This window comes from Anoplophora glabripennis, unplaced genomic scaffold, assembly GCF_000390285.2.
Source record: "Anoplophora glabripennis isolate ALB-LARVAE unplaced genomic scaffold, Agla_2.0 scaffold1498, whole genome shotgun sequence".
NCBI lineage: Eukaryota > Metazoa > Arthropoda > Insecta > Coleoptera > Cerambycidae > Anoplophora > Anoplophora glabripennis.
Window position 1 is genome coordinate 1 of NW_019417572.1, and position 62,081 is coordinate 62,081.

General features: G+C 31.4%; 4 protein-coding genes across 8 annotated transcripts; 3 read left to right on the forward strand and 1 right to left on the reverse strand.

The window, feature by feature from the left end:
* Positions 1–103: 103 nt before the first annotated feature.
* Positions 104–22,318, forward strand: LOC108916272 (calcium homeostasis endoplasmic reticulum protein). 2 transcript variants are annotated; one of them, XM_018722483.1, is made up of 9 exons: positions 104–208; positions 260–430; positions 492–891; positions 5,445–5,516; positions 5,587–6,592; positions 12,844–12,977; positions 13,094–13,492; positions 20,288–20,562; positions 21,958–22,318. In XM_018722483.1, exons 1-9 carry the CDS (start codon positions 184–186, stop codon positions 21,963–21,965), a joined length of 2,490 nt encoding a protein of 829 aa, XP_018577999.1. In that variant the 5' UTR covers positions 104–183; the 3' UTR covers positions 21,966–22,318. The 2 variants fall into 2 exon arrangements, with proteins under 2 accessions (XP_018577999.1, XP_018577998.1); XM_018722482.1 differs by having other exon boundaries at positions 20,288–22,318.
* Positions 22,319–23,453: 1,135 nt separating this feature from the next.
* Positions 23,454–24,287, forward strand: LOC108916268 (tigger transposable element-derived protein 4-like). The gene is made up of 2 exons (XM_018722478.1): positions 23,454–23,819; positions 23,925–24,287. Exons 1-2 carry the CDS (start codon positions 23,454–23,456, stop codon positions 24,285–24,287), a joined length of 729 nt encoding a protein of 242 aa, XP_018577994.1.
* A 6,394-nt stretch (positions 24,288–30,681) lies between these two features.
* Positions 30,682–51,519, forward strand: LOC108916273 (transcription factor cwo). Of its 2 annotated transcripts, XM_018722485.2 has the most exons (6): positions 30,682–31,079; positions 43,268–43,333; positions 44,374–44,452; positions 45,335–45,537; positions 47,134–47,625; positions 49,358–51,519. In XM_018722485.2, exons 1-6 carry the CDS (start codon positions 31,018–31,020, stop codon positions 49,785–49,787), a joined length of 1,332 nt encoding a protein of 443 aa, XP_018578001.1. In that variant the 5' UTR covers positions 30,682–31,017; the 3' UTR covers positions 49,788–51,519. The 2 variants fall into 2 exon arrangements, with proteins under 2 accessions (XP_018578001.1, XP_018578002.1); XM_018722486.1 differs by lacking the exons at positions 30,682–31,079; positions 44,374–44,452 and having other exon boundaries at positions 43,267–43,333; positions 49,358–51,518.
* Positions 51,520–58,815: 7,296 nt separating this feature from the next.
* On the reverse strand, positions 58,816–61,198 carry LOC108916269 (prolyl 3-hydroxylase OGFOD1). 3 transcript variants are annotated; one of them, XM_018722480.1, is made up of 7 exons: positions 61,064–61,198; positions 60,855–61,001; positions 60,205–60,578; positions 59,873–60,148; positions 59,486–59,789; positions 59,214–59,425; positions 58,816–59,097 (listed from the first exon to the last, which is right to left on the reverse strand). In XM_018722480.1, the coding sequence occupies exons 1-7, from the start codon at positions 61,098–61,100 to the stop codon at positions 58,834–58,836; spliced, it is 1,614 nt and encodes a 537-aa protein (XP_018577996.1). In that variant the 5' UTR covers positions 61,101–61,198; the 3' UTR covers positions 58,816–58,833. The 3 variants fall into 3 exon arrangements, with proteins under 3 accessions (XP_018577996.1, XP_018577995.1, XP_018577997.1); XM_018722479.1 differs by having other exon boundaries at positions 60,852–61,001; XM_018722481.1 differs by lacking the exon at positions 61,064–61,198 and having other exon boundaries at positions 60,205–60,583; positions 60,852–60,937.
* Positions 61,199–62,081: the final 883 nt, after the last annotated feature.

Below are 62,081 nucleotides of genomic sequence, written 5' to 3' on the forward strand. Positions count from 1 at the left end.
TATAATTAATTAAACTAAATTTTCAATGACGTTTAAAACGGAAAACTTATAATAATCCATGGTGCCAACACGGCTAACTTCATTCATTCTGTTGCTTCGCGTTCGGCGTTTAAGATACTTGCTACTTGTGATTTAATTTTTCTGTTTTAGTTTCCAAAATAATGCATTTAGTTTAAAATAAATATGGACTTACCACAACCACCACAGGGTAACTGTTCAATGTTATCAATATCAATGTATTGAGGTTAAATTTTTGTAGATATCGAGTTAAGAAATATAATTGACAAACTAGCACAATTTGTTGCTAGAAATGGGCCAGAATTTGAGCAAATGACTAAGAATAAACAGAAAGGCAATCCAAAGTTTCAATTTTTGTATGGCGGCGAATATTTTAACTATTATCAGTACAAAGTTACAACAGAACAAGCCAGTAAGTATTGTGTACGTACTGTGTACATAATAGTGGATCCAGTTTATTTAAACTTTTGTAGTATTTAAACAACAACAGTCTACTATTGTAAATGATCAAAGTAATAATTGGAATAATCTTCCACCAACACAAAATAATATGGAAATAGAGCAGTTAACGAAGCAGCAGGATGCTCTGAGAGAGCAAATAAAGCAGAGTGAACAAAACCTAACAGCACAACATACTGTACTTTTACAGCAGCAGCAGGCACAGGTAGAACAGGCTGTGGCAAAATGCGAGTCTGCTGATTTACAGAAAGAAGCAGAAAACTGTGGTATAGCACTTCCCGAAATTTATAATATATTGCAACCAATTATTGATAGCTGTACCAAAGACAGTATAAGCAATGGTAAATCATGGTTTCTTCAACATGCAACAACAAAACAAAAAGCTTATTGTATTGTCGAATGTTTATTATACAAGTATGTAATATTTGTTTAATACCATATTCCTTATATTAGTCTAATTTGTAATTTTAAAAGAAAAATAGTGTTAAAACTTTAAAGATACTAAAACATTTTTGAAACAGGGCAATGATTGCTTTAATTAGTGATTGTGAATATGTATTTTTTAAGATATTAATGCCTTTGGGATATTATGAAAGTAAAAGATCTAATAAAAATAACAATAAAAGTGTAATTTGTCAGACTTGAGATCCTTGAACGCAGTGCTCGTTGGATCCTAGCAGGCTACAAACGTCTTGATTTTCATTTGTGGGCAAGGTTTGCCTTATTTTGATTTATCTGATAGTGTAGCTTAGGCAAGTTCGGTATTAACATCTAGACGCTCCAGATGTGTTTTGTTCTTTTCTAATTGTAGGAGATGAAAAGACAAAGAGCTACATCTAGAGCCTCTAGATGTTAATACCGAACTTGCCTCTTATAAAGCCAATGGTTGCACTCGGCCAGGTAAACTTGTTTAGCAATGCATTACAGCATGATTACTTTGCTTGAATGTAATTGAAAAGAATATTAATTTACAAATAGCTACTACAGTTCAAGCTATTTTGTCAGCAGAAATTGCTTTAATTTAAGTTCTACATCACAACCATTTCAGTCTAAATCAACTCTAATTAATTACTTAGGGAGCAACTGCTGATTTAGCGGTCTATTCAGTACCTGCAGTGATCTAAGCTGCACAGCTGTTTGACAGCTTAACATGCCTTATGTATATTATATCCTAAGCTACGTTGCCAACTATAAATTAAGAAAAGTTATTACTGCACTAAAAATTCCGCTACACGCTACAACAGCACAATATATCCAATAAACTAAGTTGTGGAATAAAATTATTGAAAGTAGATAGACTTTTAGCAACTCTAAGAATGTTATATATGATATACGTTTTTGGTATAAAAAATGTGTTGGAAAACAATGTTAAAGAAGAAAATTTCATTTTGTCAATGTCTAATAAAAAGTAAATAATTTTATATAGATTTATTTATATCTGATTAAGTTATTATATTTAAAATGTACAAAAATTACTGACTTCCTAACCCATTATTTTTAAAATTTTTAAATAAATTTACTGAGAATTGTTTTATCAACAAAATTTTCACCGAATTTATTCTGTTGCCCCTATGTCGCTTTGGAAAAAAAACTGCTATATATAGCAGAATTCCGCTGCAGTCGACAAGACTGGTTCAAGGACAAATTTAAAATGCATCGCCCTGGAAATAAATCGGTTCAAACGTGGAAATTAAAAGTAACCTTTATTAGCGTTTGTACTGATTAAATGTTATACAAATGTTATATCAAAAAAATTTCAAATGGATAACGGTTTAGTAGGATAATAAATGTTGAAGGCATAGATGTTATAAAATAATGATGCCCTTATATATACGAGCCTAGACTCGTAATAGTTTGGCCAGGTATAATTTTACTATTAATATATTTAAATAAAAGTAATAACACTCTCAAAATCATTTTATTAAAGAAAAGTATTGGTAACAGAAATAAAGTATAAACTTTTAACATAAATAAATACGATTAAATATTACTACATAATGATGTGTCAGTGACTATTTTGATAATAAAAAATATTCATGGTTCAGAACAATGCGGCCATTTCATAAAAATTGTATTACATAACCTTTATTAAGAATAACAGCTTTAATTCTGGCAGGCATCGTGTCTACCAGTTTAGCACACTCTTCAGGAAGCGTGCTATTCCAAATTCCTTGCAATTTGATGAGTAGATCGTTAACTGAAGGGGCTAGATGTTTGCGCAACTATTTCCATATTTTATGCCACAATGTTTCTATTGGCAAGAGGTTTGGACTACTAGAGGGCCATTCCATAACAGGAACATTATATTCTTGTTACCAATATTTTTCTTTAATAAAATAGTGTTGAGAATGTTAGTACTTTTATTTAAATATATTAGTTGTAAAATTATGCCTGGCCGAACTATTATGAACCTGGGCTTGTATATACAGGGTGGTCCGAATTTTATGCAGGAAACTTCGGGGGTAGATAGATCTCTTTAAAATAGTAAGTGTTTGCCATATAAACATAGGTCTGGAACGGCCTCGTTTTAGAGATACAGGGTGTTGAAGTTGTTAAAAAAATTTTTTGCATATATCTCCGGAATCTATTAACTGATTTCAATTAAATTTAGTACAGATAATGTATGATAGTAGGCCTTGTATTTTCTAAAATATGAGCTCTAAAGGTTCAACCAGTGGTGTACAACTGGACAGGGTCACCCCCTTTTTTATAAAAAAAACCTACACCACTGTATTTTTTACACACTATTGTAATGTATTTATTTTCTATTGCACAAAATACGTAAAAAAGGTAACTTGAATTTTTTCCCTAAAGTTCACCGTTCTCAAGTTATTCATACCAACACAATCCCCTTGTAGACACTTCTAACCATAATATTATAAGAATATTTATGTTTATGCTTAAGTAAGTGCAATTTGTAAGCATATCAACAAAATTCTTTACACTTGTCGCTTTACCACCTGTGCAAAATTTACTTCCGAGACCTGCAGAGAGACGCCCGAATTTTTATCAGTGGTTTTTAGAATTCTTACTAGAAATACTGTTGACTGACGAGGCTGCGTTCACAAGGCGAGGGGTAGGGAATTTTCACAATTTGCATGTTTGGTCACAAGAAAATCCTCATGAAATTCGGACAAAATCTTTTCAACTCGAATTTTCTGTGAAAGTATAGCTCGGAATAATTCGCAATAAAGTATGTGGACCTTTCTTCTTGCCAGCCCGTTTAAATTCCCAGCCATTTCTAAACTTTCTAGAAAACCATCTATTTGAATTATTAGAGGATGTTCCATTAAATATACGACAAAATACTGGATACAAATGGATGATGCTCCTTGAGGAGAATAATACAAGAATGGCTTATATGGGGTAATTGATAGGAAGAAGACCAAATGCCAATGTCAACCATAATGTTGGAGAGGGTCCAGTGTCTCGGCCAGCCAGATCTAAACCCCCTGGATTTCTATGTTTGGGGTTACCTATCTGAAAAGTAAAGTTTATTCCAATAGATACTAGACTACAACTACTGTAGCGAATAGAACGCAGGTGTAATGAATTAAAAAAAAAAACACCACATGTTATTAGCTTCAATTAGTTCCATTAATAGATGTCAGAAATGTATGGATATGGGTGGTTCGCAATTTGAACAATTGCTGTAAATATGTAACGTTAATTTTGTTTCTTGTTTAGTTGTTGCTTGGTAAATGTATTTTTATTATTATTTTGATAAATTATTCTTGTTTGTAAAGATTAGGCCTCCAGGGGAAAATAAAACACACCAGGAACACTACCTCACAGGTGATATGGAAAGAATTTTGTTGATGTGCTTACAAATTGCACTTACTTTTAAGCATAAACATAAATATGCTTGTAACATTATGGTTTGAAGTGCTACCACAAGGGGATTGTATTGGCATGAATAACTTGAAAATGGTGAATCTGAGGGAAAAAATTCAAGTTACCTTTTTTACGTAGTTAGTGCATTAGAATATAAATCCGTTACAATAACTTGTAAAAAATACAATGGCGTAGGTTTTTTTTATAAAAAGGGGGGTGACCCCTGTCCAGTTGTACACCACTGGTTGAACCTTTAGGGCTCATATTTTAGGGAATACAAGGTCTACTATCATAATTATATGTACCAAATTTTATTGAGATCGGTTAATAGATTCCAGAGATACAAATAAAAAATCAATTTTTTTTAACAACTTCAACACCCTGTATCTCTAAAACAAGGCCGTTCCAGACCTATGTTTATAAGGCAAACTCCTATTATTTTAAAGAGATCTATTTGTCCTCGAAGTTTCCTGCATAAAATTCGGACCACCCTGTATATATATCGACATAATATCCCCAGAGGCTCAAGAAACACACTGCCAACCTTTACAATTAATTATACTTATAAAACCCTTTAATTTCTATAATACATGATTACATTTTTAAAACTATTTTTTTTGTACAGTAGAACCTTACTAATCCGACCTTGGATGGTCCGACTCCCCACTTAGTCTGACCATCGCATTTCCAGAACATCGCAACAAAATCAAGGTTGTCTTCTGCTACGCAAAAGAACATTACACACTTTTGCGTCCTGCTTAAGAACAGAACATTTTTTTACCATGTGATTTCTCATTTTTTAAACAGTTACAGCAAATCATTTGTGTGTTAACTTTCACCCACATTGTTTTTTTCATGTTTTGTTATTGTTTTAACATAGAACAATATTTCAGACATTATAGTATTTTCAGTTGAAAATTAAAGTTGTATGTACATATGTATGTACTGTACTGTATTGTGATGTTTACGGGTCAATAAAAGTGTTCCTCTGATAATTCGACCTTTTTTGCGTTCCGACCATACTCCCATGGGGGAGGGATTAGCGAGGTTCTACTGTAGTAACTTAATTACTGCTCTTTGAAGTAGAACAGTTCTATATTTTGTAACGGAGTAATGGGATTATTTTTTTTTAGAGTTTTACAATCTGGTACATTTTCCCAAAAGTTACATGTCATTTATTTAGTAAATGATCTGTTACATCATAGGTAAGTTAAAATAAAACATTTATAAAAAAAAGTAAAAAATGTAAGAAGTCATTTTATTTTCCATTTTTAGTGCACGCAAAAATGCAAATGAATTAAAAGAAGCTTTAGAGCATGTGGTGGTTCCTATGTTTTGTAACGCAAGCATTGCAGCCAATGATGATCAGAGACAGAAATTAGATAAGTTATTGAAACTGTGGGAGTCAAAAGCCAATTACCTTAAAGCTGATACTTTAGAAAAAATGAGGCATCCACTACAAAGTTATCAGCAATATCAATCTGACCAAATGGCGAAATATGCCACAGAAGTCGCTGCCTTAGCTCAACAAACAAAGATAACATTTGATGGCTACCAGGCTCAACATCAAGCTTTTGTTTGCCATGCAATGCAACAAATAATGGATTTGCAACAGCAGAAACAGAACCTGGAACAACAGCAACAACAGCAGCAGCAGCAGCAACAGCAGCCGCCACCTCAACAACCCCCACAAGTACCCTCAATAGTGTCTAATGCAACAAATATCATTCCTTTAGAAACAATACAAGCTAGTTTGCAACAGACTATTCAAAATTTAAGTCAAAGTGTGACCACGCCCCCAGCACAAACTAATGCACATCCCTTTCCGATGCAACATATAAATCCCCCTAATCCCAACGACAACTTCGTACCGATGAACACTTCTATCCCACCACCTAGTATAAACCAGCAACCAAACTCAACTCATCAACCATCCCCTGGAGTAAATCAGTTATCAAACAACATTAGTCAACATGGCAACAACATTGGACCGCATCCCAGTGATATACATCAGTTAAGTAATCTAAATCCGCCTCCGAATTTCACATCTCCGCCAGATATGAGTCAACAGCCCCCTCAACTGAGTCAGCCCTCGAATGGTATCGAAAGTATTCCATTCACCCAACCTCCACCGGGATATTTTCCACCGCCAGGTATGTTTCCGGACTTCTCAAAACCACCTCCCGGATTTCCCTCCAAACCGGAACCATATTTGGAAGAACTGATGCCCACTGCTCCCTACTACGACTTGCCCGCAGGATTAATAGTACCACTAATTAAGGTATGCATACATGTAGATTGCATTAGTTAAAATATGCAATTTATGTGGTTCACCTACTATTATCTCATACATTTATTTTTTTGAGAAATAAATTTTTTATATTTTATCGTTTCGGAAAACGTCTTGAATAAAGTATGTTCTATTTTCCCACAATAATGATAAAAAAAATGTAAAACTATGTACATTGTAGTTATTACAAGAAACAATTTTTTGCTATTTCAAAGGAGTTACTCTGGTTTTACACGACAATATTTTTATGCAAAATTTATGTATTGAGTGGACCAAATTCAATGGAATTTTGTAACTACTACTCTTATTGTTACTATTATTATATTGGTGGCTAGAGTGAAATCATAAGCTATTACATTTCATCATCTTCCTAGTGGTTGGATTTTGTTCAAGCTCAGTAAATCGCTTGCTCTTTCCTTCGAAGGATACTCCATGAGCTCCTTAGAATGGCAATGTCCTGGTGTTGAAGTCCAGTATTTCCTGTGTTCTGTCTCAGTCCATTTGCTCAGAGCCCGCCTGACACTGGGAGATGTGCCACAGAAGGGCTCCTTGCATTTAGTTTTGATTTGAAAAATTATCCGAAATAGAAAAAGCTGATGTTTACAAAAGTTCATGCATGCCAATCCCAATATTAGGCAAAAAGAAAATGGCACAAACTAAACCCCAGTCTGCTATATGTTTCCGTTTCAAAGATGCAGAACATTTTTCAGAGAATGGCTAGAACTCGGCTATTTTTTTTCCTATAGGTCAATTCTCCAGAGTCATTGTCTGATCAGTTCTTGGCTATTGTGCTATTTATTCATTAAGAGATTTGTTCTTTGTAAAAAATGCAGAAGTTTTCTAAGCAGATATTTCCCTTAAATGTCTAATATTTAAGAAAAGTTTACCACCTTTGTATTTGTCAGGAATATGCAATGCGGGCCCTTCTTCCCATTTGCAAACCTGTCGGATTGAATTCCCTACTAATTTGATATTCTGAGATGGTTCTTCAATTGATAAGTGTCCTGTTAAAAGGCAGTATTTCATTTGTTTTATTCTCTCTTAAGTTACCAAGTATGAAATCAAGAAATGACAAACATTTTCTTAAAGTATTTTTCTAGTAATACATAGTGCCATAGAAGAAAAAATCAAGTTAATTTGTTTTTGAGTTTCAGATAAAACTAGCCCCCTTAATCCCATCGAATTTGGTTATTTTTATGTTAGAATTGCTTGTGTTACCTACTATGCGGGAGCACAATACAAAAATCTATTTCAGTACCCATCATACTAATTACGAATTTCAGAGGGGTTTTATCAGACTTTAACTTTTGAATTTTAGAGGGTGCTTTTTTCTTAAATGGCACACTGTAACTATAACTTTTATACAGGTAGTTTGATTAATGTCAAATTTCATATTCAAGAATAAAACATGATCTATTTAATGAAAGATTACAACATTTATCACACATATGTCACTTGGTAAGCAATAAAACTCAACGATAAATGGATTCATATGTTAATAATTCAGTGAAATAAGACGAAATGTGTATTCTTCCATAGTTCATGTACGTGGTCACTACATTACCTTTTTTGCCTTTCTATCTAATGAAAAATGGTAAAGATCAAAATCGGTTTTTGGAATCTTCCCTTTTTATTCTAATTATAGTTATATATTTGCTTTGACAGTTTTCATAATATAGGTGAATACATATGCTTTCATTATCCTCAGAGTTTAATTCAAAACAAGACTGGTCATTTTTCTTTTCGCCGCTTACGCTCTATCCACGACATTATGTTCTTCATTAGAACAGGATGAAGGTAATGAAAACATTTTCTATAAGATGTCTTTTTTAATAAAGAATTTAAAGATTCTTTTAGGAAATTTAGTAGCGGAAGCGGAATTTTTCATTGTAATCACCTTTCAGTTCAATACACTTATTCCAACGTTTTTCTATCGTTTGTATCTCCTCTAAAAAATATGATTGCTCCAACCCTTCAAAATAAATGTTCGTTTCAGCAATGACCTCATCATTAGTCAAATTTTGTTTCGATTTGGAAATAGGTAATAATCGCATGGTGCTAAATCTGGCGCGAATATGGTGGAGTGGGAGCAATTCATATCCTAACTCATGAAATTTTGCCATGGCGATGACGCAAGTGTGTACGTGTGCATTGTCTTGATGGCAGAGATTTTTTTTCTTCACCAAATGCAGACATTTTTCTTTCGGCGTGTCTCTACTAAAACTCATTAATCGGTATTCTTGAATGGTGTTCTATTGAATAATGATAGAAGAATTGTTCCCTATTTCTTCTACTGATATTTTCGAGGGAACAGGCAGGGATCATTAAACCTAACCCTATATTTTTTGACATGTTTCACAATTTGCAATCTGTCGTAATATCTCTAGTTACTGTTTTGTGGTGAAATTTGAGGAAACATTCATATAATTTGTGTTTACTTGAAGGGTTGTACAATACACGAATAAAATAATAATAAAATAAAATGGATCTGCCTAATAAGTATTAAAATATTTGTAAGTTCTTCCCAGTTAGCCCTCATTTTCTCTCTAGTGTAGCTGAGTGTTAACTTTCTAGTATACATTTGTACTTTACCCGCAATATATTCTATTAGAAGTTCTTTTTGTTTAGAACTTACTGGATTTAGCTTCGGTTTTTTATTAATTGCCATTTTCTTTCCTTTTTAGACTGCACCTGACACTGCCAGACAAATAACAATAACTCTAAATAAAGTAGCATTTATTTCATGACTAGCTCATCACTAGTTTTTATTCTACCCCCTATTTACTGCTTTCTAATTGGTCGGTACATTTGACAACATTGTTCCTCGTTCCTCACTTTCATGGCTCGATCCCTTTGTGTCGAGAATACAGTATGAATTTTCTGATAGAACAGTAGTAGAGCGAAATGAGGGAACGTTCCCCAGGGAGCATTCTATTCTCTCATCGTCAAGAATCGAGCTCCTGTTGTGCTGTGATGAATTCATGTTTCATCAGAAGTTATGAACCGATGCCAAAAATCATTCCAGTTGCATTTTAACATCGCCAAACATTCTTCTGAAGTTGACACGCGTGTGTTGTCAATTGTGAACAATCATGGAACCCATCTTGTGAAAAGCTTTTTCATATCCAAATGAGTTGTTAAAATATTCTGCACCCGTTCAGTTGAAATGCCCACAGTCTCACCAATCTCATCACTTTCACTTTCTGATCGTTTAGCACGATATTGTGGATTTTTTCAATTCTTTCTGAAGTGATAACCTCATTTGAACGACCTGGATGGTCACATTTGAATTTAGCTGTCTAATAATTTAAGGTTGATAGCAAAGGTGCAGTGTTCCCATAAACTTTGCTAATTTCCGTTTTAATTTCATAATTTGTTTTCTTTTTCAAATATAAGTATTTTATTACCGCTGATACTCAATTTTTTCCATTGTTGTAAAATTCCAAAAGCTGTTCTATTCAAATGATTGGCATTCACGACAGTTTAACAGTATTGTTGTGAAAGGTTATATTTATGAAAAATATCACTTTTCAAATACTAGCAGCACCATCTCTATTACGGTGACATAAGATTTGATAGGTCCACCTCTAATACTAAGAGAGACGTTGCCACAATTAAGCGCAATGTATTTGATTCAGTTGCCTAGCAAATAATAATAACTTTCTAACACATTACACCACACTTCCTCATATCTTACTATTAGTGATAGACTCATCAAACATTATATTACTGTAATTGTAAGAAACTATTCTAGTTAAATAATCTAAAAAATACACAGTGTTCCATTTCATAAAGTGATCTTTCATATTTGAAAAAATGACAATGAGAACCTGGATGTCAAATTTGACATCAATCAGACAACTTAGGATAAAAATTGGAGATGTTGGCTATTTAAATAAAACACCCTATACAGGGATGGCCAGAAGTAAGGAATAAAATTCATATCTTTTGAATGAGTTAATTTTGTTTAAAACGCCGAAACACGTTAACTGATTTTGATTTTTTCCCATCTTTCGGTTATATAATAATGAAACAACTAGATAATTTACAAAAATAAACTCAATGTCGCAAATGCTGAAAATGTCCTCCATTCACTATTTGGCATTCTCCAAGACGATAGTAAAAGCTGTCCACAGCATTCTGAATGACTTCAGCTGGTAAATCATGCATCTCCGCCCTAATCATGTTCTTTAAATTCTCAATATTATCCAGTCTGTCCTGGTAGACTCTTTCTTTCAAATATCCCCAAAGAAAATAATCCAGGGGTGTTAAGTCGGAGGATCTTGGCGGCCATTCAACTGTACCCCGTCTACCAATCCAGCGATTTGGAAACATTTCATTTAAGTATCTTCGAACTTCAATACCAAAATGTGGGGGAGTGCCATCTTGTTGAATCCAAATTCTTTCATTCGGTATATCTGGATCAATTTCATGAGGGAAAATCACAGCTGGAGCAGGTATCAGGTCAAATGTTAGGAAATACACGTAGCGTGCGGGAGTAAGATTTTCTTCAAAAAAGAATGGGCCCAAGATTCTGTTGTTGATGATACCTGCCCATACATTAACTTTCTGTGGATGCTGCTTATGCGATTCGCATGTCCAGTGTGGATTTTCCTGGGACCAAAAGCGATAGTTGTGCCTGTTAACGTATAAGGATTTTCAACAAGTTCTAATGCAATGTCTAATTTCTTTTCTTCATTCAAAGCACGTGCCCGTCCAGATTTGGGCAAAGTCTGTACTGTACCGTGTTCCTCAAATTTGTGAAATATTTTACTAACTGTCCCTTGCGAGATTTGGTATTCGGGATATTTCGCATTAAATAAATCGCTCACTTCAGCCCGACTTCTTATTTTGTCTCCACATCCAAGCAATATCAAGATTTCGATGCGTTGCCTTTCCGACGATACCATTGCAATTCAGTAAATAACTTGATTTTGACACAATAGTAACGTTTCAAATTCCAATTTACAACTAAAACGAAAAATTAACCAGAAAGTCTGGCAAGTAAGTGGTTTCAAAAAAACGCAACATAAAAAATATATTTTTTTGCTTTAGCAGTGATAGGTACAGTTTCAAATTCTTTATTTTATTCTGTGCAAATTCATGGAGGTTAACACTGAAGATAATTAAATTTTATTTAGGTGTATTTTAAGTAGGTGTTTTATACAACTCTAAAAACCTTGCTATTGAAAAAATAAAACTTGTTTATTTGGTATGGCTGGATTCGGTTTTTTATAAGCTTTTCAACGAGCCCCCTAATGCCTTATGTTTCCATTTGAAAAAAAAAAGTAGAGGTAGCTGGGGGTTAGGGGGTTGAAGAAAAATTAATTATTATATAACCAAAAGATGGGAAAAATCAAAATCAGTTCACATGTTTCGGCATTTTAAAAAAAAATTACTCATTCAAAAGATGAATTTTATTCCGTACTTCTGGCCATCCCTGTATGTAAGCATGGACAGTGATAAAAGTATAAGTAATTTTTGTTAACAAATTTTGGATTAAGTAATATTGTAAAAGTTTTACGTAATAATATATTTGAATATTTATGTATAAATACAGTAGAGTTTGACTATGAGAACTCCGCTTTTAATAACCGACCACATATTACGACATATTACCACCCTTAAGTTTGGTTTCATAAACTTTCATAATTTTCAGATTGTGTTGCCTGGGATATTCTTATTATGAAACTCTACAGTATTTGTAAATAATATTTTTAATAATTGTTATAACATTATTTTTTTATATTAAAATTGTGTCGTGCAAAACAGCTCTATGTTAAAATAGATAAATTGTCAAATTGACCTTATTTTCGATTGGGATAGCATTGCTCCAGTCTAATTTCATTGTGAGAACAAATTGATTATTTTACAGATTAATATTAGAAATTTCTGTTACGTTTGGCCAAGCTGAAAATCTTATTATTTCGCAATTTTAAGATAATTTTGTGATTTGTACGAGTGTATAAAATTTTTGGATATAATGGAGATAATATCCAAATTACATTATCAATTATATGAATTTAATATTTATTTCATACTTTTCATATCAATTTAGTTCTTTTTTAGAAGGAAAATGAATTGATATACATCTACTATATTCTTAAAACATACCTATATTTGTGTAACTTCTTTACATTTTTTTCTGAATATTTAGAGATTAAGTATTTTGAAAACTAAATATATATATATCATTAGAAAGCTGTGGAACTCGTAATAGTTTTTTGACACACTTATTCTAGTTGGAAGAAACAACATATAAACCGTTAGATCCTAAAGATATTAGGTTGCCTCCACCAGCTCCACCTAGTGACCGACTTTTGGCTGCTGTAGATGCATTCTATTCCCTTCCGAGCCATGACAGGCCCCGAGACAGGTAAAATAGGTTATTCTTAACTCAGTCTTGTATACATACATTTACTGTTGTTGCCTCTTGTTTATTGCCTGACGTATTTAAATTATATTATGAATTGTTGCGCTATGTAATAACAGCGAAGGGTGGGAAAAACTAGGTTTATATGAGTACTACAAGGCAAAGAATAATGCCAAAAGAGAGAAAGAGGATTTAATAGCGGCAGGACTGAGACAGCAGTCTAGGAGTCCGAGCCCAATAAATTTGCAACCCGAAAAAGAACCTTCGCCGCCAAAGAGGAGGTACCGTAGTAAATCGCCTACACCCCCATTGACATCGCACAGAAGTAGTAAAAGGTCCCGGAGCCGATCTAGGTCGAGATCACGTTCGAGAAGCAGATCCAGAAGTCCCAGAAGGAGGCATCGAAATACTAGAGAGCCAAGAGATGGCAGAGAAAGTCGGAGACGGAGGAGTCCATCCCGTTCTAGATCTCGATCCCCCGTAAGAAGGTCTCTGTCGCCGCCCCCTATTAATTTTTCGTAAGTACTATTTTATGCCTTATTAGAATAATATTACGTTACTGTTGATATCTGAAATAATTTTATAACGTTTTAACCATTATTTATATTTCTAGAAGTTACAGGTAAATTCCACATTTGCTTCTAGAGAAAGTGTAGTACGAATATTAAAAATTTATTTTTATACAGGGTATTAAAAGACAGTAGGTCAAGCCATTAACCACAGGTTCTTGGTGCGATAAAAATAGGACTTTTCTTATTTCATTTCTTCATTTAGGCATGTTTCTTTTTCAAGGTAGAGGATGCGAAAGTTAAAATTTAAAAACAGATTTTTATTAATGGCTCGGTTGTTTTTTTTGAGATATTCAGTTGGAATTTTACACAGACTTGTATCTCATCACATGAATTGAAGAAAGGTAGATGTAGTAACCATTTACCCCCATCTTTTTCCAGTTATTCAAAGATGTTTTTTTTATCAAGCTTTTATTTCTTTAAATAATCTCTCTTATAAAATTTTGATTTAGATTTTGATTTAGTTCTTGATTTATGAGATATCACAACTTCTTTGAATATGTCGAGATATTTTTTTGTTTATATGGTTTATATGGTTTATATTTATAGAGATTGACATTAAAAAAAAATGATGTACAATAAAACCTCTATTTAGGGGCTCCTCTGAATAGCGGATACTTCTAAATATAAGACAATTTTGCTTTCATGGGAGTGTACAGTGAGGCTTTCTTACTATTACCATTTCTTAATAACAGACACGAGAATATTAAGTAAAACTACCTGTTAATTGCAGGCAGACAAGATTGTACCGAGTTAGTGTATATACTTATGATCTGTTTGGAATTACCAAATGTACATATAATAAATTTTAATTTATGCAAAATTAGCTGTGCTAAAAATTAGATGGTGGGTGTGTAGTTAAATACATATTTTGCCTCTGTTAGTATCAACCTTTTATAGGTCAACATGGATTCTGGAAAAAGAAAGTGTTTATCTAATCAAGATAAATTGAACGTTATTCCGATTATTGAAAAACATAATTTAATTGTCCAAGAAAACGTAAGTTAATTATTAATTGGAAAAAAGTTCATTTAAAAAACTTCGAGAAGAATGGAAGCAAAAAAGAAAATTCCCAAAGATTGGTTTTTTTGGCTGTTGATGAAACAGTTCTAATAGGTTTTGTGAGACACAAGACGAGAATATCACAACTAAAACTGTACTCAAAGAAACTCATATTAAGCAGCTCAAAATTTGCAGCTAACGACTTCAAAGCTGATAATGGTAGGTTGAAAAAATTTTGTCAGGCATAAATTTTCTTTCAAATGATGTGGTGAATCTGCCTATGTAAGCTTCAAAATTGTAATAACCGGAAAGCTAACTTACAATCAATAATGAAGGACCTTACTCCATTAGTTATTGGTAAAAGTAAGAAGCTCGGATGTTCTAGAGGAGCATATATGGATAAATTGCCAATAGATTGAGCATGCAGTCTATATAGTAGTTGTTTCCTACAATATATCAGATAAGAATTGAGTTGAAATGGAAGTAATTCCATAGTTGCCTGTCAACTTCCAATGATACTTTGCTGCATGGAAATACACCTCAAAGGAAGATCGCCAACGATACTAGTCTATACCAGAAATCTTGGATACGGCAAACATCCAATAACAGAAACACAATAGACTCCATGACTGTCAGTGCCTTTTTTGTACTCCTCTTGTTTTTTCCTTGGCACCCCATCAACAACAACGAACCAACAACAACCAATGCTGTCCCTAACTCACTTTTCTCATGCATTTTAACACTATGCACCTGTACATGTACATAATACAATATTGGGTACTAAAAAATAAATTGATATTAAAAACTAAATGTTTGATTTGTCTTTCAATACTTCCATGAATATAGATTTAGGCTCTATTAATAAGAGAGAAATATGTTGGAAAATGTGATTTTAGTCCTCTACAATTTGAAACTTATTCGAATTGTACCACGTTACATTTGTGAAACTTAGTTCTTTGCTTAAGAGAAATTTAGAAATTAAAAAACGAGAGAGTTAGGGTCACGTTCAAAGAAGTTGCAGTATACAGGGTAGGAAAGTACCGATGGTCTATCCGAAGTTAAGTGAGAGCAATAAAGTAAGCCATAGAAATCCATGTGATAGAGAAGGATGGCTATAATGAAGGCATCTCATAGTCACCGCCTGTTTTGCTCTTCCACAAATAAGATCCACTTCTTGTTTTTATTAAAATTACATAAAAAATATGTCGGCATGGAGTTATAGTCTATGTAAAGCTTTAACTGAATATCTTAAAACAAGACAGTTGTAAATAAAAACTCTTGTGGACATCTTGAAACAGATATGTCTATTTTTATAATTGGAAATTATCATGTTTCATTATTTCCTCCCAAAAATGTAGACTTGACTTACTTATTTGTAACACTTTGTATAAAAATGTGTTTGACAGTGGACATCATAGGAAAAAAGGTTGTTAATGGTCTGTGCAGAATTTTTAACTGACACAAGGTTCTTGTGTGTCTTAATACAGGGGTCGGCATAAGTCAGGCAACCAATTTGCATTAAGAGCATTAATTTTCATTCTGAAAACGCGTCTACTCGACGAGCACGTGTTATCATATTCATGACACAGACACAACTGTCTGAAGCACGAACATGCTTCGTTTTAATATTTTTCGACAGCGTTGCCAGACTTATGAGCGTTGCCGGACTTATGCCGATTTTTGGAGAGCGTTGCCTGACTTATGCTTACCCCTGTATATCATTTTTCAAAAAAAAAAAAAATGAATAAAAATGGAGGAAGTGAAGGTGATTGTAAAATGATATATACTATCTAGAGCTAAGCGGAGTTGAACTAGGGTGGGACAGCCTTGAGAGGATGTTAATAAGAATTTAGGGAAGCCATATCTAACTCCAGCCCCTCACCAAGTAAATAGTGTTCAATAAGGTAAGTGAGAAAGATGTTCATCCTTCTGTTGTGCAACACGTCATTCCTAATGACACTTGGTCTTCCTCACTTGTATAACGCTCCAAAAGCTCCAGGATTGTTTTTATTCCTCCCTGGAAAGGTGCGGAATTCAATGAGCATAGATTATGCTGTACTCAAGCTCATCTCTGGTACATTTTGGAGATCATAAGTTGATCTCTGAAAGGTTACAAACTGCAAGAATGTAGTCATCAGTCATACTCGTCCTTAGGAGCGATCATGCTCTTGTTTTTAACTCCCTTTTTTCGATGAGTTTTATATCAAAAGAAAAGTTGATATAAAAAAGTGGATTCCCCAAACTGATTACATTATGTCAGCACAATTTCTGCTCTCCGAACCCCCTCCTTCATCAGGAATTTGACATACGAACGAATGAACATCTTTTTCGTTTATTGGACGTTTGTTGGACAGTTTTCTACTTACTCGGTGAGGCATACAGCCTCTTTACATTTCCTCAAAGCCGCTCCAGCCTAGAATAATTCTGCTCGGCTTCACAGTGAAAGTTTCATTTATATTGAATTCATCCTCGTATAATAATGTGTCCTTACGCCGGGATGTATAGCTCAAATAATAGCTGTGTTCACAGAACTATCAGAAATACCCACAGGAAGTTGAAAATTAATTGTTCAAATGTAATGGGTATACATCTGACCGCTGGCAATTGTTTTTATGTGCTGCACATAAATTTATCATAATACACAACAACATACAATTTGCAAATGATGCAAATTTAACAGAAATCTACACTTTTTAATACATTGTAGAAAGGGATTCACTTATTTTTAGTACGAAAACTAGAGAAGCACAGAGGAAACACTTAAGACACTTTTATTCCCTGTTCTATATGTATATGTAAATAGAAAATGTTATCTGCCAAATTTGAAAAATATTTTTTAAAAACATTTTTTTTAGGAAATTACTAAACTATTTGAAGATACACGTCAATAAATGTGGTGTATTTATATGACAATTTATAGTGAAAAAAGTTAGGTAGCTAATTTGCAACAGAATTTCTTAAGTTTCTTCAAAAGTTTTTTAGTCCTTGTATGTAGCATCTCGTGTAGGTACTGTTTTCCATATATAATTTAATTAGATATTTAATATAATGAGCAATAACAAGTTTTCTTTAATTACTTAAAAAATATAAAGCCAAGCAAACTATAACAATTTTCATTCAAATTGATACATTGCTGTGTAGTAATCTTATTACTTTGATACATGTATTTTATTCGATGAATATATGTGTTGGGTTGTCCGAAAAGTTAGTGTGTACAGGAAATATTTTAACAAACAGTACGAGTTTTAATAATGAACTGGTTATTGACAGATTTTCATTGCAAAATATGCTTATAGTGACAATTCTGTGAATTAGTGTTTCTTAGTAAAAGATGTCCTAATGTTACTTCAAGAAAAATATAATTTTGAAGTTGCCAATAGTATGAAGTGTCCAGTGAAAGTGTATGTAGTATGTACAAATGGTTCTACGTTAATTAAGAAACATCAATCATGAAGATTTATTGTGAACTTTTCCAAAATGAGGTGTAATGTTGTGAACAGAACAATTGTGAGGATGCAGATTACCAAGAGACAAATAATTGTAGTTGGACAACTTATAAACTTCAGTTGAGTTGTTTCTCCTTGAGCAAGTCCCACACTGTTATAAATCTGTAACGATAATTTAGTCATAATTATTTTGTTAATACAACTTGTCATGCTTAGTCCAGATCTACACGCAATACTCACATACTCCAAACAAATCGTCCCTATTATCACGTTGAGGCATATGTGTATATGCATTTCTTGGATTATACGTCCCTACGTGATAAGAGGCACGAAATGTCAGGTGTAAAAACAAACTTTAATGAAATAATTATAAATATAAAAAATTCATTTAAAAAATTTCAATGCTATAAACAGAACAACTAAAACTGATTTATTGCAAAACATAATCTACATACATACACTTAAAAATTAACCAATTTATTGAAAAATATTTTTCCTGTTTTAAATATTTTTTGTTCTGTAGCTTTTAAATGAATAAATATGCCCTGATATTGCTTTGAAATACTAATTTTTTGTCTGAATATAATATACTTTTTAGTGAACTGGAATAATTTTATTTAAAATTTGAAGCATAAACACGATCGTGAACCCAAAATTTTCAAGTCAAAATGATGTTGGCAACCCTAAAAAAATGGGTCCATTTATGCCCATATAATATACAAAATTTAGAATTGCAATTGCACACATATGTGCACACCAGTTGTTTGTGAGCAAATGTGTGTGTTTAACATATTTGTTTTCCATCGTAGATGGAAAAAAAATAGATGCGTTTATATAAATGTTTTAAGATCTCATGTAGCTTTTATAGAGATTTTATACATGTTTGTATGTTTGCGGGCCAAAAAAAATAATGTTGATCTGGATTAAGCTTTACTTTAGTTAAAATTACAAACAAAATTCTATTGGAAAATCACTAGTTTGGATTATTTCGTAACTTTCTTTGGAACCTATTAACATTTGTAAATAATATTATTTCAGAACAATAAGCAGTATGTGTCTAAAACTTGATGCCAATTAAATAGGACATAGGAAATAGTATTTTAAGCAAAAATTTCCTATGTACGTTGGTCTAAAACTGCTTATTAAAAAGTACAAGTTGATAAAGGTGCACAAAGACGCCAAAAACACGTTAAAAATATGTAACTTTAAAATTGAGTGCAATAAACTCATGTTGGTATAATCTATTCCGAATTCGCAGTGGTGGAGATGCAGGAGGTAATTGAAAGATTTTTTTTACGAAGTAATTATCCGCCGCGTTTTCAGTAAAGTTATTAGTTTTTTTTAAACCACATCTTAAGAGATAAAAAGGTATTTTTGTTTGATGGCAATAAACTGTGCTGATACATCATACCAGTTAATATAAAAAAAGACAAAAAATTATTAATACATTGTTACTGAAAATTTGTTCTTTCCCAAACTTCAGAAGGCCCAAATATGGTATTGAAGTATTGCATCATAAACTTTCCTACTAACATTATTATATGAATTGGTACGATTTGGCTGTAAAATTTGAATGCAGTCTTTGGTATTTTCCATTTTTATACCAAACATAAAAGTTTTATTGGCAATTTTTTGAAACAGTAGTTTTTGTATATAAATATCAACTGAAGAAAAATCTTCTCTAGAAGAGATTATTGCAATTGATAATCTAAAGACTGGTACTAAATTTGATTTGGATATGATCAGCCATTTTATAGTGATTTAGTATAATGTTTTTTGCAATGCATTTTTATCACTGTAATTTCTGTACTAAGCCTATCGGATCTACTATATATGAAGCTCTGCTAAAAATTACATTTCCTACCTCCTTTAGTTCGGCGCCATATTTTAGAAACACCCTGTATATTATGAAATGGAATTATTCGATTATATTACTTTCGATATTGTTTAATAAGATTACTTTGAAACTATTGATAGATTATAAATAAATATGCTTTCAATATTTAGGATGGTAATTGCTATAAATGATACAAAAATTTCAGTAAATATTTCTAATAACCTTTGGAAAAATTTTTTGGTTGGAATACTTTGCTTAATGCATCTGAAAATTTATGAAATTCATTAATCTGCAGGCATTTATTTAGGAGTGTACCTACACATATTTAGTAATAGTGTACAACTATTGAGATATCCAGATTAAAAGTATATAACACAAACTTTTCGGATAACGTAAAATATCATCATCAAGTTACTCACTGATATAATATTATTTTTCAATATATTTTTATTATTTTAGTAACCTTAATTTTGTACAAAATACTCCTCAAGAACTGGATCCATCCAACAAAGGTCACCAGATGCTGCGAAAAATGGGGTGGGGTGGGAGTGGCTTGGGGGCCAACGAACAAGGTATAGACGCTCCGATTTCAGGTGGTGATGTTCGGGATAGACAAGATCAGTTTAAGGGAGTGGGTTGTAATCTAAACGATCCTTACGAGAACTTCAGAAAAAATAAAGGTGCAGCATTTATAACCAGAATGAAAGCGAGAGCAGAAGAAAGGGCTGCCGAGAGTAAGTTGATTGATTATTAAGTTCTTAAGTTGAAAAATGAAGCAATATTTTCATCGCAGGTCAATTTTTTAGTAGCTTATTATGTACCTATCGTAAAATAACGGATTTTATTTTCCTACTAAACAATTGTTTCAAATCTGAGATGAGAAAAAAATGATGTGTATTGGTGAAAATTAAAATTATTGTATTTTGATAATGCAGCCTGAGACCCAGTCCGATTTTTTAAAGGAAGATTTTAGGCCCATATAGTGAACTTTCATGATGAAAATAATTCGAATGAAAGTGACCAAATATAAAATAGGGGTTGCATGTGCAATTTTATTTCATAATTATGATAGAATAAAATGTTTCCTGTATTTCATAAAACTTCCATTTTTCTTAAAGTTACAGCTTATGAAAGTTTGAAAATAGAATATTAGTATCAAATTAAAATTTAATACTAAAAAATATATATTTTAAAAAATAAAAAACCCACATATTGTATCTATCAATTGATTATGAAAAAAATATATTTTGTTCAAATATATGTAACCGTTTTCAAGATCTCAGGGTTGGCAATCCCTACTTTAATTTATTTCATTGTTCGAAATTTTTTCGCCACAGAATTTCTCTACGTGAGCTAGAAAATCATATCATTTGTTAAAATATGACCACCGCTCTGTTGTATTACAAATTGTAAACTATTTTTCAAACATTGTATATAACAGTCATATTTATAAATCTAATTTTATTATTTGGATCACATTTGTTGACTATTGTTGTTTTTTAATCTGATCTTTCATCAGTATCACAGAGATATGGATGTGTATACAACAATAAAAAAATCAATGTATTTAATTTACATTGCAAATACAGTGTATCACTATATCCACATTTTTATACCTTTAATTGTTATCTTTAATTTGAAACTAATTGGCAAAAAGCAAAAAAGCTATTATATATTATATTTCAATTCAATTTTTAATAGTTTGGCAATAGAAATTTTTGTTTTAATTTAATAACTTACATTGAACTGGAAAACCTGTTGCTAAAATAATAGGAAGTTTTATATACTGAACAGTAATAGAGTTTTAAGATTTATATAAAATGTAGTTGTTATTAAACTTATTTGGAATGTAACTGGAAAATAAAATCTGGAAAATTATTCTAATCAAAATTAGGCATTCTCTCTAAACAACAAATACCTATATTCCATTGTCAAAGGTAGCACTAATAAAAAGAAGTTAAATAGTAAATAAAAATTTTAATACAGTAAAACTATCAACATTTTTTAAAGTAAGGAGATTTTGACATAAATTCTGTATGTAGTGATAGTAATAATACTTGAATCATTTAATAATTTTTATAATAGTATGAATAGCAGCAATAATAATTCTACGCTTATGTTTTCAAAAGGTCATTAAAATCGTCATCTATAGGAAAAACTTCAATCCTGCAACGAAATGCAAATTGGAAGGTGCCTACCTGTGTTATAACGACAATGTTTAATTGCTTAAAGAAGTTTCCATACTTAAAAAAACTGATTGATTCAAAAACACGATATTTTTTATCAATCTTTTTGTTTTTCTAGGAAAAGGTTTTGATTAAACTGGCTTCTTTTTTAATTAAGCATAAAAATATTTTAAATATGAATTGTACATCGTATTTATGGATATTCTATGTTCAAATAAGTTATTTTATAATTTTCCTAATTTTATTAAGAATGTTTGATCTTTCCTCCTCTCCTGTATGCTGAGAATGGGAAAAATATTGTAAATATTTATACATATAGATGTAAAAAATTTCAATTTTTTTGTAAAATAAATTATTAGATATATAATATAGAATTCTGTATTTCTTGCTTCTCACTAAAAGATTTTGAACAGGTGCTGATACTGCCATACATAATGATGAGTATGTAGAAAGTAAGTTTTTGTAACTAATGATGTTGTGGAAAACAACTCCTACATTGAATTACGCCCACAATATCTAATAAAAAGCTAAAATCATTCATCAGAAGAATCACCAGATATAGACTAGTTCTATTAGTTCTCACCGGAAGGCGATAGGTAAGACGACTGACAAATTATCTAACTATTTGAATTTCTTAAATACCGACATGATTCACTCACTTATGGGAATGTAAAATAAATTTTGGAATAGAAAATAAAAAGATTGTTAATTTTAATGGTTTATTTTACCGCAGTAAAAAATATTCTCACAAAATAGATATGTAGTTCTATGATCAATGTGTCCAATATAATTATTTCAGAATATTGTTCATTTGATCAATTTAGCCACAACAAATATGGCTTTTAGAAATTAAAAAACTACTTGAATTTTAAAAATTTCTGTAGGTAATTTATTGTGAAGGACTTTGTACATTGCACTGTAAAAGAGCTACAGTGTAAACTCTTCATAACATCGTTCTTTATAATGAAAAACTTCCTATAACATAGAAATTAGGTCAATTTGGTTGGTTTACGTCAAAACCCATACATTAATACACTCTTTATAGTGCAACAGCCATTCTATATTATGAAGAAATATGTTCATATTTAGACGCCAGCAAATATTTACAGAAGTATTAATAGTGTAATTGTTTTTATAATCAGCTTACAAAAGGTTCCGACTAAATCTTTGAGGAGCCGAAATTTCTAAGAAAGACCCTGAGGTCGTAAACAACTGCCTTGCTTTTGTTATTGCTGATTGCCTCGTGTGCCATTACTCTTGGATTACATTGTTTCTAGGAAATTTTGCACTGGATTACTAAACGCACTAGGCACCTATTGTGTATTTTCAGTCGTAAACTTACTTTAAAACTGTCAAGATGGCCAGTAAAAGTAAAGCGTTATGTGTTAACGAAAAAGTTTGCTTGATACGTGCGATAAACAAAGGAGAAAAGAAAAGTAATGTTGGAAGACAAGAACATAAAACAATTTCCAGTCACATATAAAGCAAACAAGTCAGCTTGGATGACATCGCAGTTCTTTGAAGAAGTTAGAAAATGGGATGCTGAATTAAAGGGATGGAAAATCTTACTTCTGGTAGACAATAATTGCTCTGCTCACCCTTTTATAACCAATCTTCGAACCATAGAGTTAGCATTTTTCCCAGCAAATACAATCAGTATCTTGCAGCCGATGGATCAGAGTGTGATTAAAAGTCTAAAGGGTCACTGTAGAAGGAAATTGTTGATGGAACTGATCGAAACTGACGGCAAGACCTCGATTAATATACTACACGCAGTAAATTTCATATCGAAAGCCTGGAAAGAGGTAACAGCATACAGCATTCTTTTCGTCACTCGGAACTTTGTAAACAGTCAGACAGTGGAAACAGAGCAGCTTGGTAGTGAGGACAATCTACCATTGAGTGATTAGATTAAACAGTTCAGCATACAACCGAATCATTACTGCGAAGATTTACAAACATACAAAAATATAGATCAGGACCTGGCCACAACCGCTTCACTCACTGATGAAGACATTATTGATTCAGTGTCAAAAAGTAAAGAGGAACCAAATGAAGATAATGAAGGTGATCCAGTGGACGATTCTGAACCATCACCAACTGTTCAACAAGCACTTGATGCTGCCAAACTCATCGAAAAATTCTTATTGTTTCATGAAAATGATTCCACCACATCCCAAGACATGCATAAAATACTTAAGAAAATACAAAACAAATATTGGCATAGCAAAAAACGTCAGGCAAAGTTAACAGAATATATGTGTTTGGAATAATTTAATTACTTATTGAAAGTACATAATAAAATTGGAAATTATTGTAATTGATGAAATTTGGTTATTTTTCCTTCTTCCCTCCATATAACAAAAACTCTATAACGAAAAAAATCTCCGGTCCCTTAAAATTCGTTAAAAAGAGTTTACACTGTATTTATTGTCCACTTTATTATTTTCTTTTTAAGATAGAGAAAAAAGTTTATGTCTTCTACCCCTCGATTGGGGTTGCAAATTTCGTGAAAAGACGTTCATAGATATATGTAAAATTAATATTAAGGATTTTTATCATTTATTTTCTTTCTAAATGGGATGATAGTGATATAAGTTGGTTGGTCGACATATACAGGGTGTTTCAGTTCAAGTGAATCAAACTTTAACTACAAATGGAACTCAATAAATAATTCAGAATTGTCTTATAAAGCATGGGTATCACCGTTTTCACTGTACGGGGCCATATTGTTGGATTTTAAAATCATATTATTTATGAAATCTTTGCTATGCTTTTAACAAATTGATTCAAATTTGGTGTGGTGTTAACATTTACATGTGCATAATTTACTGTAAATTTTACAAATTTTTGTTAGTGGCGTAGGAATGGGTAGTAAAGTGGAATTTTTTAATAATCATTTGGGATTCATTTTTAGATTCCGTGGACAATTTTACATAAAAAAGGTATACTTGTTGAAAATCCGTATAGGGTATCGTTTTACCGAAAATGTCAGTTGAATGATAAGAAAATCTTGAATATTCATTCATTTTTTTACAAACACTAACTAATATTTCAAATCGTAAGAATAAAATGACGGTTCCTGATGACAGATAAGTCTATTATTGCTTAGTTATTTATTCATGGCAATCATTGTGTATGGACTGTAATGGAGGCACAGCGCAAATTTAAAATTAATATGTAGGTGTAATTTTTTAAAGGAATTATATCTGAAACAAACGGACCATTGAATGAGCAAGGATACGTGTAATTGCTTCAGAATGCCACAAATGAAATTTTAGAGAAGGTGGCATTGACATGCTGTCCACTGCACTGCAATGCAAAAAAATGAGCTCAGAGAAGGAATTCACCACATTACGAATGCAATAAATAATACACGAGATTTTATTTAAAATTTATTTGTCGTTTTACCGAAGTAGAGATTTTCGGTAAAACGATACACTATACCGATTTTCAACAAATATACTTTTTTTATGTAGAATTGTCCACGGAATCTAAAAATGAATCCTAAATGATTATTAGGTCATTGAAGTAGAAGTTGGGGTAAAAAAATCCCGCTCTACTACCCATTCCTACGCCACTGACCTATAAAAATTTGTAAATTTTAGAGTAAAATTTGCACATGTAAATGTTAACACCACACCAAATTTGAATCAATATCAATATATTATTGTTTTATACCTACTCTCATATACTAAATATGCACACCAAATTTGGTTAAATTATCTAGCTTACTTTTATTTTTTTGTCACAGAATATACACCCCTGGATTTTTTACCTATACTTAAGAAACCTTGTATAAACCGTTAAATAACAAAATTTTGAAGTTGATTTTTTGTATTTTGGAAAATGAACGAAAAAGTAATTTTTATTTCTGAAAAATTGAGATGGCCTTGACATGAACATGAAATGTGAAGAAATAAAAATACTCGTATATGTAAAACGGCTGTTATAAATAGATGGATAACGATAACTCCAAGGTAGCTATGTATTATATGTTTTGTGGTAGCTAAAGTAAGGCAATTGGTAACTTTAATGTTGCCCCCAACGGATTTAAAAAAAGTCCTCTTTTGGAGAAAAATACCCCTTAAAAAATTATAATGTTATTTTTTGCATATTATTCTGATAATATTAATGTTGCAATTTCCCATTACATAAAAAAATAAAATATCTAATATCATAATTCCAGTCTATGCAACCAGTGTTACAAGTTACATCCTAATAATATTTCTCGCTAAAATTTAAAAACCTAAATATTTAGCGCTAAAATTTAAAAACTTTTTTTATTCAATTATACCTTATACCAACATTTACGTAAAGCCGTGCGAGAGTGTGGATAATGTTAATCATTGGGATGATAAAATGTCCTCTGTTCAACACAAAAAAAACTTTTACCCCTTTTATGTGAAAAAATTCCCTAAAAGGTATAATGTCCTCCCAACTGGCAACACTGATACTACTCTACTTCCCTCCAACGCACATTGCAACAGCGCCTCTTTTGATACGTTGTTGAACTATAAGGGAACGAACTTCACTAGTTGTGTATTTAAAAATCCGTTATTTAATTTTATTTTAAATGTACAGGTTGTTTTGATATATGAGTGTACAAACTATTAACATAATAAGTAAGAAATAATGATCGACATTTTTTTCTAAAAAGTCCCCCAAATAATTGCATATTTGGAGATTAACTTTTTCAGAATTGCAAATTACGAATTTATTGACGACTTTAAAGAAAATTAATACAACAAAAATCTTGAAATAAATGAAAATAAGTCTTAATTTACTAACTATATTTTAAAAATGATTTTTTTTATGAAAAACATAAAACATGAGTTTTAGAGATCATGAAACCTTGAAAAAAGTATGAAAATAATTATAAACAGAACGAAAGATGGCAGATGAAAAATGAAATGAAAAAACAATAAAAAATTTCTTTCTGGTTTGTTCACACAAAACTCGAATTAAGTGAACAAAATTAGCCACTTAACTAAACGCAAATTTAAGGAACAAAATCTTGTTTAAATCATATACAACTACAAAATACATTTGAGCTTGGTTTAACCTTGAACTATATCATATTATCTAAACCATAATTGTGTAACTAGCCCTAAAACATGAAAAAATGAAATAATGATACCTTTATTATTAAATTTTATTATTTTTTATTTTACCTGAAATAAAAATTTGTATACAATTGTTGAATAGACTATTTATTAATTAAAATCTGTCATTATATATGTATATCTGTGTATAAAATAAAATTACATGAAACAACCTAAAATGTAAATAATGTATTATAAAGTATAACAATTCGAATTCAATCTAAACTTAAACGCCGAACCAAACTTGAGAAATAAACCGAGTTATGCTGAAATTTTTTAAGGCTGGCATTAGACAATAGACAATAAATCGCACGTTTAGTAAGTAGAACAAGAAAATCCATCTAAACTATAAAAATGTTGAAATATAAGGATTCCTCTAATTTTTCGTAGTGAAAAATCAGAGAAAACATGGGTACCCAATTAAACATCGGAATGTACCTTTCCTGTTGAGAATTTTATAAAAATACTTTAATAATTATGATTAATTTATGTGTTAATAGTCTCATAAAAGAATTCTGCGGGGAATGGTTATCTTTATAGTATCGTATGCGATTTTCTGTATATTCAACAGGCTTGTAAAGTTCAAGAAAGTAATGATAAACATAAGAAGTATTGACAGCTTATAAAGAAGAAAACTTGTATGACTAGTACAGTGAAGAGATAAAAACGCCCCGCTTAATGAATCCTATCGGAAATTAGAACTGAAATGTTGTATAGATTTTTAATTTATTTACTAAAATCTGGGTCATCAGTGTACCTACCGATGCGTTCTCGTACTAAAGCATAGATCTGTCAAAAGTGGGAGATAAGCATCCGTGACATTAACTAATAATTAATAACAATGTTGCAAGGTTATTCTTTTTTAGTAACTTTTATAATGTTGGAATTAAGGCTGCGTTCAGCGAATGGTCGGACGTCGGACCTGTCAAAGTCTTTCAACGGACAAATATTTCGTTAATCAGCCCAATCAACTTATTGGGAATATTGGGCAGGTTTTAAAATGTGACTACAATGGGCAGGCTCGTTCAGGGAGTATGACTGTGCCTTTTGTGTCAATAGTCTGTGTTCTGTGATCAACAGGTTATGTTTGTGGCCTTTATTCACTAATCACTATAAAAATTCACTAATTTGAGTAATTTGTAAACTATAGCAATCGCTTAACAATAACTGAGTAGCGGCTATCACTACACCATTCCTCCTGCAAGGACTCATAATAAACAAAAAATAAAAATATGTTTATATATCCATTTATTTATATATTTTCTGTAATCTATAACAAATTGATAATAAAATATGATTTGCAACTAATTTATGAACAGTAAAATCAAATCATAGTATTTACATTTTATATTTATGAAGCCACAAACAAAAACTGTTTTGTTTTGTGTAGCGGTTTGTTGCATGCGCGTCAGTATCGACTGACAAGTCTGAGAGCATTTTGTTGGCAATTGTGGCTGTACAGAAGAAAAATCTGGAAAATGGGTGAAACAGTGGTTTCCCGCCCTCCGATCTCCGTAGTAGAATCTACCATGATTTGTCTATGGATTCCTGTTGTTTTGGCCGGAACTGCGTTTTCTGAGGACCTTTTTAAAAGATTGAAGAAATTTTTGGAAACGGGCGAATTTCGAACTAAGGGATTCCTAATAATATTTCCACTAATTGATTATATAAGCTTATCTTAGATTATTTTTAGATATTTAAAAAAATATACGCAAGTGTCCATTGATTCAATCACATCCAATCTTTGAAGGAGATAGATTGTATAAGTTTCTCGCAACATCGCTGTTACGCCCTGTATATTAATAACCATTCTATTATATTCGTTGTTTTGTCGTTTCCTTAAAACACGGTAAATTCCAAACGCAAACTAATTAAAACAGTATAAATGCCACTTCATTTTAAAATCAAAAGGGTTTTTAAAATATGTAGGTATATTGTATGCAGCGTAATACCTACTTGCCTCGTATGTCGTAACAAGCACGTGTTTTGTGTCAAATCGACACGGAACAAGTGCACGTTTACTGTCACGAAAAAAGCCTATTCACACATGTTTTGCGGGCTCTATCGTGCATAACATTGCTAAAGACCAAAACAACTTACATAAACCCGCTTTTAAAACGACAGCGAGGACGTATTCTGTGTGTATATTATACATATATACTTGAAATAATTATATATCTAAACAATCGCGTGATTAAATATATTTTTATCGATATTTTTTTTCATATTAAACATGCACACTTTATTACATATTTGTGTTGGTCTCTAATTGCTAAAATTGCTTCTAGAATCTTCCGTGTTCTTGACTTCTGGACATTAGCAGAACCACTGTGATAGACTCATTTATTTCAAATTTCGTGGATTATTATTAATTTCTTGGACCAACGATTTCCATCTAATAATACAGTAGTACATATAAATAATCCTTTTAATGTAATAAAAAATGTGCAAAAGTTAAAAATTTAATGTCTTAGGAAACGAGGTACACTTAATACTTCTTAATATAGGTACCTAGGTATATAAATATTTAAACACATTTTAAAGGACATTTATTTAAATTTGCGCCTATAATAATGGAGTTTAAATAAGCTAATTTAATTTTTTTTATTATGAAATTAGCCATAAGGTTAATAGGTGCTGTTTGTCAATTTTACAAGTGATTTCAATATGGAATTATCTGCCAGATGATTCAAGTTGAAAAAACATATATTGATACTATTATAGAGACCTTAGGTGATTTGGAATCTATCAATAGTAAAATATAGTAACAAAAGTGAAATAATGTTAAATCATTATTATAGATTTAAGTTTATTCCATAGGTAAATTCAGTTCATAAAAATTTAACTTCTCGAGGGGACAGAGCGACGAGTCAAACTTGTATGTAGGAAATTCCCATAAAATATAACTATAGGTAGATACCTACCTCGATGTGCAGTTTGCATATTTTACCTATTTACACTTATATTTTTATCTTACAATACTTGAAAAACTTTTGACCCTAAAGTAGGTATAACGGTAATATTTAAACCCCTGCAATCATATCAAATATACTTAGGTAATATGTAGAAAGTTAAATTTAAACAAATTATACCCCTTACTTACGAAATCATTTAAATATATTAGTGATATTATTTTTACGTAACTCTGAATGATTTATATAATTTTTTTACAATTCTTTTACTTATATAACCAGACATTCTCAATGCCACTTGTAATTTGCAAAATGGGTGTTTTAAATAAAAATGTGTACCCATTAGTAAAAGTAAAATTGTCTAGTCACAATAATCGTGGATGGGTAATACATAAATGGCAACTACGACGATCACGTGGTTATCCACGTTACTTTAAACGTGATCTCTAGTTTAGATCATGTGCAAAATAGATCAATACAACTTAGACTTACGTATAGCTGTCTTTCTTCCACTTCTGAATGTAATAGTAATTTTGAATAAAGTTTAAAACCACAAGGATCAAATTTATACAACATTTATATATAAGCATTGTAGTAACCAACAAACAGATCTGTTCTTTTTGTATTTTTCTCTCATATTAACTAGGGTTTCCTCTTTTTCATAAATATGTGTGGCAGGTCACGTAGTAGGTAATGAAAAAGACGAAAACAAATAACTTAGGTGTGTCGTTGATTGTTTTCATCGCTCACGTGTACTCTAGCGTGTTCATTCGCTTCGTATCAGTGCCCAGCTAACTAGAGGAAGAAGCAAGTGAGATTGGCAAGTGTGTGCTTCGACACCTGTCAAATTTTCCGTAAACAATTGAAATACATTTATTATTGTAATAAGAGAGTCACTTGATATTTGTACTTCCTGATATGGTGCAGAACTTTTCTCAAATAAATGTGATTGTGTATTAAAAAATTATTTTGTTTTTAAATTAAAAATGGATATGACACAAAACTACTGGGAAGAAAATGCGAACATTCAACGTGTAAAATACGAAAGGTAAGTGTTATGAAGTTTTCGATGAGTGATAATTTACTTGTAGAGCTATGTTTTATATAAATTTATTGCAAAAATACTAGATAAATTTAATCATTGTGACGTAAACACGTCTCATTATTATATTTACTCATTCAATTCCGAAATGATATGGCTATTAATAACTTGATTTAATTATATAAAATTGTCAGATTTATAACCATTTTTAAATTATTAACGAAGAAACAACAACCTGCTTTACATGTTTTTTAAGTCATAGTAGTCGTGCTACGAATGCAAATTTTAGTTTAATTACATTTTCAACATTATATTGCAAGTTCTATAAAGAATTTTTGATATTCAAAATGTTTAGATCGTCTGAAAAAATATGCTGATTTGATTTAAGAGTGTACATTCAAATTATAGTGATAAATAAAAAATTTGAATTTATATTTAATTTTTTTCCCAATTTTCCTCTTCCTAAATCATTCAGATGTAGTTGTCATTCATTATTTTTAAAATTATCTAAACGAAAGAATATCATTAAGCGGCCAGTGGCGTACAGAAGTTGAGCCTTGAGGTCGGACAAAAATTGGTTAGATTTTTTTTGTTTAAAATTTGACTACACCACTGAGATTTGCATGCCGTCAAGTGCATAAAATATAGTAAAGGTTTGAGAAAAAGTTTCAATTAAAGCTGTCTCCAATTTTCGTGAATGGATTTGTAATTTTTTGTTATTCATAATTATAATTCAACGATTCATCCATTAAAATATAAAATTATTATTTAATTTGAAATTGACCATTAAAAAGAGCAAATTAGTAAAAATTTTATGAATTTATATTTATTTATATACTTAATTTACTTATATTCTCTCCGTTTAGGAAAAACAGAAATGATAAAAACTGTTAATAACTAATTTTATGTACTTAATTTACTCACTTAATTGTACATTTTAGTTTAAGGTGTTGCAGAATCCAGTGGCACAATCAGAACTTAAATTAAAAAATTGCCAACAATTTTTATCAGGTTTGATAACGAAGAAAACGCAAGTAGGATTTGATAACTGGAAACAAATTCAAATGTCACGTGATGTAATAGAGTTTTTTAAGGTCTATCTTTCAAAAAGCCAGAATTAAATATGATAATATTAATAATTAATAATATTATAAAAGGTGTTTCCATATAAATGAATCACACTGTGTATGTTGTCTAAGTAATTGAAAATGGCAACAAGTAGGTATGTAAACAGTGTGATCCACAATAGCTGTGAAGAGCAAAACCTTTTTTTACTTGTAAATTTACGAGAAAATATAATTTTTTTATAAAGGTTCCTACTTCAAATTTTTAAAAGTAGCTACTCCTATGTTTTGAAGTTTCGAAAAGTATTACTAATAGGTATTGTTAGTAATTTCAAGAGTATGTATTGTAAATATAAAGTTTCAGTTTTTTTGTAAAAAGAATAATTACCTTCTTTATACATATTATACTATGTAACTACCTAATATTTTATACCTACCTTTGGATAGGTAAAAGTAAATTATATTACTTAGGTAAAAAATAAATTTTGAAAAGCAACGATGTGTTGTCCTGTTGAACAGAAAAAAAAACATAAGTACACATCTCACGAATTTTAGAGATCAAAACTATTTCCAAATTTTAATATATAAAAGTTTGTTTTGTATTTTGTTTAATCTTATACAAGGCGAGTCAGATTTAATATCGGATCCGAGAGTATGTATAAATTTGGTATTTTGTGTGTTCCAAATTTAGTTTAAATATTTCATATTTTGTTACAATTATTTTCGGAATTACTATCAGATACTGGGTTTGATTTTAAATACGACTCGTCCTGTACTATTCTTTGATAACTTTAATTTTTAAAATACGAAAATTTTCGGGTTGGCCTGTGTATCTGGTTGCTGCCAGTTACAAAATTACCTTGCAGTTTCTTAGTCTTCCTAGTCTAGGGCTAGGCTTTGTATCTCAGTTGTGGCGAAGCATTTGCCTAGTCTCCATTGAAGATGCCGGAAATGGATAACGGCGCGTAACGTTTCTAAGCATTGGATGCAACTAGTTCTGACAGTGGGTCCATCCCCATAGAGCCTATATCGAGAACAACAACAGCATATTAAAGATTCCTAGCTAAGGAAGTGCAAGGTAAGTCTGTAACTTGGATTGCACTGTAGGTCCACTCTGATATGGCGCCCTTTCTGAAATATCAAAATGTAGTGACCTAAAGCATAAAAAATTGTTTTGAAGTTGCTATAATATTTAATCTCAAAGGTTACTTTATGTTAAAAAAAAATTCTCACCAAAAGCCTGTTTGATAAATCAAAAATTTACCGAGCTTATAAGGCGGTGCCCTGTCCCATGCTAAATGAATGGAAAACATTTTTTTATAGCTTACGTTAAAATACGTGAACATTTTTCCAAAACCTCCACAAACTTGAGGGCTGTAACTATTTCCTGTTAAAGTTACGAGCTTAATTACTGAAGATTTTATGTAGAGAATTAAATTTCCTAAGAATTCGAAAAAAAAAATCAGATTTTTCGATCGAAAAAAACAGATAAACGTTTCATTTCTATTTTAACGAATAATATAAAAATAATTTTTACGAATAAAAAACATGCTATATTTAAGAATATCTTTTTTAATTTTTCTTTCGATATTTTGAAATTTAGTGAATACATATGCAATTATTTCAACATAATAATTGTAGCCTTGAAGTTTTAATATATCAGTCATAGCAGTGAGAAAAAATTTGTTCTCAGCCGACGGAAACCTGACGCCTTCCAAATTTTAGTCAACTTTCAAATTTTAGTAGCTTTTCAAATTTTGGCATCGCACAAATTATGGTCCTCTAGACCCGGGCCCTCGCGGGCCTGAGCTTAAATCCGTTCCTGAGCACGGGCCGTGAGAGCTTTAAAACCAAAATTATTTTCAAGTTTCAACTTGTGTAATTAATTATTATGCATATTCAAAAAATATTTTTACTGTATTGATTGATTTACTTTTATAACTATAAATTTTTATCTTGTAGTTATTAAAATTGTTTTTATGTAATAAAAATACCTTAGTTAATAAAATACGTTTTCTAAAATTATTAAGCTATAATAAATGGAAAATTTTGAGGAATCTCGCTGTTAATTTTTAGTATTGTTTTATTTCCAGTACGTTTAAAGTTTAAAAGGGTTTTGAATAAACATGTTCGAAATTAACAACGTAGGGAACATCTTGCTCTGGTGTTAAATTTTTTTCAAAAATTGATAACATGAAATGTCTTGAAAAACACATGGACTAAATTTTATAACAAATTTTTTAGTTACGTGTATCAGCGTAAGCCGCATTTAATTGTAGTATATTTTGTAAACACCACCTCCAGTATCGTACGAAACATCAGTTAAAAATAAAAAGTAGATTATGTATTTCTGTTATTTTCTACTATTATAAAGTTGTTTACTGATAATGTAGAGGCGCACGAACAACAGACTTTAGGCTTGGCTATATTCCAGAATAAAAAAATAATATGCACTTGATTCCAATAACATAGACTTTTAAGAATTTGATCGTCGTTCCGTAATCGGCACGTGTATTTATTGAATGTATTTCGCGTATTAAATCACGTGTCGAATTTTTTCTGTGAAGTATCATTTTCGGAATTACGTTAACGAATGTACTTTTATCACGTAGTACTAACAGTTGGAAGCTGTTGTGTCGTAGATAGGCGTGTCACGTTTTAGACAAATATTTACGAGTTATCTGATCTATTTCAATTTAATTATACAGGGTGGTCCGAATTTTATGCAGGAAACTTCGAGGGCAGATAGATCTCTTTAAAATAATATGTGTTTGCCTTATAAACATAGGTCTGGAACGGCACCGTTTTAGAGATACAGGGTGTTGAAGTTGTCAAAAAAAATTGATTTTTTGTTTATATCTCCAGAATCTATTAACCGATCTCAATAAAAGTTGGTACATATAATGTATGATAGTAGGCCTTATATTCCCTGAAATATGAGCTTTAAAGGTTCAACCAGTGGTGTACAACTGGACAGGGGTCACCCCCTTTTTTACAAAAAAACCTACGCCACTGCATTTTTTACATGTCATTGTAACTGATTTATATTTTAATGCACAAAATACGTAAAAAAGGTGACATTAATTTTTTCCCTAAGTTCGCCGTTCTCAAGTTATTCATACCAATACAATCCCCTTGTGGCAGACACTTCTAACGATAATATTACAAGAATATTTGTTTATGTTTAAAAGTAAGTGCAATTTGTAAGCAAATCAACAAAATTATTTACATTCCTTTCTACACCACCTGTGAGGTAGTTGCGATATAAACAAAAAATCAATTTTTTTTAAAACCTCAACACCCTGTATCTCCAAAACGGGGCCGTTCCAGACCTATGTTTATAAGGCAAACACATATTATTTTAAAGAGATCTATCTACCTCCGAAGTTTCCTGCATAAAATTCGGACCACCCTGTATATATTTTTATAACTATAAAAGGGGCGAATATAAACTTTGATAGGTCAAAAGATAATTTCAAAAAATTTATTTAAAAAAAAATTATCACAGATAATGGCTAGAAAATATTAAACTAATATAACTTTAATTTATAACATCCAAAAAGTCTAAGACTTTGAGTCTCGGTTAAAGCTTGATTAACTGATCAGGCGATTAGACTGTACATATATTGATTTATTTTATAAAGTACCATCACAATCTAATCGCCTAATTAGTTAATCGAGCCTTAACCGAGACTCGAAGTACCGGGCCTAATATAATTAGAATTGCTAGGATACCGAACATTATTTGTGCTTTGTGGAATTTCCTGAGGAGATAGACAAAAAGTTGTTAAAAATGTCTCGGTCTCGATTTTCTCGAAAAATTGAATGGGCATCGTGATATCTCCACTCATTTAGGAGGTGTGTTTAACATTACTATATAGGTCGTTTTTTTGGCGATTTTTGTTTAATGAAGCAGCACAAAAGGTACTTTGATAATTTTAAAAATGACTGGGTCAAATATATCTTAGTCCATAATTGCTTCATTTGTAAGATACAAAAGTATTTAAGTTTTTAAAAAACATTGCAATCACGCAAATATCTCTGAACATGTTTTACGTAGATTAATGAAACTAGGGGTGGCGACTTAATTAAATACAGCTCAACCATCTTCATGCTCAGTGAGATGAGCAATGAAGAACGCGCCCTACGTACAAAAATTTAGAAGATAGAGTGGAAGGAACTAATGTTCAATCGAGAGACAAAGCAAAGACAATTATTTACAAAAAGAATTATTTATTAATTTTTTTATCGTTCTTCTGGTTCTCTGCAGGTCTCCGGTACATTGCCACTGTGCATCCGACCTTCACTGAGTATTTTGCACATTCGATAGTTCATTTGATTGGTAATGGTCAAATCAAGTTAGAGTTATTTTTTAGTCTAAAATAATATTAGGTACACAGTTGAATAAATCGAAAATATTTTTAAAACTGTTTTATAAGAATTTTTTATTACAAATACAATTTTAATACAATGTAATCATTAAAAGTCCAGAAAATTCAGTGACGTAGAAATTTGCCTATGACTTCTCTTTGGAAAATTTTTACGCCAATGTTTGTTTTTACTCTTAAAAATATATTCGCAACAAAAAAATCTTATACTTAAAAATGTTTTTTGTGAAGCGAACGTTTTTTTTATTTTAATTCAACTATTTAAAATAATAATAACTTGAAAATTCCTTGTTTCATGAATAAAATGTGGCGTCGAAGTTCTGACGTTCTTAACGAAGGTGCCTCCCAGTAACTCCACCACTGGTTGATATAATTGTGTACAAATTCAGTTAACTTCCATTTAGCTATATCGCATTGCCGAGTTTCATTAATTTGTGCTACATAACTTTTGAAATATTTGTATATTTGTAATGTTTATTAAAAGTTTAAACACCCTGTAACTTGCAAATGAAGCAACAACGACTAAGATATACATATTTGCCTCAATTATTATAAGGGTTCAAGATTATCGGGGTATTATTTGTACTATTTCCTACATTGTAGTCCCTGTAAAATGGATACTTTTTTATATGTAATTCAATTGTTTTGTCATACAGTGTGTCATGCGTTTTTTTATCTACATATAAATCAAATACATCCATCGTACCACACAATTAATAGTATCAATATAAAAAAATATATATTTTTGCCTCTAAACCTTCAAACAATTTAAAAAATATGTATATATTTGAACGGAAATTTTATGCAGATTTAGAACATCAAAAAAAAAAAATATAAGTAACGGTTTAGATTATAAATGAAAAATCTGATGTTTTTAAAAATATTACGTTCATCCACTCTACGCAAAAATCCGACCAAAAAACCTTTTTACAAAAAAAATAATCGGTTACTAAAAAAAAAGAAAACCGAATCAAAATTCGAGCTCGGGACATCTCCAGTACTAGTACTTTTTGTTAATCTACTCAAGTACGGGAAACCTAAAAATATCGAAATTGGCCCACATTATATTTCTACAAATAGAAAACTCATTTCAGTGGCGCAGTATTTTTTTATACTATACTAATACTAATTTCTCCATGTTTTATTTGAGAATTTGACTGATTAAATGTATTTTTGTTCTTTTATAAATATATGTATTTTATATTTCTATAAGATAGTTATGATGAGTAAAATAAATATTTCTTGAGTAGAGATATACATATTATCTTCTTTAATTTTACTAAGATTTTGAATTGATTGTTAAATAAGCCCCCCCCCCCAAGCGTTCGACCCAACGTGAAAATAAGAAAATCTTTTTTAGAAGACATTTTTCACTTTCACTACATTTCGACTCTCCCAAACTTTTTTCTGGCTCCGCTACTGACTCGTATCTACTTATTACGAACATGAAACAAATATTTATAAAATTTACAGCTGTGCAATAAACTTTTTTTTTATATTTAATTGCCTTAATTTCTGTGTATTCTATGTTTTGATCGTAAAACAATAAACATTATGCCACGTTTTAATCACCAGCAATACATATAAGACGTAAGTGTGAAGTGTATAGAACTAGAATCTGAAGATAAAAAAATTCTAAACAGTGTATTGACTGTTCCATAAAATTGTATCTATAAAATTGTAATCAGTACGCCTGAAAGGAGTTTGTATCGAATTTTACTTTCACTTCTCAAAACATGAAAATCAATGATTTTCAATTATCACTCTAAAAATTCGTTATTTTAGTTATTTTTACTTACCACCCTTCATATACAGCGTGTCCCACTAGCGCGAGAAAGTCCAATATCTATGTTAAAATGAGGAATATATGGATTTCTCTTTTTATTGTGTTGCTACATTTCTCGGAATGTACAAATTAAAAATATATTCAGCTATACAGGGTGTTCCACTTTTCCTGGACAGACACCAACTTTGGTTTTTTAAATGGAAACATACATTTTTTATATTTATTTCGGATTCTACATAAAAAATAAAGGGTACTTTGTGTAGAATAGTTCTATTCAAATATTCACAGTTTTTGAGATATCTCGCTTGAAAGGTTTTTCTAGTCGATATTGGTTGCTTACATTTTCTGATACTGACAGGTTATACTAATAGCTACTAAGCCCATTTTTTTATCAGATGTTTAGTAAGGATGACTCTTCCGAATCATGCTCCAAAAACTGGCCTGCGTTATACAGGGTGACCAAAATATCATGTCAAAATTGCCAATTGAAAAATTGAAAAATCTCGATTTTTTTAAATGCAACGCCCTGTATATTTTCATACCATGAGATGCAGAATTAAATTCTCTACAACTTTGCTATACCTGCTCCTATACCAAAATTCATTAGTTTTTCATGAAATCTCATTTCTATGAAAAAATGCGAAGTTTACAAATAGCTTATATGTAAAATAACGTAGTAGGCTCCTGTCAAATGATAATCTGGAAAATTTTCGATTCACATAAGGTTTAATAGAAAGAAAGGTTTAATAGAAGAAGAGAAGCCCATGGTAACTGTTTATTGGCAAGTCGTATTTACCAAGCTAATAATCCAGATTTACAAAGATATCCTCGTACAAAGTGTTTTGTAAAACTGAAGGAGAGGTTTGAAAGAACGGCAAATGCAAATTATGAGAAGACAACAAGAACACACGCATGTGGTAATCAGGATAGTCAAATTGACATTTTGGAATGTGCAGTCCAAAATCCATCTACAAGTGTCAGAGAAATTAGTGATGAAATTAGTATTTCCAAAAGTGTGGTTAATAGAACGTTAAAGAAACACAACTTCCACCCCTATCATTCTGAGCATCACCAATTCTTAACACAGCAAGATTTTCAGAAGCGAGTACAGTTTTGTGAGTGGGCAACTATAAAGCTGCAAGATGATTTTTTTTTTCAAAAGTGTTATTTACTGACGAGTCATCCTTTGCAAATACTGGTCGAGAGAGTCGATATAATTATCACCATTACGCCGATCATAATCCCAGATTAATAAGACAAGACGATCATCAACATCGCTTTAAAGTCAACGTCTGGGCGGGAATATGCGGAGAATATGTCATTGGATCACATTTTTTTGAAGGAAACTTAACTGGTAATGGGTATTTTCAATTTTTACAAAACGACTTGTTCCAATTGCAGGGACATATTCTTCCGGATGACTTAAACAGTTAGTGGTTCCAACTTGATGGTGCCCCTGCACATTCCACACTGACGGTAAGTTTTCTCATTATGTAAGTTATGTAAATTCATAGAAAAACTGTTTCAGGTTAGAGAATACTTAAATGATTTGTGGATAGGTAGCCAATTCCATGGCCTCCCCGATCCCCAGACCTTACTTGTCTTGATTTTTTTTTCATGGGGCTATATAAAAGACAGGGTGTATGAAACTCCTCCGACAGATGTAGAAGATTTACGGGCAAAGATAAGAAATGCTTTTTTGACCCTAACTCCGGAAATGCTGCGAAATGTGTGAAATGTGTGCAATTTTCGTCGTAGAATTGCTCAATATCTATAGAAAAATGGCAGACATTTTGAGCGGTTACCTGTTAATTACTAATTTAACTAGGTCTTTATTACTTCTGTTAGAAATGCACGATGTTAATTTACTGTTTTGGAGACTGCATGCATGTGCTCTTGTCGTCTTCTCATAATTTGTATTTGTTGTTCTTTCAAACCTCTCCTTCAGTTTTACAAAACACTTTGTACGAGGATATCTTTGTAAATCTGGATTATTAGTTTGGCAAATACAACTTGCCAATAAACAGTTACCATGAGTTTTACTAATTATTCTATTTATTTACTAATTCTTCTTTAGAGTAATTCATTTCACAATTATTACTGTCGCCTTTCTATTAAACCTTATGTGAATCGAAAATTTTCCAGATTATCATGTGACAGGAGCCTACTACGTTATTTTACATACAGGGCTGTAAAATCCACATGGTCCATCTGCCTTTACATGAGAACGACAAAGTAAAGAAATCCGTGCAATAGACAAGGATGGCTATAGTGAAGACGTTTCATAATCTGAATAGTCATCGCCCGTTTCGGGTTAGAAGTGGGAGTGACTATTCAGATTATGAAACGTCTTCAATGTAACCATCCTTGTCTATCGCACCCATTTCTATGACTTACTTTATCGCTCTCACGTAACGGCCGATGTACCATGGGCACTTCCGAACCTGTATAAGCTATTTGTAAATATCGCATTTTTTCATAGAAATGAGATTTCATGAAAAACTAATGAATTTTGGTATAGGAGCAGGTATAGCAAAGTTGTAGAGAATTTAATTCTGCATCTCATGGTATGAAAATATACAGGGCGTTGCATTTAAAAAAAATCGAGATTTTCAATTTTTCAATTGGCAATTTTGACATGATATTTTGGTCACCCTGTATAACGCAGGTCAGTTTTTGGAGCATGATTCGGAAGAGTCATCCTCACTAAAGATCTGATAAAAAAAAGGGCTTAGTAGCTATTAGTATAACCTGTCAGTATCAGAAAATGTAAGCAACCAATATCGACTAGAAAAACCTTTCATGCGAGATATCTCAAAAACTGAATATTTGAATAGAACTATTCTACACAAAGTACCCTTTATTTTTGATGTAGAATCCGAGAAAAATATAAAAAATGTGTGTTTCCATTTAAAAAACCAAAGTTGGTGTCTGTCCAAGAAAAGTGGAACACCCTGTATAGTTGAATATATTTTTAATTTGTACATTCCGAGAAATGTGGCAACACAGTAAAAAGAAAAATCCATATATTCCTCATTTTAACATAGATATTGGACTTTCCCGCACTAGTGGGACACGCTGTATATAATAGGTTTTAAATACCTACGGAAATAAGGGATCCGTAATGGTTATATATTTTTACAATAGAAAGTGACTTTAAGTAGATGCAAATTAAGTATGAGAGCATGTGGATCCAGATTTTAATTTAAATAAAATTGTAATAAAAGAAATCAGTTTGCTTTTAATGTTAATCAGGCTAATTCATTCCATGTTTTTTCTTTAGGTGGCCTTTTGTTTGCGAATAAAGAGATAATAATAAAATAGTAATAAAATATAACAATTTTTTTAATTAATTTTAATTTAAGAGTTATCAATTTCCGTTTATTATAATTTAATTGTAAATACAGGTAATAGTGGTAACACAATAAGAAGGTAGCTGTAGATTGGAATAACCATAATGTCTAGTGTTGATATGACTTGTTCATATTTTTGAAATAAAAAAACGTCCAATTCAAAGATATAAAATATATAGGGCGTTCTGTTTTTAAAAGAACTTCGTCTGTGAAAGTTGCGTACGCTATCTTTAGTTGTTTCTCCTGAAAACGAATTTTTGCAGCCTTCAAAGGACTATACAACTTTTATTGGAAACTTTTTCCTGAAGTCACAGGTAAAACGGTTAACAGTTATCAATTTTATTTTCGGAAATACTTTTGGATTTCTTTGTGTTATCGAAATGTACCCAATTTTAATAAAATATTGATTCCAAAGTTTAACATCCCGTTAGTTGGAAATTAGACCCTATATGTACTTGCGAACCACCCCGAATATTCCAATTTTAGTTACCCACTGGTGTGTACGAAATCAAGTTAAGGCAGTAATAAAAATAAATAATTAAAAATAGTGTCGCCCTTAAGCATTATAATTTTTGCTAATATTTGTCAAGAAATTAATTGACTAGCCTACAAATAGTTAATGAATATAAATAAAACAATGAGTTAAGTTTATAGACCTCACTACAAACAAACGACTAATTACCTTGTCGACGTACACGACTACACCATAGGCGTGACCTTGCTGAAATCGCGAGACGAAATACAAGTAAAATTTATGTACGCTTCACTTTTGTCGATGCTTCGAATGTTTCAGGCTTTGTAAGAGTTAAATTATCTCGGGATAGGTTATACAGGGTGTAACAACGACTTGCGATAAACTTCCATTGATTCCATTTACAAACAATAAAAGCGGTACTGAAGCACGTTTTCTTTTATCAGTTACTCAAGAACCATTAAAGATACAGATTTCAAACTCTTCGCCAAGAAGCTGTGTAGAAGTACAATTTTATCAAAAACTAGCCAGTTGCGTCGGAATTAGCAGGGATCTAAGGGGTTTCAACTGTAAAAAAAGTTATTTTATATCGCAGAGTTCGTTTTGATTTTTTTCTCGTAGAATACATCGTGCATGATTAAAAGTCCAAAAATTATAACAAAGGTGCATTTTTTTTGGAGTGGAGCACATGGGAAATTAGAATAATTTGAATATTGCACAAATTCACATTTATTTTAATGAAGGAAAGTCAGACGAATAGTCAGCGTTTCCTAATTCTGTACTGTGTTCTATTGTTGAAATTAGAACAAATGAAATAATTGACTTTTACTTACAAAATCTGTTTGTTAGTCAATATTTTAAGGATTTATTATTATTTCAAAATTATATCAAATAATTTGTTAAGTACTATTTCTGTCAATACAACTAACTTGCTAAGCCAAAGGGCTTTCGTGTCATTAACATTTTTGTAAAACGATATAGTTATTAAAGTAGTATTAACGACGTTTCGCAATTCCGGACTAAAAATGGCGGAGCTTTAGAGCGTGCGGTGTTTTTACGAAACATCCGGTAATTTCTGAAGCAAATTATGAATCAGTCTTATTTTTTTTAAAAGTCGTTTTATAATTACAGTTGCAATTCTCATGAAGAAGTTGCCAGGATGAAGGATGAGAGAGCGGTTTATCCTTGCTGCGACACGTGAGTATATTTTTAATTAATGTGCTGTTCACCGACGCATTTTCCTAAAATTAATGTACACGTAAATAGTAAATTTTTTGGCTTATTGACTTGATAAAATGAACAACTGTCTAATAAGTTTTTAATTTTTTCTTTTTCATAGGGCAATATAAAAATATAACACTTCGAGTTTAAATCAAATAATTTTTAGTTTCGTTTTGCTTTCTAATAAATTGCAAAATTTTTATTGAAATAATGAAGGTTGTAGAAAATTTAATTGGTTGTATCTTGATAATGTAACTTTGAATCCACAACGTTATTAGGGAATAACTTCACTCACAGATTGTTATTACGAAAATACTTAATACAAAATTTGTAAAAAAAGAATTGTAGGCAGCTTATACTAGATCTCGAAAATAGTTGCAAAATATTTTTTTTTGTAATTAACTGTTTCTTTAAATATTTATAATGTTAATTTGATACTAATTAACATTTTATTTTTTAAACTTCATGATGTTGTAACAAAGAAAAATGAAAATTTTGTGAAAAATAAGAAAGCAACTACCAGTTAATAAAAGAAAAATAAACAATTGCACATATACAAACATAGACCTTATACAATCTGCCATTATACATTTTTTTTAATGATTTCCTCAAACTGCTTAGTCAATACAAAAGTAACATTTCTCCTCTTTTCAGCCAAAAATGTTAAATTTATGATTTTCTCGATTAAAACTAATTTTGATTTCAATGACATGTTTTTACGAGTACATAATTCAAAATATTCAAAAAATTAATATATTCTCTGACAAATGTCGTCTTCTATGTGACAGCGGCAATTTTGAATAGAATACGTGTAGCCATGTGGAAACAACTAAAGAAATAATTAGTAACTTAACGACAATTTGTTCACTCATGAAAAAGACTGGACTTTCACTATATGACCATATAAATCATTTTCTAAAAAGATTATGGATCTGATTTTTTATCAACATATAATCACTCCAATTTTTTGCAACTGCCAATATTAAAACATAATAAAAACTTGTCCATAATTTCAGAAATTTAAATTTTTCCACTGCGACATGTAGTGAAGACGATTGTGAATATGGACCTTATAAGAAGAATAAAGTCGCAAGGGTATGTATTTGATTTATTATCTTTGTCTGTGTAGCATGTGATACTTTTTCTTTTAAAATTGATGCAACACAGTCATTATATTAATTTTGACTGGAGGAAAATTTATTTAATTTTATTTTCCAAATTGCACAAATTTTTTAGTGACATGCCACATTTCTGAAAGGATCTTTTGCAAGTTATAATACCCGATAAAAAAAATAAGATTAAAATCTGTAGTAAAATCTTTCCCATTTAACTTTTTTAGGTAATATCAGCTAGTTCGTAATCCATTATTAAGCTGTCAATAACCAGTAAAATATTCAGAATTTTACTTTAATGGATTGAAGAAATTGTTTTTTATTACTTATACTTTTAATAAAAGAATATTACAATATTCTAAAGTAATATACATAAAAATGAAAACGTCACTAGGTACCTACCTTTTTACTTGTTAATTTTAATAATGATCGATTAGTTTTTATCTGATGATTAAAGTTTGCTCAAAATTCTCAGAATGCAAAGTTTATTGGATTGTGATAATAATTTTAATAAATATGCTTTTAATTTTACGCTTTTTTATAAAATTGATAAGATTACAAAAGTTCATTTTTTGTTTTCAATCTTACATAATCGTAGCAGTTAGCTCTTATTATTGATAAAAACTGTGTAACCGGTTCTTTAAAAATGATTTAAAAATAAAAGAGAAATTGAACAACAAAAGTTTTATTGAAAATGTTACGTTGAAAAAACAATAATTTTAATTGTTAACATATCTGTTAATGCTTCTGTGCTTTCTGCAACTTGTGGTTGAGGTTCTCTATTTTAGTAACTGATTTTAGCTAGAGCTAGATTTTGAGATGGCCCTTAAAGTAAGACACTTTGAAGGTATAATTTTTTTGCTAGCAAGACCCAATGTCCCATCGAATAATAGAAAAGAGGAGGAGAGATAGAATGAATAACTGCCTCGCAGATTTGTCCCGCCTAATACCCACTGAATATTTGAAAAAAGGAAGAGGAAGGATCGAGAAAACAGAAATTATTGAAATGGCAATTAAACATATGAAATATTTACAGCAGGAACATGGGAATCCTACTGAACATTATCGGTAATTTTCAGATAATTTTAACACTATATAGTGTAGTCTTTAAGTATTTTGCAACAATAGAGGTGACGATTCTTTAGATCATTTCAAGGAGAAAACTTCTTATGAACATGCTATATTGTATCCTTAACACCTTAGTTTTCAAGATGCAGGGCGTTAAAGTTTGTGAAAAATATCACATCTATGTAAATATCTCGAAAGATGTGCAACATATGTTAATGAAACTCTAAAAATTATATCAACCAGTGACGGGAGATGACGAAACTAAGAACTGCAAAAATTTCGATGCCACTAAGTATTTTGGAAAGCATGCTTGTGATCCACTAGTGTGCATTTGTATTGTACATTCCATTCCGGTAAAAAGAACCCCAGAAAACCTTGCAGATCATGATTATAGTACACACAATTTTTCCCGTGATTCAAAAGAAGCTACGATTTTCGAAGTGAAAGAATGTGTGGTGCATGTGTTCAGATGACAGGTTTGGAGAATTCATTGGCATGCAATTGCAAACTTCTGGAATCTTCCAGATTTTTGAGTCGATGATTATTTTGAACTTTTAGTGATTACATTGTATTTAGAGTAGTTCGATTTATTCAACTGTATAGTAAGCCTCTCTAAGAGTGAAAGAATAATACTTGAACATGATTTATTTTTAAAATAAATAAGAAGATTCAGAGGTTCTTAAAAATGTATGTTTCTAATTTGTTCTATACAGTGTTTTCTTAGGCCATACTCAGTTTTAAAAAAAGATCACATTTATCTCTAAAAATGTTTTAATTAGATTAATGAAGCTTTTGCTAATGATACAGTACATTTAATTAAACATTATAATAAGTCCTTTCAATGTCACTGAGTGTTTTGAAAAATGAAGAAACACTTTTAATTCCTATGAAAAAGGGTATCTCTTACTTTACTTTATTCGTCAAAGTTATTTTTTTGAGTTTAAAATAAGTTTACCATCACTGTTGATTAAATCAAAAATATTTTTACTACTGTTCACTCCAAAAAATATATGTATGTAGAAATTTTGTGATCAAAGACAAAAAAAAATCATTGCCTAAAAATTTAATTTTTGAAACTGCTTCCCTCGAATTCCAGATTTATTTATTTTTGCTATGGTTGCATTGTATTTAAAATTGTATTTAGAGAAACGAAATTTCAGTACACTTTTTTTTATGAAATGAACAGTTTAATTTTTCTAAATTAGTTTAACTGTATGATGTCAAACGAAAGACACCTTTATTAGAAATACCAATTGTTAAAGCTTTTATTGAATTTCCAAAATATTCAGTGATGTTGAAATTATAGAATTCTTAATGATAGCACCTCCCAGTATTTCTGCCACTGGTTGATACATTTGTAAACCAGTTTAATGAATTTTACTTTAAAGTAAGTAAATTACTAACCAATCTTGCATCTGTGTACATCAAAGGTCTTTGAAGATAATTGAATAATTGAGAGTTTTTTTAACTGCAACACCCTGCATTTTGAAAACTAATTGCTTTAGACTTTTTGATCTAAAATAGTCCAAGGACTTAAAAAACATACTATATGTAATAAATCCATTTTAACAATTTGTAAAGTAACAAATATTTTAGGTTGGGGTACCAAGAATGCATGTCGGAGGCTATGAGGTTCATGGTAGAAGTGGAAGGCCATTTTCCACGTGAGGCTATATGTGTACGATTATTAAACCACTTACAGAAGCACTGCGAATCAATATCAAGGACTCCGCACGTCAATCAAAATAGGACCCCAGTAGCGACTACCGAACACATTGTACCATTGCAAAATCCCCATGAAACGGTTAGGAATAATATCCAGTTAAAAGTAACTGAATATCCAGTGGCGAAAAGTGAACCCGAACAAAACAATAATAATTCGTACAGTGTTAGAACTAACAATCATACTCAGTCCTCTGAATCTGATTATGAAAAACATCCAGAGGCTAATGGGGTTTCCTATAAATATAAAACTAATATTAAGCTTAGGTTCACTCAAGATATGAACAGTGGCGGTCAAGAGAATCCGAAGAGGCAGAAGATCGACAATGGAAGAAGAAATTCTGTTACAAGTACAGAAAATCAGAGGTAAATATTTTGTTTTTGATTGGTTCCGTTTTCTTATTCTCATCTTTTTTAGAATCTATTTTTTTCACTGTGTCGAGTCATAATTTTGCTTGTATTTTGTTTAGACGAATGAAATATTTTCTTATTCAAACATCAAGCAATGGGGTGTTTACCCACTTTTATAATATTGCCCTTTAATGTTAAAATTAGCTCTACATATTTTATTTTTGTATGAATCATTGGCATAAAAAATATGAAAGTGGAATAAATTTAGGCGAATATTTGTAATGTATTAGTATTAGATATACGGGATGAGAGAGTCTGTCACTTTCATAATTGTTGACATCGCTCACAGTTGTGGAAGTTGGGCCGCACTATCGATCAAACGGCATTTTTTTATGTCAAAATCGAAGAAGAATTAACGAATCCTTTTACATTTTTTTTTAAATCAAAGCTTATTTGATGCAGATTTAGGGAAAATGATTGTGAATGTCATCATCCCCTATTTTGGGGGTGGAAATGAAGGGTGAATAGGTGAAAAAAGTGAAAATCGATTTTCTTTGTTCAGAAATCTTATATCTTCGATAAATACAGTGAAATTAAGACACAATTTGGTGGAATCAATGCTCAATTGAAACAAGTTAAGGAAAAATTAATGAAAATATTTTCATCCCTATTTTAGGGGTGGAAGTGAGGGGTGAGGGTGTAGAAAAATTAAAATTAAAGAAAATATGCATAAAAGGTTTTTGTTGTCGCTGAACACGAATAAAAGCATTACTAAAACAAAAAACTCCTTTTTAGGAGCTGTTTTTATCATCCCCTGATTTAGAGGAAGAACTGAGGGATGGAGGATAATAAAATTAATCTGAAATATTACCAGTTTTTCAATTTGCTGAACTTATATGGAAACGTCCATATTTTTGTTAACAGACAAAATTTTTTTGAGGAATATTTTTATATTTTCTTGTTTTTTTTTTATATAAATTCTGCCACAACAGCCCAATAACAGAATAAGCAGAACATAATATAAACCAAATATTGTAGCAATATACATAAAGAAAAAAAAAAGAAATTGGACATAAAAAATGAAGCACTAAAAGCAAATAAAAATAAAAATTAAGATACAGATCAAACAAGTCGTGCAAAGAATAACAGGGAGTTGTTTTTAATTTAAAGATGAGTTAAAGCTCCAAAAAAAAAAAAATGAAATAGATCATTATTACATAATATTGCAAATATTGTGCAGAGGGTAATACTTTGTAATATTTGTATGCTGGGTGGATAAGTATAACAAATCTTATAGTAACAAATCTATAATGAACAATAGACCATTTGATTCTGGAATAATTTAAACAAAGAAATAAAAAAATTTTTATTACCCCATAAAAATGTTAATTGCCATACACAAAAAATGTTCTATTCAAAGAAAAAAAATTGACTTGTTTATTTTGGTAATAATAAACTAACTTCACAAATAAAAAATTGAAATTAAAAAACGTTACATTGCAGCAACAAAAAATCTAAAACTTTTGTCAAAATTCATTTAGAAACAAATAATTCTTTAAAAGAGGTATTAATAAATATTCCACATTTTGTAACGGCTCATTCTGCTTTGCAGTCAAAATAAAACATTAAGCTTTTAAATTTACGATTTTCAAATAAAACAGTGACATTATTTTGCGTTAGAAGTTCTTGAAAGTTTGTTTACAAAGAATAGCCTGTTATGGTATTATAAGTGTATGTATTTATTTAGTTCCAGTCACAGTTCTCCTCCAAGTAGCGAACTGTGTACCAGAATCTCGGACAGCGACAACACCCACCGAAGGTCTCCATCAGATAGCACAGTGTCGACCAATAACCACACCAAGCTAGAACCGCCTAGAAATGACATTATGCAAAGGTACTCGCCAAATATAAGGAATTTCCTGCAAAACGATCTAAAACACAATTTTAATGTTCCTATATTCGTCCTACATGCAAAAGGTTCATATTACGTGCCATTAACTATTGATTACAAAACATTACTACCGTTTCTACAAAATTATGACATACTGGAGGTCGTGCCTGCAATGCAAAATGTGGTATTGCATCCCGTAACTATTAACGTTAATTTCTTACCAAATTATGACAACGATGTTACTAACAACAAATACAAATCGGAATACACAAACAATTGGCATTAGGTATGAAGGAATGTAATATTAAAAGGCTGTGATGGTCAGGGGACTTTAAAGACTGATATAAATTTTATATAGTCTATTAAACCAGATAGAGTTTTTACTTTTAAAATGTAACATGTAATGTTTTAAAATAGAAGGAAATTGCAGATTTTAAGCCATGTTATTTCTTGGAGCCCTTGGATTTTTACAAGTATGCATTGTCCAAATTAGCAATTAATTTACTATACAGGAGTATTGAAAGGTATTTATTAGTATCTCCTAATTTAAAGCGGCATTAATATTTATATCACATTTCAATTTCCCAGTAAAGAGAACAAATCAAACAAAAAACAAACGTGTGGGGTTGTCACAATTACATCAATAAAGATTTATTTAATTTATATTAATATTCCACAGTATCAATAACCTTGCAAAGTAACGTGTCAATTGGCATGATTTGGCAACATTGCTTTGCCCTTATTCGTTGATTGAATACTGCGGCTGTAGGAAATTGATTTTTCTACTGTTTACCTTGGTACAATGTTGGTAAATATTGCATTGCACACATAAAATACCATTAATTTAGAGCAAAATAGAAATTTGTGAAAAAAAGTCCATTTGTAACTTATCGTATCCTATGTAGTTCCACTTTTCATTAAACCTTTACAAATCTCATTTGGAAGCAGTTCCATAGTTATTCGTTGCATTTTTTTTGCAAAAGTACAATATAGTTTTTAAACTTTGAAAATTATCTAGTCAGTATTATTACAATAATAAAAGACTCCAAGTTTTACTTAAACACAAAATAAGTGAGACGCAAGGTACATGTTTATTTTTTCAGTATTCATGGCCAGTGTAGTGTACAATTTAATTCGAACTAACCAAATTTAAAGTTAGTGATGATATGCAGATATATCGATGATTTTAAAATGCAAATTGTTAGACAGCCATTTGTTAGACAGCCATATTGTGGAGATGAGCAATATTGTCTAAGGTTTGTTTATTTTCAAGATGCGGTAAGTGTTAACTAAAAATGTGTCCAAACATACCAAGTACAATTATAGATCTGCCCATATTTAATTTATATCTCATTCATTAAAGTAATCAAGTGATATTGTCTCTTTTGGCCTGCAAAGTTTATTGTGCGTGATAGAAAGCGGACTAAGACAAAAGGTGAATTTGGTTGCCAAATGTCCGGTGTGCAGGAGTTAAGCGGATGTAAATGTCTTCTTGCCAAATGTGTGCGTGGGGACACTAAGTGCCGAGTTACGATTCCAATTTTTTTACCATCTTCTTGACGTTCGGTGCAATTTTAACAACATGTAACTTGTTGACACCCCACAGCAAATGCGGATTATATTTTGATTTTCTGATTAATTGAATCACTCTGTCTTTAAACAGATAAACTGTAAATCCATCATGTTCCTTTCTGGTTCTGAGTTCATTAATCTTCTAATTTTTTAAAAAATCGATGGAATATTGAAATACTTAGTCAATGCTACTAATTTCTTAGATATTTTGTTAATATTCATGCAAACTCTGTTAAAAGAGCTCCAACGAAAACTATTAACAATCTTGAAGTGCAATATGGAAGGCTTGTTTTGAATATACTTGTTCTATATACTATTAAGGCTATTACAGTGAATACCGGATACGAGTATGCTTTTATTATATGATGAAACGACACAACTGAGGATTTTGTAAATAATTACATTCTGCAAAAATATTTAATGTTTTTAATAATGTTAAAGTATATGTTATTTTTATAACTACATTTTGTAAATAATAAAAATGAATGAATACAATTTTTGTTTTTTGTGGGTTTAATCCGAATAAAAATACACTAGAATCGTGCAGAAAATAGTTCCGATGACGTCCATCTAGGACTCTAGTGGTTGGAATGCAAAGGAGATGTCATAATCTGACAAAGAAACAGACACATTGAGAAGAAAGACAGCTTTAATATCTCCCACTGATTGCGAGACATTTGCAATACAAGATGTAACTGAGCGTATTTATATGGAGGCTACCTTTGATCATTAGAAATACAAGTTTGTTTTCTCAGATTCTGCAGTGAAAATTGATTTTTTTTTCTCGTAATTTTCATATAATAAACAAGTTAGTGTAACTTCAAGCAACTACACGCATTAATCGTGAGGACATATCCAAGTGAGAGCTGGGAGCTATGGCATGAGTTGTCAAATTTCATCTTTCTTGATTTGTATACATATTTTTTATATTACACAAAAATTTAACAATGAAGATGTACAAATATGCACTGAACCATCATTTAAATAAATAACTGTAAAGTTATACATTTACACTACACAAAATTTCATTAAATAGGGGAAAGTCGGATAGCCCCGAACGGCGGGTAACCGTGGACATATTTTAAATTTCTAAGAAACCAATAACGTGTAGGTAAAACTTAATTTTAATTATGCGTCCTATAGAGTAAATACAAATACAACTCAGATGTGGTGCGGGCACTTAGTGAATTGAATGCTAGTGCGTGTTTTGTTCCCGACAAAAATTTTTCGTTGCTCCTTTCAAATTGGTTATAAGTTATCGAGCATAATAAGTAAGTACGCGTACTTGTCTGTTGCTTGAAGTTGTAGGAAATTTTATATTTTTAAAGTTTGTAATAGTATTTTTTACATTTCTTGTATAATTTAAGTTGTGACTAAAAATGTTGCATGATAGTGATCGGTACCCCCGGACATTATTTTAAGTTTTGATTTTCTTTTAATGAACTACAACTGCTTCGTCAATTTGTTTATTTATGAAAATTATTTTAAAATCTATTGTAGAAATTTGCCGAAATTTAAGGGGAGAAATAATGGAGGAAAAATATTCCTAATCAGCCTTCAGCAGCCAATGCTTCATCGCCAGTACCTTCCATTAGTTTTACATTGCCTGCAACTGAACCGGTGCCTTTAACTAGCACAACAGATTTAATAAATCTGTTGTTACCATTTCCAGACGTATCAAAAAAACACGGGCTCGAAAACCTAAAATAGCAAAATTTTGATCTCTTCACAATATAAAAAAAGTAGGGAACATATAGAAAAGTATAAAGGCAATAAAAAGAACGAAGCAAAAAAACAAAAAGGCAAAAGCACTAAAAAGACTAAGATAACAAAAAATTTCAATCTTCCAAAGATCAAGGAAAAGAGATCGGATGCATCATATGTGGTGAAACAAGAAGACTGTGTTCATATGGACTTTAGATATTCATTATTATTCTGATGTTTGTAAGGCCAAGAAACAATTGGGCTACCATTGACTACTGTGTCCAGGGCTACCGGCATCTTTTGTGTTGCCAAAATATTAAAACCAAAGTATTTTTAATATATTTCTTTAAAAATGTTTACTATGATTACTAATTTTTAATTGATATGTTTGAAAAAGTTCCTAGTTTGACTTTAAGATTAAAAATAAAGACAAATTTTGCTTTAATAGTTCATGTAATAAACTAATGTATTACAAACACTTCGTAAAGTGATAAATTGAAAACTAAAATAAGGGTAATAAAATGAAGCGGTGACATATTGGGCCGTTCTCTTTTAACAAATATTAGCCAGTGCTGTGCCAACCCGGGCGTGCAAGGGGTGTGTGGCAACCGGGCGCCGCGTTCCAGGGAGTCGAGAATATAATTGACCATACCTGTAGCCTCTGGCGAGATATCTTTCTCAAAATTAAAGATAAAAAATTACCTATACTCGCGGTCGAAATTGTAAAGAGTGACTAAGACATAATATAAAAACACTATTACCATAATGCGTATAAAATATAAAATGATTTTTATACGGTTCAATATTATTTATCTTTGTGCCGCTCGCTACGCACATCGATAGAATCTATAATTGTCTAGAGACCGAGTTACACTGAACGTCGATCTATATTCTATCTCTGTCTTTTGCACTTGGTAGGGAATAGGGAAATGCTTTTTTAGTGGGTGTAAACGGACTTGATTTAACCCGTTCTGAGAAACGTCATATATAAGCCTAGACGAGGGGTCTAATTCCATGGCTATAATAAATTTATAAATTAAAAAAAAAACACAATTGGGACGTTTTAAAATGCTGTAATAATTAAAATGGATCAAAGTGCCTGTTATAGCAAACCGTAAAAAAATATTAGATGTTATGTTTTATTATCTTTTTTCATTATTTTCTATATCTTGTTGCCTTTTACGCAGACACGTCAATGGATTTTCGTTCCCGGCACGCTTCATCCCCCTTACTAGTCCAAAAGCTAGCGATCTATAATTTCGACCGTGGAGTATAGCATGACACAAGATAGACTTTCTCATTTAGCTATAATAGATTTTGAAAGTCAAATTTCAAAAAATCTAGATAGGATGTCTGATTTGGTTGAGGAATTTGCAAAATGACAGGCCCAAAAAATTTTTTTTTGGATAATGACGAAATACTATTTAAATTAATCTGAGCATCATTTTATGTGTTCTTGTTAATTTTATACATGTATTTTGTATTATAAATGTATTTAGTTTTGTGTTATTTATAAGACTATTTAAGTTCCTGTTTTTGTTTTTTTTAATATTGTTTTTTGTTAATTGAAGAAAATTACATTTATTTTTATTATTATAAATGTATGTTTCCATATTTATTTTATTGCTCCATTATTCGGTGATTAACCTAGAATGCTGCTAAGGCGACAGCAAACGTTCCGCTCCTCGGCAGCAGCTACCCTTGGCGCGACCCTGATTTAAGCCATTTTTTTTTCTGCACATTTTGCTTTCTGTTACATATATCACATCAGCTGGTTTGATATGTAATTCGTGTAAACTATAGTAGGATCATATTCGATGCAAAGTAATAAATCATTGCCTGTCAAGGGATCCAGTACAGTACGGTTTTAAGGGGTTTACAAATTGAATAATTTATGCATTATGAAGGGATAAAGGGATCAGTTTACATGTGACACCCCTGTTCCTATAAAAATTCCTTTATTCTCATAAACTATTTATTTTAAATGTAATTTATTATAAATCCAATTTGTTTTTTAAATTCCACATGTGTACTACAATTTACTTCTGTATGCACCACTGTTTACTTGTTTTTTTGGAGGCGGTTTCTGATTTATGACCAAGCTCGCCAGGTTAGTCTTTGACGTATAACTGACCACTTCGTACACTCGATGCACCTGCGTGACTACAGCTACTACCAGAACACAATGTGTGATGCAGTATTTCAGATTTTACATTCAGTTTCATTTTAAATTTGAAATGGATCATCTTACACGTCCTAAAAATGATGACACGATTTTCCTTTGATAAAAGACTGACAATTTTTTGCTCTACTTTGTATCGAATATGATCCTACTATAAGTCATTGTCGGGAGTCATTGACACCGCTATTCAAAAACTAAACACAATGCTTTATAAATATGACTATTTTTTATTAAAAACTGAAATCATTAAAAAAATATCACAGTTACACACATGCACATAATATGCATACTAATACAAGCTAATGTTTAATAGATTATGCAAAAGATTTCTACATTCATACAAAAGCGATCTGTTTTTATCAAATTATTTTCCATTGCAGGTTCGCTTTCTGCAGCTGTTAGTTTCATACAATTGGTTTAAAAAGATGATAACAGGTGACACATGTATATACATACAACTGAGTTTAGATGCTTCGCAATGGAAATGTACATAAGAGTTTATAACTTGACTATTCCTTTGATTAAAAAATATATCAATTTCAGATTACTATTCTGGGAAACGCGTATTGTTCCCCTAAAAAAGTGACCCCACCCCTACTTAAAATTTTATCTTAATAGATATAAAAGCGCCACTCTACTCTATAATGACTAGTTCCTTAATATCTTGTCTGCGTCAGATTAGTCATACTACCTCTGCTTACTTACATATTACATGACACTCCAACCACTAATTCCTTATGCAGATGCCAGCGGAATTTGCTTTATGAAGAGCCCTCGTTTATTAAAATTATGAAATCAAGATGATTTTTTGAATAAATCTACTAAATATATATATTTTTAATCTGTTTATTTTCCTTGGCCTATTTGCTACTATGGCTAAGCATCGACGTCACAAGACTAGCAACCCCTATGTTGGAGATTTTACTTAACTCCAATTTTTTCGTAGGGTAGAGATCTTCTGTTTGCTTAATATTGCTTACACAANCTCGAAAAAAGTGAAAATATCGATTTTCTATTTTTCGTTATAACTCATTTGTTTTTTAAGATAGCCTCACGAAATTTTGTATCTAGGCATTATCCAACATGGCGATTGTAATGGTGAGTTCAGATTTTTTCTATCTTCCATTGTTTCAGAGTCGCGATAGTCAACTTTTTTTTTTTCTTATGGACGCCATATTGGTTCTTATGGATGGATAAGGAAAAAAAATACGAATTCAACGATGTATCCCACTTTACAAAAATATCCTGTCTGCCTGCAGCAATTTGAATTTCTTTTTAATTTTTCTGAAATAGTAGGCTGATGTCCGAATTGTCATTTTCTTCAGTGTAAAACATAACATGGTGTTCCATTTAAATTAACAAAGTTAATATCCCGGGCCATTTTGTTTGAACTTTATTTGTTTTTCTAAATCATTTTCGAAAACTTCATAAAATATAGTGCAACTTTTGTATTTCACATTTTTTTTTTATAACTCTTAAAACAAAAGAATTAAGGGGGGGAGTCAAAATAATCCATGGGATTCATGTCCGGAATTCTGGCCGGCCAATTAATGAGTCCATCTCTCTCAATCCATTGTTCACCCAATCTGTTATTTAAAAATTGTTTCACTTGCAAGGTACTATGTGCTGGAGCACCATCATGCCGATATCATCATTCCACATAACGCATAACCGGCAATGTTTGGAGAAATTCCTCTACATAATTTTGTAGAAGGTCCAAGTACTTAGGCCCATTTAATGTACAAGGTGATTCACTATATTTTGACCCCCCCTTTAACTTTTTTGTTTTATGTTATAAAAAAATGTGAAATACAAAAGTTGCACTATTTTTTATGAAGTTTTCGAAAATGATGTAGAAAAACAAATGAAGTTCAAACAAAATGGCCCGGGATATTAACTTTGATAAATTTAAATGGAACACCATGTTATGTTTTACACTAAAGAAAATGACAATTCGGACATCGGCCTACTACATATTTCAGAAAAATTAAAAAGAAATTCAAATTGCTGCAGGCAGACAGGATATTTTTGTAAAGTGTGATACATCGTTGAATTCGTATTTTTTTTCTTTATCCATCCATGAGAAGAATCAATATGGCGTCCATAAGAAAAAAAAAGTTGACTATCGCGACTCTGAAACAATGGAAGATAGAAAAAATCTGAACTCACCATTGAAATCGCCATGTTGGATAATGCTATCTTAAAAAACAAATGAGTTATAACGAAAAATAGAAAATCGATATTTTCACTTTTTTCGAGATATCTCAGAAACTATCGAAGATATCTTGGATCTGTTTTCACCAAAACACTCGCCCCATAATTGTGCAACTTTTTTGTAATTTAGTCACCCTGTATGACTAACGGTTTCCGATATCCCTGTAGTCTCCCTTTAAATAGTTCTAACCCTGTATATCAATGAGACATGAATGCCAAGTCGCTAGGCTCCACTTAGCTCGTACATCAACTGAATATATTTGTGTTTATACCGAACTGCTCTCAAAAATGCGTCGTCTCCTGACAAATATATTATGATAGCAAGTACTATACAGGGTGGCACAAAAGTATGGAAACCCCTGAATAACTCGTCAGGAGTGAATTTTCTTGGAAAATGATAAATACAAAAGTTTTTGGATTTTTCCCTGGCTAATCAATGACGCCCTTGTATTCGAGCTTGACTTTGACCTTCAAGTTCATTTCAAGGTCAAAATTGATTTTTTAAATGGGAACCCCTATTTTTTATTGAGGATTCGGAAAGAGCAGAAAATTTTACGTTCTAATATGGTCTTGACCATGACTCTGACAATGACCTTGCTCTTTTCAAATTGCAATAAAAAATAGGAGTTACCATTTAATAAACTTAACTGGACCTTCAAATGAAATTGAAGGTCAAAGCCAAGGTCAAATCCAAGGTCACCATCAGATGGCCAGGGAAAAATCCTTACAATGTTGTCTGAAAATTTTTTCCCAAAATGTATTCTTCGAAAGTACTGCCGTACCGGGATTTTTGGAAGTCGACCCACATTTGACCTTGAAGGTCAATGCCAAAGTCATGGTCAAGACCATATTTGGACGTAAAATTTCCTGCTTTTCCAAATCTGCAATAAAAAGTAGAGGTTCCCATTTGAAAAATCAATTTTGACCTTGAAGGTCAAAGTCAAGGTCGAATACAAGGGCGCCATTGAATAGCCAGGGAAAAATCCTAAAACTTTTGTATTTATAATTTTTCAAGAAAATGCACTCCTGACGAGTTATTCAGGGATTCCATACTTTTGTGCCACCCTGTATATTTATAAATAATATAGTGGAAGATTATAAACGTCCACGGAGGTTTTGCTCTGTTTTACTTTCATATTTGAAATTTAATCAATCAGCAGACATTACAGAAATTTCATACATGCATCCTTCAGATTTTGTATATTTAATCAATTTTTGTATGCTTCGATCAAATCTAAGTACCTTTCTTCTCTTCATTCCTTGATTGTACCCAAAGTTTACAGAATAAATACCGCATCGCAGACTGATACACTGACATGTACTAACTTGTGCTCCTACTACGAACTAGCACACTATTCGATTGCTCCTCTTTGTGTTCGTGACGTTTACCGATAGACACTCGGATCGCCAAATACATACATGATACAAATGCAGATACGGAGCGCATATGAGTACCCGGCTTTATAATTCTGATGAAAATGTTAAGGAAAAATATTCCTTGGTTCTTCTGTCTATCTGGAAATGTTTTTTGTTTTTATGAAGGGCTTATGCAGCAAATTTATCTTGCACAAATTTAATTTCACATGTCAATCTCAGTATAAGTAAAATATATTATTTAATAGGGAAAAAGGTAAGTTGTAAATTTGTACTCCAATAACTTTTATTCAGAATATGAACAAATTAAAGTATAAAAACATTGACACTTACTTTGTTTACCGAAATACTTGGTAAATCTAGCAGAATCTCGATACACTACATTTAAGTTGTTTTCTTCAGGATCCAAAGTGATGAGGGCATTTTGTATTTCATCTTCTATTGTTACATATTGGGTTCGAGCCCCAATAACATCTGAAGCTTTAGAACAACCGAAATAGATTATCAGATCCAATTCATTTTTTTCCTGCCAGTTGTAGTCCGTTAGCAACTGAAAAAGCATATTTATTGTTTTAATTACATAATTTAGTTTTCTCAATCAAAGGAGAACGTAATTATTGTTTATTAGAAAATTTACTAAACATTATTGCAGTTACTATTACTTACAGAATAACATCCAGGAGTCCATCTTTGTAATTCAAACTTCATCGATGCATTTGTACCTGCTAAATCTAAATCGGTATATTTTTGGAGGAGACTAAACATTTTGGTAGACTGAAATAAACTTATAAATCTCTCAATAGTATGTGGTACACTTTTAGTATCCATAACTTCATAACAATACCTATTAAGAGGGCCAATCTTCACCCAACATATATCTACAATTTTTATTTAATTTGGATACTTTTTATTATGCAGTTAGGAATTATTATTTTTACCTTTGTTATTTAAACTTTGTACGATTTCATTAAAAGATTCCTTTTTGAAAAAATTTCTTAATGAAATTTCTGAATTTTCCTCGATATGTTTCTGAATTAGTTTTACGGCTTTCATCTCTAAGTAATCCTCATTAATCCAAGATACTAATTCTATATCTACATCTTTGGCTTTTATAAAGTTTTTACTGTATAATCCATTTTCTAAAGGTTTGTATGGCGGTGTCTGAAAAATTGGCGGATATTTTGTATGAAACCATCCATTTATGCTTAATCTACAATTATTTAAGCTTGTCACCTCTTCTACCTAAAATATAGTTTATGATTTTTATTTTTGTAAATTAAAAATTGAAATTAATCAATGCAACAAAAACGGATTGAAATATCTACCTGATGATACGAGTCGTTAGTTACAGGGAAAAATACCAGTTGGTTATTGGATGGATAAATACTTCTTACATTTTTTAGTGGATGGCCACATTCGTCTTTATTAAAAAGCTGCAAAGCTCCTCCGTTAGATTCACTCCAATCCTTTGACAAGTATAATACAAAAGCAACCAATCGATCCTCTCTTTGATCATCGTGCACCAACAGATAGTCTGTATTACTGTACAGACTACATGTTGCCGAAATGTGTGTCAGATTTAGTCCTGTTAAATTAGCTACCTAAAGAAGTTTTTAATGTAAATAATAAAGTTAATAAAAACCAAAATACCTCTTACCCAGTTCATTACGTCTGTTTTCAGAAAATTAAGTATGCTTGTCACATATTCATAATTTAAATATTTTAGATCTTTTGACTGAAAAAATTCATACAAGTCCATATTTCTTATGTTCCAGTCTAACTCGTAAAATTCTTGTCTTATACATTCTAAGAAATGCACATTATCAATAAGGTTATTAACAACGCATACTTTGAACGGAACATTAATTAGTTCAATGTTATCATCAAGTAATTTCATATTTTTGTTCCAGTTTTCTCTGAATGTTTCCATGAATGAACTGCTTAATAAAATTGGATTCAACTCTGGTGCTATTTTCTGTTTTTTTTTTGGTTGTATGTCTGGGCAACGTCCACATGTAGGCATCAAATGATCTGTGCTTAAAAATTACAATCTAATATTATCTTCATGAATAGTAAAATTTATTTATTACATTCATTATTTCATAAATATATTTTATGTAGTAACATTTTAGTTAGTTTCATATATTTAAGAATGTGATATTTTGTAGCACGTTGCAAACAATTCTTTTCGTAAGTTTAAAATTCCTCAAATTTTAAACAAAATTACTTTTATTCAGTTACTCTGATGGTATACAGGAATTGTAATAAAGATTATACCTATAAAATCATTAAATTGTGACTTACAACCTGTTATAAAGGAAGAAACAGTTTTTGGAATAATTTTGCAGTCGTCATCCCAAAGGTCACACTCAAGTTCTGGTTCACTCTCTGATGACTCTTCCTGATATGAAAATCCACTTTCATATTCATCCGAATCTTCACTTTCCTTCACATCTAAAAGATTAATTTTATTACATTGTTGATAAAATTTAGTATATAATTAAAAAATTTCATACCAGTGAAGTCGCTTTTGCTATTTGTTTTTGAATCCATTTAAAAACTAAATAAATTGATGAAAATTGGATTTCAAAAGAAATCCTAGAAATTTAAACACAAAAGATAACCACAACGTAACCTCACAAAATATTAAAAACACAGCTGTCCGCGATCAAAGGCAGCCTCCTGAGGGCCTTTCGATTTGGCAATAATGCTATCAGCAGCTAATAGCAAGTTAGAGTTACTCTGAACTGATATTACTTGCTGAAGGGCAAGGATTTAATACAAAATGTATAAAATCCTTGGCTGAAGGGTACAGTCTTTACCAAAACGAAAGCACCCCAGTTCAGGACCATGAGCAGCATGAGCTGCTTTCGTGTGAACTCACTTATGTACCAGACTACCAGAGGCTCTGAATCAAAGCTTTCCTTTTATATTGTTAACCTTTGAGCATAATATAAAATATACCAGATGGAGGAAGCACACTTACGGCAAAGTTTACAGAATAATTAATATTCTGTAAACCTTGCTTACGGCGCGCGCCATTATCCATGGCTAGAAATTGGCCTCAATGATTTGGGATCGAGGGGGATTATCCCTCTTTATCCTGCCTCATCTCGTGTAGGCCTGGACAGCCTTCGTAGGTGGGCCCCATCAGTCGTCTACCCCGGCCGCAAATGCGGCCGATGTAGGCGCTTTGTGGGACCTCTTTTTGTCCTGGCAGGGCCCCGCCGGCTAGGGCCCTTTCTTCTGGCGCTCTTCTTGCTTCGCCGGCTCGTTGTTCCAACCAGCGTCATAAACAGTTTCTTACAGTCAGGATTCTGCGCAGTAACTTAAATGCGTTCCAACCAGAGTTACTAACGATTAGTAAACAATCAGTTTTCTGTTCCAAATAAGAATCGAACCTGTTTGAAAACTATCAGAACGATTTGCGGATTATCTTCTAACCGCCGCCATTATTCTATGGCTAGAAATTGGCCTCAATGATTTGGGATCGAGGGGGATTATCCCTCTTTATCCTGCCTCATCTCGTGTAGG

Excerpts from the sequence above, each read along its gene's own strand:
- LOC108916269 (XM_018722479.1), bottom strand. The coding sequence starts at position 61,100 with ATGGATTCAAAAACAAATAGCAAAAGCGACTTCACTG. Across the intron at positions 59,790-59,872 it reads CTAACGACTCGTATCATCAG|GTAGAAGAGGTGACAAGCTT; the intron begins GTAGATATTTCA and ends ACTATATTTTAG. Across the intron at positions 59,098-59,213 it reads GGACTCCTGGATGTTATTCT|TTGCTAACGGACTACAACTG; the intron begins GTAAGTAATAGT and ends ATGCTTTTTCAG.
- LOC108916268 (XM_018722478.1), top strand. The coding sequence starts at position 23,454 with ATGTTGGAAGACAAGAACATAAAACAATTTCCAGTCACATATAAAGCA. Across the intron at positions 23,820-23,924 it reads TATCGAAAGCCTGGAAAGAG|ATTAAACAGTTCAGCATACA; the intron begins GTAACAGCATAC and ends TTGAGTGATTAG.
- LOC108916273 (XM_018722485.2), top strand. The coding sequence starts at position 31,018 with ATGGATATGACACAAAACTACTGGGAAGAAAATGCGAACATTCAACGT. Across the intron at positions 31,080-43,267 it reads CAACGTGTAAAATACGAAAG|TTGCAATTCTCATGAAGAAG; the intron begins GTAAGTGTTATG and ends TTATAATTACAG. Across the intron at positions 45,538-47,133 it reads AATCCTACTGAACATTATCG|GTTGGGGTACCAAGAATGCA; the intron begins GTAATTTTCAGA and ends CAAATATTTTAG.
- LOC108916272 (XM_018722482.1), top strand. The coding sequence starts at position 184 with ATGGACTTACCACAACCACCACAGG. Across the intron at positions 5,517-5,586 it reads AATGATCTGTTACATCATAG|TGCACGCAAAAATGCAAATG; the intron begins GTAAGTTAAAAT and ends TTCCATTTTTAG. Across the intron at positions 6,593-12,843 it reads TAATAGTACCACTAATTAAG|TTGGAAGAAACAACATATAA; the intron begins GTATGCATACAT and ends CACTTATTCTAG.